The following is a 60948-nucleotide window of genomic DNA, read 5'->3' as shown; positions in this document are numbered from 1 at the left end:
TAGAGATACTTTCTGTTTTCACCACATACCTCCCAGCTGGTGACTCCATGCAAAATACTAGTACTAATGTGACTACTATAATAATAAGAAATTTCAAAATATACATTGACACATAACGTTTACCAAAGAAAACATCCTGTTCCTGATGATTACCTCACCACACTCCTAATGAAGGCAGTTTCCAAAAGAAAAATCACATGAAAAATTTGAGAATAGATCTAGAAGTTCACAATAGTAAGCAAAAGTTTACTTCATGAGGAATACAAAAAGGCTCAGTGAGGCGACCAAATCATTCTTAACCATCATTGTCTCCTGTTTCTTAGTGCCTTTTACTTTATAAGTCATGGAGGAAGGATTTCGCCATTTGTGTCTCCTTTCACCAGATCTTAGGTATCCTTTTGTTAATATTTGTGATGTCTAGCCCACCATCCAAGGTTATAATGACATGGTAACCAGCTCTAGCTACATGCCTCTTTTGAGAAATCTAACTTTTGAAGTAGGTGCAGGAGACAAAAGTACTTTGGTATTCTGAAAATTCAGTAGAATGCCTCAAGAACTAGATTAATTTGGAAATTATACAGCTACGTCACAGATATCCCATTCTATTGCTAAAATGGTAATGGAGAAAGAAGTGAGAACTAGAACAAAGAATTTAATCCATCTAGCTTGGCACTTGCTAACAGCTCTGAACAAAACTACGTGAAGGCAGTAATGATGGCACTCTTAGAACCAAGGTCATATGTGGTCCTTCCTTGTCACAAGTGGTCTTTCCTTGTCCCCCATTACTGTCCAACTATATGATAAATAGCAAAAGTCCCTGACCACTACTACACCGGGCTACAGTAAAACACACCAGTAAATATATATATATATAGGCATCAAGACACAGGAGAAAGAATGATGATACATTAGGTACTCAAATAGCATGATAAGTGTTGCCCTCTTGAAGGTGCACACCTGCAATTGATGTTTCTAGCAAGGTTTAGTAGGGTCTTTTCTATTTCCGTGTTATAGGCACAGCCTAGGAGGATGGTGACCACGTGTGCATAGAGTTCTTAGACATTTCTGAACTTTCCCTACTTAAAGTTGACTAATCTTTGTGGAGGAACAGACTCTGCAACCTTGGCCTGAATAGTATGATGTCAAACTATCTGGAGAATTGGTCTACACTAGAAATGAATACATCCACAGGAACATCATGAGTTTGCCATTAGACCATCTACTTTTGTATAGTTAAGGAAAGGAAGAATGAAGCAATTATGAGAGTAGCTTTTGTAGTAGTTTGCAAAAAAGCACACAAGAGAGTAAGTGCCATATGATAGAAGGGAGCTTTGTCTTCCTTTCCACTGAAGCGTAGGCTCTGCTTTGATGCTTTCGTTTTTGTTGGAGAAAATCCACAACCTGCTTTTGCACGTGCAAGTCAATGGAGAGTATGAGGTGAACTCCGTGTGGGTCACAGTTCGGGTATCTAGGAAGAAATTAGGGACTGAACTGAAGTTTTGAACTAAGTGTTTTCTCTGTGATATTTCCAATATATATTTTGTATCATATATACCTATATATTTGTGTGTGTGTGTGTGTGTCTGCGTCTGTGTGAGTGTGTCTGTTTGCATGTATTGATTTATTTTTCTATCCACATAAGGATTTTCTTGAAAATATCGAAGGAAGTTTACTTTCATCGGAACTCTACGAAAAATGGCTTGGTGTTCTTGACGAAATGACCGAGGAGGAGAAAATAAATGCAGCCCGGAGGTAATGATGCAATAAGTACTCTACTCTGGTCATGGCTCAGAAATACAGCCAATATACTATTAGGAAAATATTGGCTTCCTTCTTGCCTCTTTGACCACTAAAACAATATTCACTGCCAAATAGTTTCAATTCTTCACACCCATGGAGGCCAGTTTCAGAATACAGGCATGCCTTATGGCTATTATTGCTCTTCTCCAGACCTTATTAACGTGGTGGACTCCTTAGCCATTATACAACTTCTGTATATATGAAACTGGTAAACAAAAGTCAGTGGCCTAAAAGAGATGCCAGAGCATCAACAGTCTGTGGTATAACCTTCAGTTTGTCAATGATTTAAACAGAGTGGGTTATCTCAGAAATTGAATTCGGTAAAACATTTTTGTATACGTTCATGCCTGGAACTCTGCTACAGCAGGCTGTGTACTAGATCTAGAAAGATGTTCTGTGCTCTCCATCTCTATACTTCCAGCTGCTAAGTGCAATGACTTGCCTTATTCAAAAGTACATCTTTCTGACTTTAGGCTTCTAGCTCAGCTGCCAAATGTGAATGTTGTTGTCTTGCGATACCTTTTCGGAGTGCTACGCAACATTGAGCAAGAATCCTCACCCAACCAGATATCAGCTTATGATTTATCAGTGTGTATAGCCCCAAGCATTCTTTGTCCACCTAATTGTGGCAGCTTGGAATTGGAAGAGAACTTCATAAAAAAGGTAGGGAGAGCTCTCATATGTGTCCCCTGAGGTTTAGAATCCATGCTTTGAACCTGAAATGTGTAGTAGTCAATTGGATGGATCAGTTCTGAAAAGTGCACATCTTCATAGGCTTCCTTGGAATTGCAGAGTTTGTTATCCTTCTCTGGTGGAATCTGGGAAGGGGTGTTGTTAAAGTGGGAAACGCAGGGCAGTTGAGTTGCTTCTTTCCCATCCAGGAGATTCAATACTAGACTGACTAAACAAAAGAGAGAGAAGAATGATGTAATATGGTAGAAAAGACCTGGGCTCCAGAGTTTGACAAGCCAAGGTCAGATCTCAGCCTTATCCTTGAGGCGGGAGCTTGTAACCTTGGGCAAAGCCATGGTTTCTTCATGACACAATGATAACAACCCCCGGCTTCCGTGGTCCTTACTGGCACATCCTAGGTGCCTCGGGCACTATGAGCACCCATGGCTCCAAACACATTGGCTTTGCTCTGCAAGTCTTGGCTCATTTAGAAAAATACTTGGCTACTGTTTTGCCTCCGCTACATCAGACAGAAAATAGAGAGATATTCCAGAACATCCTAATGAAGCCACACATGCCTAATAAGATGACAGCTTTTCCCCAAGCTCATGCCAAGAGCCAGCTTTAGGCAAAGCGAGACATGAGAAGGGACTTCAGTTAGAGAGACAGACATGTTTTCTCCCCATCCCTGTGAGGTTTTACTCAAAAACAAAACAAAAGAATACATAGAAAAAAAATCCACAGGACTATGCACTTTCCAAAAAATATTCTGCCCTATTTAAGAAATTGATTTCATAGGAATTTGTCTCTGCTTTATACATTTTAATCATATATTATACTAAGTTACATCCCAAAATTTTCTGGAAGCAAATATTTACAAAATAAGTAAACTTTCAGAAGGTAGATTACTTTGAAAGCTATCCTAGTTTTAAGGTGTAACCATTGGTATCCCAATATTAGCTATTAAATTATGCCACAAATTAGGACTTTAGCCAACTGACTAGTAGTATTTTAAAATCTGTACTCAAAGTACAATGGAAAATATCACTCTATGTTATTTTATTAGAGAAATTGGTTTTCTATATATTTTTATCAACTCTGAATTTTTCATAGAAGTCTTTCACAGTTTTGGTTAGATCCAAGGTTTATAAACAAAATGTGACTTATAACTCTTCCATATGAAAAAGAGCACCCCATTGTGTTCTTTTTGCATTACAGGCTTCTCTGATACAATTTTTGTATGAAAATTGTCTGAAGATATTGGGTGAAGACATCACTTCTCTCATGGGAGATAATTCAAAGAGTTGTCATTACAATGAGAAGGCTGCAGGTACTGTGGATAATTTAATAAGCTTTAGGGAGACACAGACAGCAAGGTTGCCAGGGGTCATGGCAGATACTTAACCCTGTTCTGGAGCCCAGAGTATCCCCAGGGCAATGATTCCCAGCTGCTCCTTCTTCTGAAGGCTGGCTAGCAGGTCAAGGGAGGTTTCACACACTGGAGACCCACGAAAGCATAGAAACTCCAAGACGTTTTTGGCAGTATTAGGAGATAGCATGGTATGATACAGTGTTTGGGGATTTTTTAAAACACAATTTTAAATGGATCCCACATCTATATTGTATTATATATGTAGGTAAGCATATAATGCATAATTATTTATTTCTAGTAATAATATATAAATGTGCTCTGGTTGAAACCATAGCACGGGACTTTTATTCCTGCTCCATCCTCTTTATGATCAGTGGCTCTTGAGGCACCACAGGATTCCAGTGCTCTTTAAAATAAGTTGAAAAGAACCAGCATCATTGAGAGAAAAGGACTTGACTTGATGTCAAACAACCTCCCCACGGTACAAATTCCAGTGCCCCCATTTATCAGCTATAGGACCTTTGGCCAATTACTCTAGCTCCGTATCACTTTATTCATGCCTAAAATGTGGATAAAAATAATGTCTAAATCTTAGAAATGTTGTCAAGATTCAATAAGATAAAGGGTGTAAAACACATTTCTAAAACGTAATTAATAGAACTAGGAGAAGTTCCCCTGAGACTAGTGCGAGTATTATTGGAGCCTAGCAAATCACAGCTCACTGGCAACACCCCATTTTTTGTAAAATGAAGTTTAGATTCAGAACCTGGAAACACATATAATCAATCCCTCCATACTTTTGACATGTCTTCGTTTTACGACATATACCTCATTGTGTTGAGGGAAGCTTTTGGATAATCCGTGTCATCAGGAATTAAGAATAGTCTAGTACCATGTCTGAGAATATGCTGGTGCAAGACAAGTGTTTGTTTTTCATGTCGTCAGTGACAGAAAATCAAACTGTTGAATCCAAGCCAGTGAGAGTGATAGTGATTTCCAGAAGAGCACAACTGTAGAATGCTACCAAGTCCCCATGTGGTCCATCCACCTACATGTCTACAGTTTAGTAAGGCACTGAAGACTGGAATCTCCATAATGACCCTTGACACCTCCTCTTTATCTGTTTTTCCAATGAATGAGAAATGAACCCCTTCCAAGACCCAGCTATTTCCATTTAAAGTTTTTTCCTTGGTCCCATATATTCATATTAGAGAAATCTTCCCACAATTTATCTCCTCTATCTTCAATGCCGACCATATCCTATGACCTACTTTTTGAATTGTATTGTACTGTGTTGTGTTGTATAATTTTATATGGATAATAAAAATCATTCCATAGCTCAGTAGGTTACACAACCATTTCTTTGTTTATGATTCACATAACACTTCAGTGGAAGCTCATTTGAACAGTTCTGGTTTCAGGTGTGGTCACCTGTGCACTTGCAGGTAGCCTGCAGCTCCTGTCGACCTAACCTAGGTGTCTGTGTATTGGCGCTGGCTCTCAATTGGTCCCCATTTCTTCCATAAGGTAGCTTCTCCTCCTTTCATATGGTGGAGGAAGAGTTCCCAGAAGCAAGAGGGACTTTTCAAGAGTTAATGTGCGAGAGGACTGTGCAAAGGACCACGCCAAAGGTGTTGGTTTACAAGTCGAGAGGTCATTATTTCTTGAGACCACACATCATAAAACTCATGGCATCACCACTACCACACATATCCTTTTCTTCACTGACTTCTCATTCTCAGTTCTGTGCACCAGCATTTCCTAAGGGGTATTCCAAGTAGGGTCAGAAGAACCTTTGAAATACTAACTAATTTTTTTACCTCAGGTATTCCTTCCCTCATCCTTCTTCTTGTCTTAAGCTGCCTTAAGAGGCAACTGAATCACCTCCTCAGGGCCTACAGGCAAGAGGAGAATATGGGGAAAAGGGATCCCCATGTTGCTTATGAGATTTACAGATTTAGCTTTCTAGGAAACAAAAATGATTTGTGGCATAGAGTAGAAGATTTAGGTGGCAATCTCATGGGACAAGCCAAAACCACAAGGTTGGTATATGGGATATCTGCATCTTTCCCTGGATAGATACCAAAAGGAAGCAGAAATTCCTCACAGAATAGCAAGCTGACATGTCTAAGAAAGATGGGGCACTCTATGTCCATGCAGTTTCTTATACCTCAACATGGAACAGATCAGTTAGTAAAAGTATCTCCATCAGTCCCAGAATACTTGGAAGAAATCGAAAGCCACTGGGTGTGAGAGACATGCCTCAGCAACAGGAGTACACACCAATTTCCCAGGACCAGAGAGCTGTTTGGACACCTCAGCGGCTATTAGTGTACATCAATGACACAGAGCAACCAGATAAGTGGCACCTCACCATTTTACAACCTGTCCTGCACCAGAAGACTCCAGAACATAGACACACTCATGGGGGCAATTAAGAAAACCTAAATCACTACCAGTCTTGGAACAGAGAATCAAACTAGACATCAAGTGAGCTATTTAGAGCTACAGAACTGTACATTTCTGAGTCATGCCAGTGTATAGACGGAGATTGCCATCAGTGCATATAGAATATATGATCCATGCGTTGTTTTCCCTTTCCCAGGAACGGTTCCCTTGTTAAACAGGTCTAGGAAATTCTTACTTTCCTTTTGGAAGTCAAATGCCCCAGTTTCCTTCCACATATATTTGACATTATTCCACCCTTTTGAAGTGACCCCTTTAATTAATCATCCTGGGAACATTTATTACCTTGTGCATAGTAGTGGCCAGGTGTTTATGGTTATTTGGTGAAATGTTCCTCATCTGTTTATCCTTCGACACCTTGGCTCATCTGCTGACTCTTAAAGAATTCAGTTATTTAAGCAATGTTAAGGTATCTTCAAAGTGAAACATTCACAGCTGAGCAGTAGAACTTTGAACTCAGCTTCTCACTGCTGATCACCTTTTCTTTGGAAAGTTCTTCCTTCAATAGGGAATGTTGAGTAATTAAAAATCATCTCTGGAAGCTGTTGGTCAATAAATGCATTCATAAACTCAGGATACCTTATTTTCCTTATTCTATGTTCTCTTTCAAGCCTTGTGCTTGTGTGTAGGTGTATATATACATGTATGTTTGAGTGTGTGTGTGAGGAAGGGTTTCCACACTTAATTGTGGTTTAGGCTCTTTTCAGTAAATGTTAAACCTATTTAACTGAAAACATCATCTCTGGGTGGGTTGGAGTGGTATCACAAGGGAACACAGCCACCACATAGCCAGCATGTAATGACTACTTCCCAAGGACCCTGACTGCAGAAAGTCATCCTTGAGGATGGCCCAGAGCAGAGGAACAGAGAAGTAGGGTCAGCAAGTTTGTTTGTTTCCAGAGAGGCAGATCCTTTGAATGGTAGAACTTGAGCACTCAGAAAGCCAAAGAGGAAATCTGAGGCTGAGGGGAGACTGGCTGTGAAAGCAGAGGATCACCACACTCAGTTTGACTTCGTACCAAATCCTTCTAGCCTTTAAAATCAGATCTGACACCTGAACCCACTGATCACTCCAGTAGAAAACAAACATCTCCAGGTTTACTGTCTCCTGTTGCATTGCAAAGACAGTAACTGATGGCACAGGAAATACTGACCTTCAATCTGATCGAGTCTCTAGGTTTAACCATCAGTCTGAAGGATATGAGGAAGAACTCTTCAACACCATAACGATGGTATTAGCCAACAGCACAACGTGGAGAGTTGTACCCAACAAATGACTCCGTTTCCCTCCTCTAGCCACTACAATGAACACGCTCTAGAATGGCAATGGTGAAAATAAGGCTAAGTGAATGAAAATACACTAACCTCCCTTCTTCCTTAGATTCAGGCCAGAAGACCATTAAAAGAAGTCTTTTCAGAAGGTTAGCCTCTTGGTGCTGCGGTGCTACTTGCTGCAACAACAAGTGCACACCTGAGCCTTCTGCAGATCCCAGACAGCGCTTTGGAGTTCCCTCTCGTGGATATCTGTAGTAATGACAACTTGCCCTTCCCAATTCTGGTAGGTCTCAGTTTGGTCTTTTATTGCCTTCCTGAGGAGGGGGACCTCGGAGAGGCCAAGTGTTCTCATGCAAACTTACCCCAAATGGGGAAATCTATAGACAGCCCCTGGCTGTGGCTGAGAAGCTTTGGTAGTGTCATTTGATTTATCTATTGCAGAGTCATGAGGCCAATACAGCAGGACAACTTTTTGTCCATTCCACTTTTTTCCAGAGACCCACGTAGGCCTGTTCAGATCAGTCAAAATGGACTCTGTGCATGAATCATCTTCACATTTTCCCATTGCCTTCTGAACTCACAGTAGTCTCCAGTCTCTTTCAACTGAGTCTACCTAATCTAACAACTGAAAACATCTTACCTAAGACTAAAGACACATCCTGTGCCAAATATGAATCCATGAATCCTAACAGAATTTGTTAAATGACAGTCACAGAGGCATCTTCAAAAAATCAGCCAATATAAAATCATGCAGAATCCTAAAGCAGAAACTAAATTCTGGGGACAGAGTTAACTTGGACTGAGCAATTCATTTCTTAATTTTGAAGAGAAGATCCTGAGAATACTGATAAACTGTAAAAGGATAATTGCATAATCTAGAATGAATGACAGGCAATTAGGTGTTCCCCATTGGCCTTTACCATACCTGGGAGTAAGGTGTGTGTAATCATTAGTTAATATGCACTTAGTGATACAGTTAAGGTTTAACATGTCTAAAAGTAAAACAAAGGTACTTAGAATGACTATCTGACTTTATTCCAGAAAGAAAGTTACTCACAGGCTACCAGTATAAGAAAGCTAATTCTCATAATTGGTGGATCAATTACCATGATGAATCTCTCTCTCTCTCTCTCTCTCTCTCTCTCTCTCTCTCTCTAATAAGACTCAGTTTTTATTCATACGAGGAACATGTAAGAATTTGGTGAATGGAATATATATCAGTACAAGAAACCAGCTTTTTTTTCAGAGAGCACTGAACAATGCCTTTTATATTTTTCTGTAATTCTTTCTATGCTAGTCGAATGGGCCAATAAATACTCTGAAGATTTATAGTGGATGGTGAGTCTTTTCCAGTTTTGTTTTGTTTTACTTACCCATAGCATAACTGGTGCTACGAACAAATTGGTTTCTTCGTAGTCTTGGGCCTCAATGTCAGTATTAATTTAGTTGGCTTGCTCTTTTAAAGAATGAAGTCATTCCTTTGTCAAATAAAAGAAACAAGTAGAAAAACCAAATTGCCAAAGGAAAATTGTAATTTCTTAAAGTGGATAAAGAGAAACTGCTTTATAAGAATGGGAGGTTTTCCAAAATGTAAAAGTGTAAAACTAGTTGGGGGAAAAAAAAAAAACATAACAAAGCAACATCATCCTCAGGATAATAATTATCTCTGGGCAAGGAAAGACCAGGATTAGGAGAAAGGGGAAAGAAAGAAACTCCAAGCACACATACATCAATTTAAATTCTTGGAAGATTTCAAAATGCTTACACTTCACCATGTGCTTCATACTAATGAAGAACATGTTGTAGGTAACTTGATCATATAAATATCTACCACATACCCATGCACACACAAACGCACACATTGAATTGTATATGTAAACATACAAAACACTGTTCAATGAATAAGTAAATAAACGACAGAAATTTTAGGATTTTGTATTTATTCATAAGAGACCGATAGAGAGGCAGAGACACAGACAGAGGGAGAAGCAGGCTCCTCACAGGCAGCCAGATGCGGGACTCGATCCCCAGACCAGGATCACACCCTGAGCCAAAGGCAGGCAGATGCTCAATCGCTGAGTCACCCAGAGGTCCCTAAACTACAGAAATTCTTAGCATTCAGCAATTTTATCTGTGATTCCTCTGTATTGATGATCTGGTTCACTCAGTCCAAGTGGCTGAACAGTAGTATTCCATTATATGATGATACATGTATGTGTGGGCACATCTAGTCAAACTTTCTAGAGGCTTACCTAGTTTATTAGCTTTCAAAGAAATTGATTTTTTAAATCATCTCCATAAATGTTTTTCCTAGGCTCTTTGTGTTTTGTTTTTATAATTCTGTTGCTTCATCTTTCTTACTCTTTTGATTTCTTCATCTAGCTTCTTGGATTAAATGCTAGCTGATTGTAGTAAATATAGTTAAGACTATTCAGAACTTCTAAGTATTGTTTTAGCTATACCTCACAAATTTATTTTTCATATTTTAGTTTGTTGATAAAGCCATTACAGTTTATGATTTTCCTTGTGAAGTCTTTTTTAACCTAGTCATTATTTAAGCATTTGGGTTTTTTTTTTTTCAGATTTTCTAACCTGTAGGATTTTAATTACTAGTTGTAATAGTTCATTTCTAATTAAACTGCACTGTAATCAGATAATATGGTTTGAATAACTATGACTCTTTGTGACTGAGAGTGTACAGTTGATTTTATAAATATTTACAATGTTGCATGCATGCTTTAGGAGAATGTCTATTCTCTGTTGTATCCTCTTTTGAGTGCAGGGATATGTAAACTCACAATTATGTCATACGTGTTACTCAAATTCTCTATATATTCTCCGAATGTGCAGTTTCTGAGAGAGGTGTTAAATTTTGCCACTATGCTTCTCTGAGCTTTTCACTTTTATTTTGTAATTCTGAGTTTTCGTAGTTGCTGGCTTTTGGTGTTTTATGGTTTAAGTCTATATTATTAGGCACATACAAATTTATAATTTCTATAGCCTTTTCATGAATTATATATTATAGCTTATTTGGTTTATTCACATTAATGCTTCAACTTCATATTCGACTTTGACAGATATTGTTGCACTAGCGTTTTTTTTTTTTTTTGGTTCATATATGCTTAGTCTATTTCTTTTTTTCCCTTTTTATATTTTCTGTTTTAGGTTGTGTGTGTAGCAGTGTCCCCTGTAAGCAGCATATAACTGATTTTTTTATATCCACACTGATAATTTATTTTTTTTTATTTATGATAGTCACAGAGAGAGAGAGAGGCAGAGACACAGGCGGAGAGAGAAGCCCCGGGAACCCGATGTGGGATTCGATCCCAGGTCTCCAGGACCGCGCCCTGGGCCAAAGGCAGGCGCCAAGCCACTTCGCCACCCAGGGATCCCCACACTGATAATTTCTGATGTTTATTAAAGCGATTTAATCTATTACATTTATTGTCATTATAGTATATTTCGAGTTATACTGACAAACCGTATTTTGTGTTTCTTTTTCATTGAAGATTCCTCCTGGTTCCTTTTTTCTTCTTTCCTAAGTTTTGTTAGATTCATAAATCATATTTTTGTATCCTCTGTGTCAATTTTTATTTATATTATAATTTCTCAGCTATTATGTCTTTGACCACTTTGTTCCAATATTCCTCTATTATCTTTTACAAGAATCCATTAAAATTTTCTGAAACAATGATTCTCAAAGAACACTCGATACGAACAACCTTTTCACTTTTTCTCTTTGTACTGCATCCTGGGTAAAATTCTCAGTTCTTTTTTCCAGTTTATTAATTCCTTAACCTTGGTCATTCTAGAGTTTATTCTTTTACTTTCCTATTTTTTCTTTTCTCCACACCTATATGTTTTCTGGGATTACTAATCAGATCTTTTTCCTATTCATACAATTTTATATTTTTTCAGTAAAGATCATTTCAGGGGCATGTGAGTTGCTCAGTCGGTTGAGTATACAATTCTTGATTTTGGCTCAGGTCATGAGATGGAGCCCCCACATGGGGCTCCTCACTGGGCGGGGAGTCTGCTTGAGATACCTTCTCTTCTTCTCTCCTTCCCTGCTCTCTCTTGCTCATGTGCTCTCTCTTAATTAAATGAAAATCTTTAAAAAGTTCATTTCATTCATTTTCCCCTCTGATTTTGGTACCAAGAAGTAGGTCTTACTGTGACAAATACCTAAAAATGCCAAAGCAGCTTTAGAACTGGGTAAGGGGGAAGGCTGTAGAAGTTTGGAGGGCCACACTGGGAAAAGCCCCATTGCTGTGAAGGAACTATTGGTAGAAATAATAGATGTTGAAGGCGATTCTGGTAAGAGTTCAGAAATAAAAGCAAGAGCTTCAGAGATAGACTGTATCTTTTAGAGAATACATAACTAATCAGAAACAGATTGTTCGAAACATGGATGTTGAAGATCTTTCTGAGAGATCTCAGATGGAAATAAGGAACGTGTTATTGGAAACCATAAACAAGGAGAACCTTGTCATGAAATGGCAGAAACTTGGCTTAACGAGTGTTCTAGTATTTTGTGGAAGTTTGAACTTGGAAGCAATAAAATCAGAGATTTATCTGAGTAGATTGCTCAGGAAAGTTTTAAAGGAGCTTGTTTCTTCCTGACTGCTTATACTAAAATGCAAGAAGAGAGAAATGAGTTGAAGAAGGTATTAAGCAAAAAGAAGTCAGGACTCAAAGATGTGGAAAATTCTCAAGTTTCCAAATTTCTCAGTTTGTCATCTCTGCTCTAGCACTTGTACTCATGCTCTTGCTATCCCTAGACAGTTCCCTTCTTGTCCTCTTCCCATCCATGTCCGACCTATAGAGTCAGTTTCCCAACAAAGTCTGTCTTGATTTGTTCAGTCATGTTGGCATTTTCTCTTGTGAATTTCTGTAGCCTTATAATCATTTTCCTGTGATTTTTGTGACATGTAGTCTTTAAGGCACGTTTCATTTTGTAATTTTACATTTTCTGAAATTGAAATTTCAATTTTACTCTCTTGTCTGTGTATATATCTATATCTTTTTCAGCAATTCTCTGTTTACCCATCAAATGCTTTTTATGGATAACACATATGTAATCCACGGGTCCTAGAATATGAGGAAATAGAAAATGTGACTGCTGAATGGTTCTCAGGTGGTTCTACATGGCACGTACAAGAGCAGGGCTAGAGCAGTGGGAAATTTAAGCAAACCAGTGGAGCCTTGCTCTGGTCACTCCACAGCCTTGAACAAGCAGCTCAACTCTTTTTTTATACTTTTTGCTTTATTACTTCATTTTTGGATCTGAGCAAAAAGTTTTGTGAACCCAAAAATATTGGTATAAATGTGTAGTATGTTTTAGCTTTGTCTCTCTTAGGAGAACACAGGCTTCTGCTCCCAAAGAGACTGGCACAGTTATGTCTAGATAATTGGGTCAGCTTATTCTTGATTGGTTTGTGTGCAAACATGCAGACTACATCCATAGTCATCACTCCTCTTAATCTTTCAAACGTCTCTGTGCCAATCTCCTAAATGTTAGTTCCCTTCTAACATTTTCTTTAAAAAATGGTGCCTCAGGCCTCCCAGAATGAACACAAATTTTATAGCATTAATGGTTCTTTGCAGACAGCAAATTTTAGATTTCTTTCCAAAGCACATTAATGGGTGTTAAGAAAATCTGTAAATGGCTATAATTTAAGAAGAAAGTATTATCCTTAAGAGAAGATTAGAATTTGGAGGGAAAAACAACCACAATTTTTATCTAGAAACTTTTTATCTTCTCCCTCTGCCCCTTCTCCTGCATGCTCTCAATCAATCAATCAATCAATCATTCAATAAAATCTTTATTTCAAAAGAGGAAATGGGCTCACACAATTGTGGAGTCTGGCAAGTCTCAAATCTATAGGGCAAGCTTGCAGGCTAGAAATTCAGGTAAGAATTGATGTTATAGTCTTGAGCCCAAATTGCACAGGCAAATGAGACATTCAGGCAAGGTTTCTACGGCACAGTCTTGAGGCTGAATTCCTTCTTCTATTGGAAACTGGTCTTTGCTCTTAAGGCCTTCAACTGTTTGGATGATGCCCCCCACCCACACACACACACTACGGAATGTAATCTGCTTTACTCAAAGCCTACTAATTTAAATCTTATTCACATCTAATATATTCACAGTAACGTCTACACTAGTTCTTGACCAAACTATTGGGCACCATAGCATAACCACAATAACACATAAAATTAACCATCACGGTGTGTCATTGTCTATTAGGCTCTGTTTTCTACCTCTTTTCCTCACTCAGCTCTACTTCATTTCACCTTACTCCACCAAATAAAATGCAATATGATTTCAGCTTTGTAAGGGTCTCCAATCTGCTACAGACCTAAAACCTCTGAACTAATCAGGAGTTCAAAGAGCTCTCTAGATGACACAGCCACAAAGACCAAATTCCCAACAGCTTTGTGTATCAGAGGTTTTCCTGCATGGTAGGTTTGGTGGAAGAGACAATGAGTGAAAAAAGCAAATGTCTATGAGGCAGGCTGATCTCAAAATGTTAATACACATTTGCCACTGAATTCACATCATGGATGGTGTATCATTTGTGTCATTATTGCTCGAAGTAAATTTTCTTGAAGTCTTTAAACCTGTACCCTGATACATATGTCAAGACTGATGAAGAGTCGCTAGATAAGGGTGGATCTGAGCTGCTCTTTCATTCTGTATTTGGAATCTCAGCAGTCATCTCCTGGATTTTTTTTAGAGCAGAACTGATACAGCATCAGGGGCATTTCAAACTCTCAAAATGACATTTGAAAGCATTCAAATGAATGCAAGTAGCTGCATAAAGTAAGCACTAAAACGTGAGATTAACTATTGCTATGCTTCATGAGCCCTTTCACGTTTTTCTTCTAGCACCGTGGTAATAATAAAACTTAATCGTAGCAGCCTTGGCAGTTTAAAAACAGCACATATGTATTTCCACATTTGATTCTTTCTCCAAATAGCACCATGGACAAATATTGTTCGACAGATATGAAACTGGGGGCTCAGAATTCAGATTTCCCTTGCGGAAAACAAATAGCAAATACTGGGTCAGAAGTAGATCACAGCTTTATCCACTATATCATCTCGTCTGTTAAACATTCTCAATTGCTGTTCTGGGAAATAAAAATCATTATGTTTCCAAAGTAAATTATGAACCAACAGCCCCGAACGACTTGTGTTAGAGGTAACAGTTCTTACACAAGAAAAAAAAAAAAAGCAACTATTTGTGGCATTACCATGAAAGTCTCTTACTGTGAACTTTCAGAGAAAAAAATTAAATTTACAAGACTCTCATTGATTTAAAATGTAACATAAAAAAACTAGAAGAAAAAAGAAATGGTGTTTTGTGTTATGATAATGAAGTAATTTTCTTTTGTGTCTGGTAATTGCATTGGAAAACATTTTTAAAAAATAAGTACAACTCACACTTAACTACATCTTTGAAGAAGTAGAGGAAGGAGGATATTCATTCAGAGGATCAGCTTGATCTTTGCTTCTTTCACAGAGATCAAAAGACTTACTCTTATTTGAGAGGGAAAAGCAGAATTCCATTAGGACTGAGATGAAGGATGCTGGGAGCAGAGTAGCTGCCTTCTCAGTGCTTCCTAATTGGGTATCCTATCTCCAGAAGATACTCTTAATGGATTCTTCAAAATCTTAATTCCAGTAATTAAGCCATTTAGACATTGGAAGGATGTTAAACAGAGTCCAGTAAGAGCAACAGGATTCAAAGTCACTGCAAATGACTAGAGTGGCAAAGAGATAAATGGATTGGAAAACAGGAAACTTTTTTCCTGGCCCTCTAAAGTTAATCTGCAGTGCCTCAAATGAGTTCATTTATCATTCATGGGCCAGATAATAGGTCTCAGAAATCTCAGAACTGGTTCTCTCTATATAAATCCATCCTTTGTTTTAGAAACAAATCCTAATTTTTCCCATTCTGTCCTCATCAGCACGCTGACTTCCGAGCCCAGCCCAACTCAGAATTTGTGGACTTCAGTGTAGTTAGGGGCCCGAATAATGTGACAAAATGTTCTTAGTTTTACTAAAATCAAACTCATCACACATATTACAGTAAGTTCTGAAGTTGGTTATGTTGTTTTTTTTTCTTTAAGCACAACCACAACAAAAGTGATAAAGCCCCAACTGTATTTTCTTTCCAATGACAATGAACAATGAAATGTTCTCTGTTTCTGAGAGGATCATGTGTTCTATAGAAAGTAATTTAATAAAAAAAAAAGAACATCATTTAAGAAGGCACATCTTAGAGCAGTACAGACATTTAAAATTTGGGCCACGTATTTATGTTTTAAACTGCAGTTCTTACTCATTCTCTATCTTTTGCCATTTGCTTATCTCATTGGACAAGCATATTCTCAATAGCCGGTATCTCTTTCTCCATATATGGAACACTAATCACATACAGTTGAAAATCAGGAAGAAAATTAGCATTCTGTAAACACCAGTCACTTTCTTTCATGGTGCTTCACTTTATTTACTATAGAGATTTTATCGATATTGCCTGGAGTGACTTGCTCTTTTGTTGAGTTTATGGTTAATTTGTATCTCAACAGACTGTAAGTTCCATGAATGCAGAGCCATTTTCTGTCACGTGTTCTTCTAGAGCCTGAGCCCCAAAGAGGTGTGCTTGGCACATAGTTTTGTTTTGTTTTTGTTGTTTTAGAGAGAGAGAGAAAGCTTATGCGTGGGGGTGGGGGGGGGCAGAGAGAGGGAGAAAGAAAATCCACGCTCAGCATGGAGCCAATATGGGGCTCCATCTCATGACCCTGAGATTATGACCTGAGCCAAAATCAAGAGTAGGACACTTAACCAATTGACACTTAGCCCACCTGGCTGCCCCAAGGTATTCATGTATTTTAATAAACTCCAGGCACAGGACTAGACACATTGTGGACATTACCTCATTTAATTCTCAGAGTGATCTTGAAATGTAAATATATTAGCCCTTTTTCACAATGAGGAACCAAGGCTTAAAGGAATTAAGTAACTTGTGAAAAATCAAACAATTACGAATTTAGGTGTGCTGTGTGTTCTGTTTGGGGACCATGTTACAAGAAATGTTCCCAAAGTAGGCCATGGCTATAAACAAGATGATTATGGGGACTAAACAAAGTGGCCTTAAGTAACAACAGCATCAGACCATAAAAAAATTATTCCCTTTAAAATTTCTTTGTAATTAACTTTATAACATCAAGGATAAAGTCTCAAACTGGTGCCAGTTTGTATGTATTGCTCCCGCAGTAATTGCTACTCTCTTCTTCTCTCTCTCTGTCTCCTTATTTCACTTAAGGACAGGGAAGAATATAAACCCAGACTTTGTTTGCAGTGTAGAAATCTTCTACAACTTACTTAAGGCAATTAGTTCTGGTTTCTGATTTGCACTAGTTACAGAGTTCCATCATCAATAAAATTTTAGATAAAAGCCTTAAATTTACTTAAGGAAAGTATTAATTAGATAAGAGTACAGGTGGGCAGCCCTGGAGGCTCAGCGGTTTAGCACCGGCTTTGGCCCAGGTTGTGGTCCTGAAGACAAAGGATCAAGTCCCACATTGGGCTCCCTGCATGGAGCCTGCTTCTCCCTCTGCCTGTGTCTCTGCACATATATATATCATCAGTAAATAAATAAAATTTAAAAAATACCTGTGAAAATTGGTTGACCTTGAAAGGAGTTCTGCTGCTATATTACATTGTTTGTTATAACTAATCTTCAAACACAGGGCTAAGCACCTACTTTAAAGCTACAAGCTTGGGGCATAGATGCTTTTTAGGAATCGCAGCCTCAAAGGAAAAAAAAAGGAATCGCAGCCTCTTTATGTGAATTTGAGTGTCAATTGAAGAATTCATGACATAGTCTATAGTCAGAAAAATTATTTTGAGACTTGCAAACTACAACGTATGGAAAATCCCACCCTCACTGTTCTACCTGCCTGTGTACATACCCTGTGAACTAAGGGCTCTAATCTTCATGCATTTGCAAATGAAGGCTTCTGGTGCCAGTGCCACTTTAACAGCTCTTCTTCTTGCCATCATACTAAAATAATGTTACCTTTCATTATTTACTAAACTTCTCTGCCAAGGAGGGTGATGTTTTACATCATTTAGTATTGTAGGAGTAGCATGGTTGACTTTTTATTGCTTTGTTTTGTACGAGGCAAAGAGAATATTCAGAATATTTGGCATTTAATGGAAATAGGAATTACTAAGTGAGGACAAGTTTTTATGACCGCTTGGATCAAAGTCCAGAAACAGAAGTCTTACACTTCCGTGTAGCTTTCAGCGATAGACTTTTTATTTGACACTGCAAAACTGTGCTGAATTAGTTCACATTCCTGGTCCTGTGTCTAGGATTTTTTTCACTTCTTTTCTTTTCTTCTCTCTTTCTTTGTTTCTGTCATAATTTTTCTCATCTCTAAAAGCTGTAATATTCTTATTTGCAAAATAGTTCTATTAAAATCAGATGAAATAAATTTAACACCAATAAAAGATAAATGTATTATAAAAAATTCAAATGAAATAAAATCAGATGATAGATATCAAATAAATATTGCCATCCACTTTTTCAAAAGATACTGTTTCTGTGAATATATAGGAATATAATTCCAATTATCAGATAAATGATTTGTGAGGCATATGTTATTAAGTTGTCACTAGTGTTGAAGATAATAAAACTCTATGGTTATTGACTCAGTCTGACTTCGGTCTTATTTATAATAATTTTATGGTGGTAATTCTGATGCGGTGATGACCTTTTCTTTTTGTATGGTTTATAAACAGCGTTCATATAGCCAGCTTTAAGCTGCTCTTTAGTACTCACCTCAAGATGTGCAGTTTTTAGTATTTTGAATATGTTGTGCAACAAAATTTTCTTTTTAGTAATTCCACCTAAATATTTAAAATATCCGAAACTGGCTTTTAAGTTTCAAAGGTAGAATTTGTACCTTCATCCTTATCTGAATACAGAGAAGGTTTCCTAAGGTTTGAAACACAAAATAACTTAGGACTTTGCTTGAACTTCCTACTGCATTTTAAGAATCCTCAAGAAAGATTTCTTCTGTAGTTGAAAAGGCTACACAGAACTGTTTGGTGTTTATTAGTTTATCCCCCAAACATTTTTCAACCTAATATTTTATTAAACCTGTAACTGTTATGTCGAATTAGATGTGTTCTTTGTTCTCAGAGCTGATTGTAGGATGACAGCCTCTTCCTAGGAGGAAAGTCTTCCATAAGGACCACTGGGCAATTAAACAAATCACTGAGTTGATTGATCGTGGAGGGTTCAAAACGACTAATTTCTGAATTTAGGATGCAGTCTAGTTACTGACTTTGCAGGACTTCCTATGAAATTAGTTTAGCTGGATAGATGCGGATTCAGTTGACCAGTGTTTACAGCTGATTGATGTGGTCGCGGTGATATCTGTTATATCAGGCTCTGAGTAAAAACCGCCTGTGAGCTACATACCTAGGAATAAAAAATGAAGGAAGGCTTTCCAATATAGGAGTCATTCATTTGATATTTAGCTCTGTAGTCTTATTTACCGACTTGGTATTCCCACTTAACTTGAACTATATATATATTTTTTACGATGTAAGTGCTTTATTCATTTTCTCTAACTGGTAGAAATTTACGCTTACTGCCAAGCAAATGTTTAAGGCAGGTAAAGCCAAGTACTCACTTGGCTTAAGTTTTGACACTGCAAAACTGTGCTGAATTAGTTAAGAACTTGAGTTCTTAAGAGTCATTTTGCTAAGTATTCTAAAAACCTTTTAAGAAGCTCTTAAGGATATCTATTTATTTCTCTGGTTTGTAGTTTGTACTGAACATGCTATTTAAAGTGTTATGTGCCATTGGTAGCTTCTGTTTTCCTCGAGACTTTTCCTCTGATTCTGAATTGTAAAGTCAACCTTTTGGAAATTACATTTTCTGAATAATTTTATTAAAACTAAACTTGGGACTGAAAAGATCCTCTTCTAGTATCATATCTCTAGTGATAACTATAAAAAATAGCCATCCTTATTTCTGCTCTCTGTACATATACCGAGGTATAAGAAAAGATCCGGATCTCTTAAGCTGATGAAATAATTAAAACACACACACACACACACACACACACACAGAATTTTTGCACTTTAGAGTTAGAGAGGATCATGAAATCCGGTGTTTCTCAGACTTAAGTAGTGTTCCCCTGCTAAAGACAGTCTTATTCATCTCTAGCATATTAGAAAGCATTTGGTCATAAGTAACATAAACCCTACTTGGATGCATATAAAATTGACTTACATGATTAAGTGCCTGGAGATTGGTTTGGTTATGAAATTGAGCTGATCAAATACCCGTCAAGATTCTGTTTGTCTGTATGTCTGTTTAATCTGTTTGTCCTTCCTTCAGTCCATCCATTCACCTCTTCTTCCTTCTTTCTTTCCTTCTGTCCATCTACCCTTCCAGTTTTTGGTCTTATGCTGTGTTGGCTTTATTCTGTACGTTTTCTTTATAGGCTGGAAGCCTTTTTGGTGCAACTTTCGGTGGCTCTTAATATTCTGAAACTAGAGAAATACCTTGTTATTTGTGTCAGTCCTCTCAAAATTACTCTGGCCCTGCTTGGGTCATGTGCCAGCTCTGGACCAATCACTGTGTCCAGAAGAATAGGTTTATCCAAGGGGTGGATAAGCCACAATCTGAAATGCCTTTGGGGGAGAGGGAATTTCCTAAAAGAAAGCGATGTAGACACAGCAAGAAGTTCCAGATACCTACCATCTAGTGCCGGGCTTCCTTTTATTTAATGTTAGTTAAACGTGGAATTCTTAAGAGCTGGTATAATGCTGCCATAATTACAGCATTTTTCCAATTGTAATACCGAAATAAATTTGTGAGTTAATTACGAACTAAAATGGTACAACCCCAGCCAGATACAAGTTGACAGCATTTATTAAATCACCCTTTTAGAGTGAATCTGGCCCTGCCTGCCCAGTAAAGGGTCTGCTGAGGTCAGCTCACCTTTGCTACAGTTGCCTTAATGATGATTGACTTCTTCCCCTGGGTCTGCTCAGTCAGGAAGCTTTTATTCCAATAGCACAGCATACCAACTTTGGGTTTTCCTTGGTCTGAAAGCATATTTGCATATCAAGGTGGTCTCTTTTCAAGATTTCCCTTTGTTCTGCGACCACTAAACTGCAGTGTGATTGTGAACACAAATATATACCTGACTGCCAAAATTGCAGGACAGTGCTTGATTCCAAGGTGGTCATCCCAGTATTTTAAAGTATACTTCTTTCACCTTCTTTCTCTCCTCCTCCTCCTCCTCCTCCTCCTCCTCCTCCTCCTCCTTCTTCTTCTTCTTCTTCTTCTTCTTCTTCTTCTTCTTATTGTTATTATTATTATTATTATTATTATTATTATTATTATCATCAGTGTGGAAACACAAAATTTAAGACACTTTCATAGAAAAATTACAGATCTCCACAACACACTTGTTTGGGGTCCCTCCAATTGGAGGTGCCCCCAAGTGCCAAACCAGCACAGTCTTTCCCATATCTCAGCTGCAAAACAAATCAGTTTACATATTTACAGCATAGACGTCAGTGACTATGTTTTCTTTCAGAGATAAGTAGGATTTCCTTTAAGGAATATTTTTCACACATGTGTTTGTGAGTGCACGGAAATTTACAGAACACATCTCTTTCAACTCTCAGTCAAGTGTGAATGTAAAACCACATGAAGCAGTTATGCATTTAATTTGTATCGGGTCCCAGTTAGCTTCTCAGATGTTTTCATAGCTGGAGAAAACTTGGAAATACTAGATAACTTCAGGCAGAGCGTTCATGTCCTTTCCATGCCAGATCCAAGAGAACTAATCACTGTAATATCGGAGTAGAGGTTATTTGAGGATATCACTTGGAGGTGCTCCGAATCTCCCCAGCTTCATTTAATAGTCTATTATAGTGTAGTCATCTTTTCTTTATCTAAAGCAGTACTCCTCAAAGGGGATGCTGTGGGGGTACCTAGGTGGTCTAGTTGGTTAAGTGTCCAGCTCTTGATTTTGGCTCTGGTCATGACCTGAGGGTTGTGAGATCAAGCCCCACCTTGGACTCCATCCTGGGCATGGACCCTGCTTAAGATTCTCTCTCTCTCCCTCTCACTTTTTTCCCTCCCCAGCTTCTCTCTCTCCCCCTCTCAAAAAGAAAAGGTGAGGGATGCTATTGGAGTTCGATGGTGGCTTTTTTATGTTGTTTTGAGACACTGTACAACACATTGCAGGATATTTAACATCCCAAGGCCCCAGACACTAATTGCCAGAGTGCCCCCATCATACTGACCCACATTTCCAAATGCCCCCAAGGACATACTATTACGTACATACTACTTGGTTAGAAGCCATTGTTCCAAACTCTTTCATATTGATTTCTAGTGATGAATACTGTGTAAAGGCCCCAGATAGGACAAATCTTAGCTTCAAACCCTGGAGCTATCTCTTTCAAAGATTATGACCTTAGGTGCTTCATTTGCCTCCTCTGTAAAATGGGGATAGCATTTACTTTGTAGGGTTCTTAAGAAATTTAAAGGAAATAATGTATATTTTCTTCTCTCTCCTAGAATGAATTTCAGTAGTTTACTCTTTTATCTTTATCTTGAGAATCATCAGCACCTTAAATATAATCACAGACAGTCATTGCTTTATTCTGGCAAGTGGGAATTAGAACAAATGAATGGTGATTTTATAGATTTTAAGAGTCCTTATTTTTTACATGAATGTTAATTAATGATTTGAACAGAACCATTTGTGAATTCTGTGAGGTACTGGAAAAGGAAGTGGAAGGGGAGCTCAGACCTCCCAGTGCTGTCCCCAGCATTGGAATTGGCCCAAATTAATAACCCTCAGCTTTAAAGTGAGAGAGGGTAGGGAATCAAAGCAGAGACATTCATTAGTGAGCTTAAAAATCTCTTTCAGGTCTCCTAACTCAGGGAAAAGAACTAGGGGTGGTGGAAGGGAAGGTGGGCGGGGGGTGAAGGTGACTGGGTGACAGACACTCAGGAGGGCACTTGAAAGGATGAGCCCTGGGTGTTATTCTATATGTTGGCAAATTGAACACCAATAAAAAAAAAATTATGAATAAAAAAATCTCTGCTCTAAGCATTCTTTTTTTAGGCTTATTTGAGAGAGCAAGAGAGAGAGCATGCACACAAACAAAAGAATACAAGCAGGGGGAGCTGCAGAAGGAGGAGGGAGAAGCTGACTCTCCCCTGAGCAGGGAGCCTGATGCCCATGGTTCCTTGCTCTATCCCAGGACCCTGAGATCATGACTTGAGCCAGAGGCAGATGCTTAACCGACTAAGCCACCAGGTGCCCCAGCACTAAGCATTCTTGATTCTCACAAGGAGAGCAGAGTGTCAGATTCTCAGATTCAATAGTTTTCTTCTTTAACTACTTTCCAAATATATGAGTAGTGGATGCAGGTCAAATCATTCAAACAGTGTAACTCAAACTGTAAAATTAGGATTGAAGGGCAGGAAAAATATCTAATGTTATATTTATTTTTGTGAGTTATTTTTGTGGTTTTCCTACAGATCATTTTAGCAGATTTCCGTATAGGTGTTTAACCATCCCTTTCCAGACAAATAATTAGTATAATTTTTGTAATTCTGGTTTTAAAGTGATTAATTCACATGACTTATGGAAAAAAGCACTGGACAGAAAGAAAAAGGGATGACACTTTAATAGTAATCTTCAAAACTTGGGAATATGTTGTGTTTTGTGGATTACTCAGGTCCTGCAACTTTTTAATCTACTTGTCTGAAGCATCCTGCAAATCTCCCCAAATATTACTGCTCAAAAACCTGGTGCATAGCCCTCCTGGAGGCCCAAGCTTCAGCATACTTAGAGAATTTCCTCAATTGAGCCCCTTCGGTAGGAGCTATAACAGACCAACTTTAGTTTCCAAATCTGTATCAGAGTGTTAAAGTATTATGTTATCTAGTACTAAAAACCATTCTGCGATTTAGAATTATGATTATTGTGAAATATTGCAATTGTTTTCATTATAGTTATTTATTTTCTCACATTTGTTGTGAGTTTTATCTTTGATATTTTGAAAAAAGGTCCCCCAAATCTATAACTTATTTCTGCAAAAAAAATTAAGTTTTTGATAGTAATGGGAAAACAAGATATGTTCTTATATTTATTTTTCTCAACTAAATATTCAGCTCTTTATTTTTATACATTATTCAGAAAATTACATCATATATAGTGTAGTTATTATTAGTCTAGGGAGTCTTAATGGTTTTTCAGTACTAAATTGAGAGAAAACAAGCATTGAAAAGACCATTTTATTCCTTTAAGTGTTTCTGTACAGATATTAGTGCTTTTAAAACAGGAGCCTAAGAAGCAGCAGTGGCTAACATCTAGTTGTTCTGTACAAGCCTCTTGAATAATTTTTATTTTTACAAGAAATCACTTTTGAAGGTATACTCCATTTAATAATGTTTGATTAACTGAAAAGTAATATCTATCATGTATTAAAGACTGTATTAGGCATAAGGCTTGTCTGAGACTCTATGCTGTCACATTATATGTCTCATTTCCTTAAATTTTTAAAAAATACTTATTTATTTATTTATTCTACTTTACATTTTGTGGCTTTTTTATTTTCATGTATCTATTTTTTATTGGTGTTTAATTTGCCAACATATAGAATAACACCCACTGCTCACCCCGTCAAGAGCCCACCTCAGTGCCTGTCACTCAGTCACCCCTACCCCCCGCCCACTACCCCTTCCACCACCCCTAGTTCGTTTCCCAGAGTTAGGAGTCTCTCATGTTCTGTCTCCCTTCAGATATTTCCCAATTATTTTTCTCCTTTTCCCTTTATTCCCTTTCACTATTTTTTATATTCCCCAAATGAATGAGACCATATAATGTTTGTCCTTCTCTGATTGACTAATCTCACTCAGCATAATACCCTCCAGTTCCATCCACGTCGAAGCAAATGGTGGGTATTTGTCGTTTCTAATGGCTGAGTAACATTCCATTGTATACATAGACCACATCTTCTTTATCCATTCATCTTTCAATGGACACTGAGGCTCCATCCACAGTTTGGCTATTGTGGACATTGCTGCTAGAAACATCAGGGTGCAGGTGTCCCGGCGTTTCATTGCATCTGTATCTTTGGGGTAAATCCCCAGCAGTGCAATTGCTGGGTCTAGGGCAGATATATTTTTAACTCTGAGGAACCTCCACACAGTTTTCCAGAGTGGCTGCACCCTGGAATCCCCTATCTGCAGTTCATATTCCCACTAACAGTGCAGGTGGGTTCCCCTTTCTCCGCATCCTCTCCAACATTTGTGGCTTCCTGCTGTGTTAATTTCCCCATTCTCACTGGTGTGAGGTGGTATCTCATTGTGGTTTTGATTTGTATTTCCATGATGGCAAGTGATGCAGAGCATTTTCTCATGTGCGTGTTGGCCATGTCTATGTCTTCTTCTGTGAGATTTCTGTTCATGTCTTTTGCCCATTTCCTGATTGGATTGTTTGTTTCTTTGCTGTTGGGTTTAATAGTTCTTTATAGATCTTGGAAACTAGCCCTTTATCTGAGACGTCATTTGCAAATACCTTCTCCCATTCTGTAGGTTGTCTTTTACTTTTGTTGACTGTATCCTTTGCTGTGCAAAAGCTTCTTATCTTGATCAAGTCCCAATAGTTCATTTTTGCTTGTGTTTCTCTTGCAAAAGAAAAGAAAAGAGAAGAGAAGAGAAGAGAAGAGAAGAGAAGAGAAGAGAAGAAAGAGAAAGAGAATAAAATAAAAGAAAGAGAAAAAAAGAAAAGAAAAAAACGGGTGGGGGGTCAGAAACAAATCAAAAAACAAAAAAAACAAGGGGGAGTACCCTCTGATTCTGTGTACTGTAAATCCCTCGACCCCCCCCTGGAACTTTCCAGTGCTGCTTGGTGAATAATTTGTTTTTCCCCTGTCCCCCTAGCTGGTCTCCTGGGGGAAGGGCCTGCTGTGCTGATTTTCAGGTGTTAGCACTTGGGGGAACTGCTCAGTCCCCTGCCTGCTGCAAGGCTCAGTGAAAGATGTTTAAACTGTTTATCAGGTGAGGCCACTGTGAGGCTCAGTGGGGGTTGTTTACCCCTTGAGGCCCCAGGAGGAGCAACCAGAGTAGTGGCAGCCAGCTCTCCAGCCCTACAGTCAGCTCCCGCAGTAACTCGGGAGCTCTCAGTCTGCAGGGGCCTGGAGACTCCGGAGCGGGGGCACTCATCTGCTCAGCTTGTGGCAGGAGCCTCCTTGTTGTCCTTGGCCCTCGCGGCTTCTACCTGTCAGCGAAGGAGGCCAGATACTGGGCTGTGTCCCCGGCGCCCTGGGCTCCCAGGCCTGTGCTGTTGGAATCCTGCTCCTGCCACGCAACCCCCTTCACGCGGAGCCGCAGCCGGAGCCCCTCCGAGCTACTCCCCGGTCTAGCCAAGTGCACTGCAGCCCTTTAGGCAGCTCGGCTCTGGGGTGTGGCGTGCTGTCCCCGGGGCGCAGGTGTCTGTTAGTGCCTCTGGGAGCCTGAGGGCATCCCCACCCTCCTGGGTCCTGCTCCAACTTCCTGTGAGCCCCTTTCCATCTGGGAAGATTGGTGAAGCTCCTGCTTCTCCGGGACGGAGCTTTCCTGTCCTGGGGACACCGTCCCCAGCCTTAGCCGGCTCCACATGGGGCCCCTTCCCCTTGGATGCTTTTTGTTTCTTTATTTCTTTTTCCCCGTCCTCCTACCTTGATAGATGCATGAAGTCTTCTCACTGTAGCGTTCCAGCTGTTCTCTCTTTAAATCTCAGGCCAAATTGGTAGATTTTGAGGATTATTTGAAGGTTATCTTGGTAATTTGGTGGGGAGAGGTGACTTGGGAACCCTACTCTTCCACCATCTTGCCCAGAATACTTTTCTGACATTCTTCAGCTACACATATTTAGGGCACTAATTACTTGTAATGAAAAACTGACTTAATTTTTCACATCAACCCTTTTAAGTTATTTAACTTCCTGTGTACTGTATTCTGAATGCTGTTCAGTTAAAGAGACTGCGATCTGTAAAAATATGTGTTTTCTATCTGCTTTTCAATCTGGAGATAGGGGATTCCATGGGTCGGGGTTATTGGATAATACCCCTGGAGAAGATATAAACAGGTAAGCCTCGGTGATATGTGTATACGTGTGTATAAGCCCAAAACAGCAAGAATTTTTAACAGAATCCTTTGAAAAATCACTAGGGGTGGTGAAAGGGGAGGAGCGAGGGGGTGGGGGTGATTGGGTGACGGGCACTGAGGGGGGCACTTGACGGGATGAGCACTGGGTGTTATTTTGTATGTTGGCAAATTCAACACCAATAAAAAATAAATTTATTATTTAAAAAAAAAGAATCCTTTGAGAAATCAATAGAAAAAGCCCTGTGCCCTTTGCTGAAAAACTATAAATCTCTACTGTCCTAGTGACTATCTTTGTTGATTTCTAAAAATGTGTCTCTCTTGGGTTTAAATCTGAGAACGGTGTGCTGTCAGAATTGATTACATGAGCAGACTTTTTTTTTCTTTGTGCTTCTAAGGATATCCTGAGATCTGTTTAATTGGACACTGAAGGCAGAGCATCTGGCCTAACTTCAGTTAAAAACAAAGGAAAAAATTCCTGTAATTTAATATAAACATATGGTGCCATCTGATTCTCCAAAGATATCCCTACCTTAAATATTAGTGCTTAAAAGTAGCTTCTTTTTCTTTTCTTTTCCTTCCCCACCTTAGCTACATTTTTTTTTTTTATGTAACTGGCTTAGGAGGTCTGTGCAAATCAAACAGGGTTTGGGATCGAGATGGTTTTCACTGCAAGATGAGAATATTCACTCATTACAGGCCCCCAGACATGTGGGAGATGATCTTCAGTAGGACAGTAACCAATACACTTCATCTTCATGAAAATTCAAATAAAAGATGATGCTATTTGGAAGACAAGTTTTGACAGGAAAAAATTATATTTTGGCTGCAAAGGTTAGTTAGATGCAGGAAAATGATACTAAGAGGAATATCTTCCTTATTCCTTAGACTTTAAAAATGTTCAATTTATTACCTCAGGGTTTGGTATCAAATTAAAAATAGATAAATGGAGACTTTAATAGTAGCCATCTGTCTGGAGAGTTTTTATTTGGTTTGTCTGGAGAGAGGAAGGGTGGCTTAGATTATCTTTGAATGTCTCTTAGATATTTCAAGAGGGGAATGCTGTGGGTAGGGTGGGAAGATACAAATCACATGAGCAGATGATCTTACAGCTTCAGGGAAGTGTTAAGACTGGGAAGGGGAACAAGGCACTTCAGAGTTGGAGGGAACAGGTAGCCTGCAGAGAGGAACTCAGAAGTCATTTGGTTCAGGGTGTTTTGAATAAAATAAATAGTGGTTCTGTTAATGAACAAAAAGAAGTATCTCAGCTATGAATATGTAAGCAACTCTACAGTACACTGCTGTCTATGATCTTGTTGCTATGAGAATATAAGTAATCCTGAATCGATATGTAAAATGGATGTATTGAAAGGGACAGGTTTCATCAGAAGTTTAATATAAAATTAAATGGTGCTTGTCTCCTAAGCTGTGATGTGGTGTGAGATGGTTACAGACAACCAGAGTGAATACATCTAATGGACCGGAAGTAAGTCACTAATACTGAATACTTGGACCTGGTTGGAGGCAAAGGGCCTGGGAAAAAGCTGAAATATACAAAGAGCCAACGATGCCCCTGGCCGAGTGTCCTTACTCTAATAAGTCACAGAGAAATCTTTGTTACATTTCACATCTTTGAAGAAAGAATTCCAAATGTCAGACACATCTGATGTATATTGTACTTCCTACTGGGCAGCCAATGTATGACTCAGAGGTAGTTTCTGTGAGTAGTGCTGTCCTCTCCAACGGAGATATGTCCCTGACAGAGCCATTGGGGTTTCCCTACATAAAAAAAAAAGTTGGATTGTGTGGATTCCAACAGTAATGGTGTTCTGGAAGAGAGTGTCTGTTTGTGTAAATGGAGGTCTCAGTCCTTGGATTCCCCAGAAGATTTATGTGAGGATCTGCACTCCAATAAAGATAGCCAGAAAGAATGTAGTAAATGCAAAGCGGTTCGTTAAAGCAAAAAAAGTGCACTTTCAAGGTGGAAGAATAGGCAGGTTCTGAGAGGTGGAACCGGCTCCTAGGTTGTTCTGGAATTGGGTATTACTGGGCCTCTCTGGGCTGGGAGGAGCTGTGATCTGCAGTGAGGTGGTCTCTTAATGGAGGCTGCCTCCAGTCATTTGGGAAACTCCTCCCACAAGTTGGGAGTAAGAGTTTGACCCTCTGAGGTTTGGCAGCCTTCTCCGTGGGGGGGGGGGATAGAGTGTTGTACCCATTATGCAAATACATTATAATGAGTCTAGGGGTTACCTTGGGGTAGGGGTGGAAGGGGAGAGAGCATGTTCTACACCTGAGGCATTTGATCTGCCCACCCCAAGGTCTTAGAAACTACAAAGGAGGCCATTGTCTTCCCAGGATTTTTTTTTTAATTTTTATTTATTTATTATAGTCACAGAGATAGAGAGAGAGGCAGAGACATAGGCAGAGGGAGAAGCAGGCTCCATGCACCGGGAGCCTGATGTGGGATTCGATCCCGGGTCTCCAGGATCGCGCCCTGGGCCAAAGGCAGGCGCCAAACCGCTGCGCCACCCAGGCATGCCTCTTCCCAGGATTTTAATGTGTAGCTTATTTATCACCAGCCTTGCCTCTGCTCCTCTCCCCATCATTTCCCTTTAAAGACTGGGGACCGTGCCTTAGGGTGTTCCTTCCACTGCTTCAGTCTCCCTTCTGCAAAACAGTCGCAGATTTTAAAATCTGATTCTAAGAAAATTTTTGTTTCAAGAATCTAATGGCATTGCTGCTCATTCTGCTTCATTTAGCTCTTTGTCAAGGTAAACAGTTTTGTTACTGTAGCTACAGAGGAACCGGGAAAGGAGACTTCATACCCAATTATCTAACGTGACTTATTTAATGATTTATTCACTGTCCTTAAAGAACAGTGAGTTGATGTCCTCTTTGAGGAGGGGCATGGAGAGTTCTTTCTATGTATCCCAGCAGTCTTTCTGGACACTTCTGACGTTACCCAATGGGCAGTGAGGGGTAAGCAGCAACATAGCACAGTTTTCAAGTGCCTCCCAAAGGAGATCTCAGTATGAGCTTTCCTAGTGAGAAGTTACAAATTCCCATGGCTTCTCACCTAAACATATGAGATATAAATAGTAGGTGTTTATAGTCCTGAGTTCTTCTTTTAGCAGTTACAATATCAAAAATTAAATTTCTGCTTCTCATGGAGGTCTCGCATTTTGTCAGCAAGATTTTTAAATGATTATTGAGGATCCTTTGGCATTTAAGAAAACAGGAATTGTTTGAGACACATGGCAGTGAATGGTATAAAGACAGAACAGGAAAACTGCATTTTTTCTGGACAATATATGCTAAAATCTTGACATATCAGTGTTTGGAGCTCATGTAGCAGATGTTTTGATGTAACAGTCTTTTGGAGGTAACTTGACCTCTGCAGATGGCTTCCTAGTCTGTACATCAGTATGTGGCTGGACCTGTGCAGTTTGTTTGATGTCCCTGCCCCTCATTTTCTTGGTTGCTTCTGTGCCACTCCCGGGGCCTTTCTAATTGCCTTCTATGTGCTGTTCTCTCTGGGTAGCAGCACTCTGTCTCCAGCCCTCCACTGGCCACTGGCCAGTCCCTACCTTCTTTAGAGCTCCTCTCAGGTCAGAGAGGCTGTATCATCTCTTCTGAGATTGCTCAGCTCCCCTCACTCTGCCTCCTTCTGCTCTGCTTGAGTTGTCTTCACAGCTCTTACCTTTCCCTGAAGTGATATCCTATGCTTGTTTGTTCTTAAGTGCTGCAACGATGTCCAGTTCCAGCTGTCTTGTTCACTGAAAGATTCATAGTGCCTTAAGTTGTACCTGGCACATGGTAGGGACTCAGTGAATTATGTCCAGTGAATGCATGATTGTCCAAATGGATCATTGGGAAATTCAGACATTATTAGGCTCGTGGTGCTTTATTTTATTAAATGAAGTTTTGGAGATGTAGAATTTGTTTATCCCCACCCCAAGTCTGCAAAGGTGAATTTATATTCTTATATTTGTGTTACTTGGTATTAGAGATCTGAAGTGCTGATCACTCACTCCTTTCCTCCTCCCCTGGATTCCAATGGAATTTAAACACACAGTGAGTTGGATGGAGATTGATTTTTCCATTATTAAACTGAGCACCGCCTGATAACCTACAGCGTGGGGGCCTTGGAGAAGCTTGAGTTGAAGCAACTTGGTTTCCAGAATGTAAAATGAGCTACCCACTCCTTTGGCAGTTACCTCTCTCCCTCCAACTGAATGTTGAGTGGGTCTGACCAGGAAGCCTTATGGCATGAAACAAAAGACAGAGGGCGCACTGACCTCAACAAGCCATGAGCAGGCCATGAAAAGACAAAATGGAACCTATTTTATTTATCTACTATTTAGAAATGTGAAAATGTGGCTCAGTGGATGTCAGATTCTACTGGTTTCATTGGCAAGTTCTCCTCATATGGAAAAGATTCAGGAAACAGGTGGAGAGTGAAATTGAAAGGATTGCTCCAGCTCTGCCCCCCTCAAGTGGGAACCAAGCAGTATCCCCTTTTCAGTGGGAAAAGGGGGACAGGTTGCAATTATGGTTGTCCCCTGGGTGGTTGCAGTTGCAACACGTCTATTAAAACATACCAACTAACAAATAATTTGAACCAGAAAAGAGCTATCAACTCTGAGAGTTGCTGCAATTGTGAGTCGTCTAGACATCTGCCAAATAAAATAGTAGGTTCTATTTGTACGTATGTTTAAGGGGGAGAATGGATGTTAATCCAGCATCTATTCAACATCTGTCAATAAGAAATGTGTATCCTTATGAGAAAATATCATATCCTACTCTTGATATGTTTAGTATGACTAATACTAACTTCATGTCCAAACTCAGCAGCTTTTTATGTTTCAGGTTCGTGGGAGTAAGGGAGAAGTACTATACATTTTGGATGCTACCAACCCTCGACACTCCAACTGGCTTCGCTTTGTTCATGAGGCACCATCTCAGGAGCAGAAAAACTTGGCTGCCATTCAAGGAAGCTTATTTGCTTCTTATTTGTACTATGTACTGTGAGAGGAATGAACCAATTTATAACTGCACTCCCTGTTTTAAATTTATTCCCAATGACCTGCTTCAAATAACAGTAACTAACTCATAAAGCAGAGAAATCTCATGTATTCAGCATATGCAGAAAAGGGTTAAATCTAGTTGTAAATTGACACCAGATCATTCTCTTTATGAGAATTCTTGAGGGAATGAATTACATGCTCTGATAATGTCCTTGGCAGATCTTGTTTTCAAGTACTTTTGATTCATTCAGTGAACATTTATTGATAGTTTCTTTACTTGATGGTTTATTTGGCTCATAGTGCAATATTCTGTGTTATTACTTGGGAAAGGCTTCATGGAGAAATTTTATTTGGGTATATCCTCATGACTAGATTTTGAGCTTCTCGAGGATAGTGTATTAGCCAGTGTTTCCCAGAGAAATAGAACTGATAGGATCTAGATATCTGTCTTTCTGTCTATCTATTTATATATATCTCTATCTATCGAAAGATTCATTCCAGGGAATTGGCTCACGTGGTTATGGAGGCTGGCCAAGTCCAGAATATGCAGAACAAGTGTCCCACTTTGAATCTAGAGGCCACAGGCTGACGTAGAAGAACCAGTGTCCCACTTTACACACCGTTAGGCTGGAAGAGCAGATATTCTAGTTTGAAGATCATCAAGCAGGAGAATCCTCTTATGTGGAGGAGGATCACCCTGTTGTTCTGTTCAGGTCTTCAACTGATAGGATGAGGCTCACCCACACTGGAGGACAATTTGCATTAGTCAAGTCCATCTATTTAAATGTTAATCGCATGCCAGAACACCCTCACAGAAACACCCAGAATGATGTTTGAACAACTATCTGGTGATCCTGTGGCCCAGTCAAGTTAATACATAAAATTAACCATCCTCAGTAGGAACCGTATTTTATTGAATTCCATATCCCTGTATCCTTGCCTAGTGCTGCACATTACATTGGGCTCTGACAGAAACTGTGAGTTGAACATAGCTGATTCCTCAGCAGAAATTCCGCCAAGATGAGAAAAAGTTAAGCAATAAGTTTTTAGAGGAGTCCTCTAATTAAAACTCCTTTATCAGATGGTTAACAGAATGAAGAAACATTGCAATTCACTGGGAAATTGGTTGATTGCATGTGAAAGCACAGCTCCTGGTACCTAAGCTGCAAAAAAAAAGCAAAGCTATGGTTGGCAGAAGTAAGAGAGAAGGGAAAGAATAAGGAAACTAATATTTTTTTAAGAATTTACCATGTGCGGGCAGGCCCAGTGGCTTAGCGGTTTAGCACTGCTTTCTGCCCAGGGCGTGATCCTGGGGACCCGGGATCAAGACCCATGTCAAACTCCCTGCATGGAGCCTGCTTCTCCGTCTGCCTCTCTCACTCTCTCTCTCTCTCTCTCTCTCTCTCTCTCTCTAATAAATAAATTAATAATCTTTAAAAACAAAGAATTTACCATGTTTATTGTTCTAGAAGCTTCATTGTACATCATGTCATTTACTCTGATCCGAAAGACTGTAAATTTAATAATTTGCTGAGAGTTATGCTGATTTCACTCCATTCTGAGTGTAAAGTCCACAGTCAGAAGAGGGAAAATGCACAGAATTAGGTTTTAAAGTAACCAGAAAGGATAGTCATCTAGAATATTCCATTTCCTGATGTTATTAGCTAACCATATTTTCTCCATACAGATAAGCATTGGATAACCAATGTAATTACTGTCTTTTTTTTGTCTGGATAAATGAGAGATGCCTCTTACAAAAGGCTAGATTGGGCTGGAAAATAGAATCTTTTTGGCAGCTGGAGATATTCAAGCCACTTTTTAGGTTATTCATGATATAAGTTGATCCAACCACAAATTTCAACTGATATTTTTAAATGTGCATACATTAATTTTTTCCAAGCATTTTGTATTTTTTATGGCTTCCTGATGCAGTCCTCTTCCAGCACCTCCAGCATGACCTCACAATTTTAATTTACAAACTCAGTTCAAGTGTCTCCTTGTGAATGTTACTGATATCAAAAAGCCTACATGTAGACTCATGGAATTTACTTTAGGCAAACCCACTGTTTTGTGTTCTTTCTTTATTCTGTGTTTTAGAGAATGTTATTCTGTTTAAACTACATTTTTTCCTTATGCTTAAATAGTAACTCTTACCTTTGCTCAGCTGCCTTTTGTTTGTGACCTTTCTTCCTATTGGTGGTTATGTCTGTATCATCGATAACACTCTACGTTTGCCCAGACTCCCAAAGGATTGGCTGCTCAGCTTTGAGTTCCCTTTAACTGTATATTTTGCTTGCAATGATCCCTTTAGGTAATGGAATACTATGTCGGTAAGTTTTTATATCTACCTTTTACCCACATCACTCCTCTAGGCCCTACTTATGTATTTCTTTATAAGGGAACCACCTGCACGTCTCTCTTGTTTAGTAGCCGGTGTTGCAAAGACTCACACAGTTCTCCCGGTCATTCGGTCATTCAGTGTCGTACCTGTCTTCTGCTATGTCAGGTGCGCTTCCTTCCTTGAAATAGAGTAGGAATCTACAGAAGATGACTGTTGGCAACTTTGATACTCTCAGAAATTATTGTTCGATTTAAGAGGAGGTGAAGTGGGGGTGCGACTGGAAGAGGATTCATAAACTAGAAGATCTGTGAAGTTTCATATTCAAATTAATTAGAATCTGTTCAGAGGCCAGTGTGAGAGCCTTTTGGTGCACAAGTGATGACAGTGTCTTTAATTCCTTTTAACATTATCTTGGCTTTTCCTTAGAGTAGGATCGAGTGCACTCTGTGTTCCTTGCCACAGAGCACAGTATGGATCTTTGTCGCTCCCTTGGCGGAACGTCTGTTTTCCTTGAATGCTAGCTGGAGTAGCAGACTGTTCAGGGTTCAGAATCACATCTGAGCTGGGAGCAGAGGACCCAGCTATAATGGGTCACAAGGCTGACAGTGATGTCAGCCTTCTGATTCGGTGGAATAATCTCCTGAGGGTTGCATTCCAGAAACATCGAGCTGGTAGGAGAAGACCATAATGTTTCCTGCTTAACATTATGAATCACTTACATTCCAAATTGTATCTGAAATTTGGGGTATTCAGGAAATTTCTTGTTTGAGCTGTATGTCCCAGGATTGGAGTAAATGAGAAACATTTGTGGCTATGTGGCTTGCTTGGTGGAAAACATCAATAGTTGGTCCAATTTTTTTGGACAAGGGATTAAGAATTTGAAGTCTGTTTTGGCAGAGAATTGGAACTCCTTTTTGGAGACTTAGTTCACTGGTAGTTTTGCAATTTATTTGATTTTGGAAGATTTGCTTTGGAAATGATGATTTAAATATATGAATTATTGAAGGATCTCATAAGCAAAAAATTCTTCCCACATGCACACATTTCAGAACAATTCATTGAACTGTATGTTCAGACTTCTGAAAAGTATTTCCAACTGAACCAGAAAATTCTAAGTGTGAAAGATGTGGCTTAAAATGAACCAAAAGAATTCTTAGGCTCCATAAAAAATGGGTGATTCTTATGACTAAGTATTAATTTCTTTACACCAAAGGAAAAATGTAATATTGGAAGAAATATTTGACCTACTCAGATTTTACAGGCTTTTAAAAATTTCTGATCTTTTCATAGAAAATTATTTATGTACAGAATTACATCATTTAAAGTCAAGACTTTGAATTCTTGGAATATTTTAGATATAGTGCTACATCTCATGTTCTTAAAGACATAGTTCCAGGCATCCCTTCCTGGGACTTTTTTGCAGCATAATATCAACATAAATGAAAAGGTGGCTTGGTGTTATAAGAAAAAGGAGCATATAGAAAACCTGGGTTTTTGGAACACCTCATGAGGGATGTCAGGTTGTGGGGATGGACTGAATATGTTGAGAGAGCACTAGGTATTGAGCCAAACTTGTGATGTCAACAAAGCTTTGTCCCAATTCTGATGTCAGTTTCGTTTTCCCATTAGCAGGAGAGCTATTTTATTACATATTATTTTCTCTCCTTTCTCTGCCTTGTGCAAGGCTGGGTAGTCTTAGGCAGTTTATCTTGGAGTCTTCTGGTGACACATGATATTTCAAAATGGTCAAGCCAAGAGATCAAATGTGGATTCCTGTGAGAGAAGCAACTTGATTGTTTCTAAAGCACAGACAAGACTTTCTCCATTGTCATGAAGACATTGAGATCCATGGGCTTATTAAATGTTGTTGATGCAGCATTCAGATCGCAGGGGCACCAACCTAGCAACCAAAAAAAAAAAAAATCAACTGGATTTTTCATTTATACCAAAAATTATAAAGACTTTTCTCTAATTCAGTTTCTTTTCTGTTTTTTAAATCAGATTTATATAAATTTTTTTTAATAATTTTTCTAGACTCTGTTACAGAATATTAGGGAGCAGCTATCTAATGATTTCTTTAGTAATACCATAATAATATCAGTTAAATATCTTGGAGATCTTTTAATGGATTATTTTATAGTAAAGTACATATTTGTCTTTCCTTAGTTAAAAGTTTAAAATAAGTACAATTAGAAGCAGTAGGTCCTATGAAATTTTAAGTACTAGCCCTACTGTGGCTACATATTACTATAGGAAGTTAAATTATTATATTACTTATAAATATATTATTTTAATTCAATTGGAGATTATCCGCAAGTCAAACGACTATTTTTAGAAATATCCTTAAGCTGTATAGATTGATAACTTTGAAATACATCATTTAATCCTTAATAATGATGATGGTGACGGCAGCTAGCACAGAATAGGTACTATGTGCCTATAAGTGGTCATGTGTATTAGAACCTTAATATGTACCATGAATATGTGAGGAAGGCACTAGAATTGTCCCCTCCTCTGTCAGGTGAGGTTGCTGATACAGAATCTAAGTAACTTGCCTGAGCCACACAGCCATTGAGTAGCTGGATAGGAACTGAGTCCAGGTAATTTGTCTTCCCTGTCCACCGTGTAAACCTCTGTGCTCTAATACCTTAGAGTTAATTTGCAAAAGAGTAAACACAGATTTTAAAAGCCTTCCATGCTTCTGAATTTACTATTTAGATAGTTTTGAAACTACTGAACATTTGCAAACAGTTTCATTTAAGAATATACATAGTTTAGAGTTATTTAGAACTCATGTTCCTTGATATTTTTAAGTTCTCAAAACATCCTGAATTCATTCAAAGGCATTGCACCTTCTTTTCTTTTATACAAAAGTCATGCGTAGGCAATATGTGTTTTAGCCTCTTTTTCCCTTTGGTGAGGGAAATTAGCTTTGTTGGAGGATGAGGAAAAGTTAGAGTCAGTGGACAAAACAAACACTTGATATAGAAGTAGAAAGAATGCAGAACTGAGCCCAGTTTGGATTCTGTTAAGAAAGGCAATTTAAAGGCCTAATTTCTGGCCCTGACCCTTGTTGGCTGAACACTTCACTTGATGCATTCATTCAACTGATAGCCCTCGAGCATCTGCTGTGGGCCAGGGCCTGTACAAAACTGAGCCCAGTTTGGATTCTGTTAAGAAAGGCAATAAATGCCTAATTTCTGACCCTTGTTGGCTGAACACTTCACTTGATGCATTCATTCAACTGATAGCCCTCGAGCATCTGCTGTGGGCCAGGGCCTGTACAGAACACTGGACGTGTTATAGTTCAAAAGATAATCTAGTCACTGTTTCCATAGTGGTAAAAATAATCTTGGAACTCTTGTTTCTGTTGTGAATTAATGATGATAATACCTACCTCATTGGATTTTGTGAAGATTAAGTTAAATAAGATAACATAAGCAAAACACCTGGCCCCTATGTGTGCCATATAAGTTAGCAAGTATTTTTATCACCACTCTGCCATGTGTATAGTTTTTGTCTCTGTAGTTTTGTTTCTATATAAAACAGAGCAAAGTCTGTTTTATTTCTCTAACATCTCAAGGTAGCTGGTATAAATCCCAAGCATGCCAAAGACGTTTAAGTAAATAATCACCACTCAAGGAACAACGTGCTATGTGGATGACAGTCCTAACGGGCCTACTCCCAATGAGGACAGCAGCAGCCTAGTGCCCTGTTCCTGGGCTCCTCAGTTGGATGCACAGGGAAGCATGTGTTCGCTTAGGCCACTTGAATATTGTTTACCGGGGCCATCGTACTGGCTATGGCTGGGTGGCCTGTCTTCTCTTTGGAAAGGTTACTAGGACTTTATAAATGTAAGAAATGTCCTGTAGGGAAGATATCTTGTTGTGCTGTGCAGAGACCTTTATTAGATATGGTGGTTTGGCAGCTTTAGAGATAGGTTTAAGATCATTATTATTATGCTAAACCGCTTTCAGCTTTTTAAGAGAAGCAGGTTTTGTGCCAGCTGATTGTTTCTTAGTCAACCTTGTGCCTGCAGTCAGCTACCTTTCCGAATGGGGAATGCTGGATGTTAGTAGGTAGGGTCTTTAGAAATCATTTCAGTGAGCCTACACCTTCATAATTTGTAGGGCAGTAAAGCCTACCGCTGAGGCATCAACCAAGGAGAAGCTAGAGTGTTTGTTTCCTAACTGCGCTGCGGCCTTTGTTAACAGGATTGGTGATACTGAAAGTATGAAATAGAATTTAAAAAAGGAATTCTGTGAAATTCTTCTTTGGGAGGAAAAGTGCTGAGTCTTCGATTTTATATTTAAAGTTATTATTATTACTAATTTAAAATTAAATTCTATTTAATTTCTAATTTAACATTTTAAGTGAATTTGAAGCAGAATTGTTTAAGATTTTCCCAATACCTCTAGAATAGAAATCTAGAGTAATATATCCATGGGCCCACTTAGAGAAATGATTTACTTATATATGTGTTTTTGTCACTGAACTGAGTTCCTCAAGAACTGAACTGAGGAACATAGAACAGCTTTGTTTATTTTCTTACTGCCCACCCTGGCAGTCAGGGCTCAGTGAATGCTGGGTGATCTGGCCTCCTCTGTTCCCTTTCGTTTCTCTCCTGATGCAGTACACCTCGTCCAGTGTGCCTTTTCAATTCGGAAGAAAGCTTATGTCTCTTTCCTTGGAAGTCACAGAAAGCAAATTCTTCCACTTGAACTCTGGTCTGCTGTTCATGTGCATGGAAGTATTTGGTCTGGCAAAGTGTTACATTTTTACCCTGGGATTGCTGAGTATGTACTGGTATGTGTGTACACATTTTGGTCTACTGTGTAAGTAGATTATCTCTGAGCCACATAACTGTGTGGCCAACAGCATCTTGTTGTTAGGTCATAGATCTTTTTATGGTTATTACCACAGATAATCAGAGCCTTCGATTAAGATACCCCATTGACTAAGAACCTGGCAGTCCTGTCTGGACTACTCAGAAACCTGGATATAGAGCAGTGAAATGACTAAGGTTCATGCGAAGATGGTATTTGCTGCAGGGTTCTTTCAAATTATGCTTAACAAATGTAATAATGAAAGATTAGTATTCTAAAATTAATCCACATTGCATTAAATACACAGGTTTAAGAAGAGATATGGTAAAAACTAAAAAGGAGAAAGTTTACAATCTTTTGTTGCTAAAAACTATGATGAAAAGAAGAGGCATTCGAGTTAGATTCAGTAAGGCAAATAACATGAATACATCACTTATCACAAGAGGAAATTAAAAGAATATAACACTTTTAAGTGTTAAATCTAATATCTAGACAACTAAAATTAAACATACATATTGCTTGTTTCCAGACAGGATTTCTTTGTGTAGGAAGATAAAGAAGAAAATGCCTTTTTTTTTTTAATTGGGGATATATTTTATGATGAGTATTAGATTATTTTTTAATGATTGGTATAAAAATAGTCAATAAGCTGCAAAGTGAAGTTAATTTAATGCACATAACATAAAACACTTGAATTAGCTAGATTTAGTTCTTTATGAAGGAAAGTTGTGTTTCTAGGGAGATTTTTATTCAAGAAAAATGTATTCCATCTAGTAACATGAGTGGATACTCATAAAAGATTCAGCCACTACTTAGCCATTCAAAATAAAATGTGAAGTTCTACATTGTATCATTGAATTAATAAAATATTCAAAAGAAGGTTTAAAATTTGTCTTGTAATATAAATTTTTATGATTTATATTTATACTTTATATAATTCAGTGAATGTAACCTGCACAATAAAGATGTATTCAGCTAAGTATATTAAATTATGAGAATTTGAGAAACAAGCTCACAGAACATTAAGAAAAATGTTTCTTAGAACCTTAGGAAAAATGTTTCCTAGAACTTTAGTCATCCTTCATTGTGCCTTAGCCCTCTTTGGAAATCTCACATGATCCAAAAAAGACTGCTCAGGAAGGGAGACAGAACATGAAGACTCTTAACTCTGGGAAATGAACTAGGGGTGGTGGAAGGGGAGGTGGGCGGGGGGTGTGACTGGGTGGTGGGCACTGAGGGGGGCACTTGATGGGATGAGCACTGGGTGTTATTCTGTATATTGGCAAATTCAACACCAATAAAAAAATAAATTTATTATTAAAAAAATCAAAAATAAAAGAAATCCTGTGCCTAAAAAAAAAAAAAAAAAAAAAGACGGCTTGGAGAAAAGAAAAAGGAAGATAAGTTACTGAGTTGTAGGCCACTGTTTGTGGTGCTTTATTGCATCAAGAGGGTACAGAGTTGAATAGAAGAGGAGTTCTAACTCCTAACTCTGGGAAACGAACTAGGGGTGGTGGAAGGGGAGGTGGGCGTGGGGTGGGGGTGACTGAGTGGCAGGCACTGAGGTGAGCACTTGACGGGATTATTCTGTATGTTTACAAATTGAACACCAATAAAAAATAAATTAAAGAAAGGAAGAGGAGTTCTAAAATGTGGCCTTCCCTTTTGTGGAGTTTGTTTAACAAGAGTCTAAAAAGTAATTAAATATATTATTATCATGGCTGACTTCTGTCAAAACTATACACACTATTATTCTTAATTAAATGCATAATCAACTGACTGATGTGTCTATTATTTCTTAGGTTGGTATTTACTTTTTTATTTTTTTTAATTTTTAGATGAAGAACAAAATTTTATTCTAAAAATAGTTCTCAGTGACAATTAAATACCAAAACCTGGTCATTATAATAAAAGGAAAAAAGAGTTAAAGGAATTTGCTTTAAATTTTTCTCCTTAAAAATACAAAATTCTCACGAATATATTGTCAACTCTCATTTACCTGAATGGGAGTGATTCATGTTTTGGATTATCTAAAGTCCTGGATTGGATTCTCACGTATCTTCAAGTGAATACATTTCTCAGCGGGAACAGAAGCGAGTATTTGCCGCAGTGAACAGGACTAGGTAATGAGTTTATGCCCGTGAAATGTGCACTAGGGGAGCAGTGGTTGGCCTGGGAAGTGAGCGATGCAGCTTCCACACGGAGAAGACAGGCCTCAGGCCACCGGAAAGGTATTCAGGGACATGAAGTGGTTCCCTATCCTCAGAGTGCTCAGATTCCGGCTGCCTACGGGGTTCTTTTTTTTTTTAATTTTTATTTATTTATGATAGTCACAGAGAGATAGAGAGAGAGGCAGAGACACAGGCAGAGGAGGAAGCAGGCTCCATGCACCGGGAGCCCGACGTGGGATTCGATCCCGGGTCTCCAGGATCGCGCCCTGGGCCAAAGGCAGGCGCCAAACCGATGCGCCACCCAGGGATCCCCTGCCTCTGGGGTTCTAATGGACCTCAAGCCGGGAAGCACAAAGAACACAAGAGATGAAAAAGGTAAAATTGAAAACACCCCCCACCCGCATCGTCATTTTACAAAGAAATGGAAACGGTGGGGGTTCCTACCAGGCAAGTATGTGGTCTGTTACCAACTCTGCCCACCCAGGCTTTCTTGGATTCCTTCTACAATACACATCTCAGGCCTGCGGCATTACCTGGTCCTCAGCAGACTAGGCCTTAATGCACAGTGCGTAGACGTGATGCTTTTACATAGAAATTCCTAGCATCCTCTGAAACACAAAAGCTGATCACAAGTCACATTTAAATCCTTTGCAGTGCAGACGAGGGACATTAGGACATATTAGTGCATTTCTGGATTAGCAGAAATTTACTAAGATAGCAACACTCTGTCGGATGGTCATATAGTCAGATTAAGTACCATTTTTTCACCAAACATGAACGAGTTTTGGCTGCTTGTAACAGGAACTACATTGACTGGCCCTGGGGTCCCTACAACATGGGGCTTTCTCTAATACCATAATACAGCCATGTGCCCGCCCCCAGGAGACCAGTGGCCTGAAGAATAATAAAAGCTTATCTTTAAAAGCCTTAAAAATGTACTCCAAAGCTTTTGTAGTATAAAAATGCTATGTCCCCAATCTGAGTAAAATCAACAGTGCACAAAAATGCAGCATTTGGTATGTAGGTGGGAGCCTGAGGGGTTGTGTAGGTAGTGCTGCCCTACGGCCCCTGGATGGACTGGCACAGCCTTAGCTTGTGGGGTGGGTTTGGAAATCACAGGAGGAACTTAGGTTAGGGAAGTTTACAGGACATTCAGCGATTCTAGGAGCAGAAAGCTTTACACCTCTTAAAAATATTCACTAAACAGAAAATAACTGTTCCATATGAAATAGAGCGATTTCTGGTAGTGACACTAGTCTCACATCAGCAAAAACCTAACCAAATCTTTAAAACACTGTTCAGTGTTCCAATTTAGTGAAATACACAGAGGAAAAAAATACTTAGATTACCTCTCATTGAAAGTTCAGGCTCTCCCTAGCAGGGCAAAGCCCAGATATCATCGCTAGTTTGACTGGGCCCTGGGGGCAGTGCACCCGGCACAACGCTTTAAAGTTATGCTTGCGAGCTGGTGAACTCCTATAATTTTTGCTGTGTGGTGTTTCTGTCAGCATCCTGAGGGCCTTATTTGTATGCAGGGAGGGCACAGCACCCATGGGGGACCATGTCTGCCGATCACTCCCCTGCTGTGACCAGTGCCATACAAGGAAAGGGCAGGCCTTGTCTTACTGTGTATTTCTTAAAAGTGACTATAACCATTGCATTAACTCTATGTTCCAAATACTCCTTTAGAAAACCCAAACCAAACCCGTTTTCCCTTTAGGAACCAGGAGGACGCTCCACATGTTTATATAGCACATTGTATATTATGTGCATGGCCGAATCACCGAAATGATCTGACAGGGCTGTATCCGTCTTCTTCCACTGGTCCTGGACCTCCTTAGATGATGGCATCATGTTCACCAATGGTTCGTGATCGAACGCCTCTTCTGGAATAATACCTTCTGCCTCCGATGTAAGGAACCGACGGGACACCCAGTGTCAGCACAATACCGCCCAGAGAGCTGCCAGTATCCACTCTGGATCCTGGATTTCCTTTAGAGCTAATAGCTGGTGTGATTGTGACTGATAAGAAAAGGCCACGGCTGAACTGTCGTGGGGATGGTCTCCGAGGCCAGTGTCGCCTGGGTTGTGTTCTGGGACCCTGAGCTGCTGGAGATCCTGTTGGCCTAGCCCCCAGCTGCTGGGATTCTGGCTGTAGCCACGCGTCTTGGAGATGGAGATGGCGGTTGGTCAGCGGGTTCCCGGAGCTGCTGGTGGCCTGGCTCCTAGAGCTGGAGGTCACAGAGGTGACATTCCCTGTTGGTGGTTTCCTGAGGCATCGAATTCTCTGCATGCAGAGATCCGTGCAGGCGCGCGCTGTCCACAGGCGCCTGGAGCAGCGCCAGCAGGAGCAGCAGCGCCCAGGCCGAGTCCCAGGCCCCTTGTTCAGGGGCAGGACACGCAGCCTCAGGGTCCCGCCCCAGCTCAGCTGCCTCCTTCAGGCGGGATTGAATGGGCGATTGATTTAATTCATCTCAGTGGGCAGAGATGACAGCGACATTTCCTTGTGTCTTTCCCTTTGGTGAACTAAGTCCTGTGATGTATGGCTGTGCACAGTTAGGGGTGGGTTACATGTCTGTCTGTCTATCAGTTTGCTTTCCTTCTTTCTTTCTCCTTCCTTCCTTCCTTCCTTCCTTCCTTCCTTCCTTCCTTCCTTCCTTCCTTCCTTCCTTCCTCACTCCCTCCCTCCCTCCCTCCCTCCCTCCCTCCCTCACTCCCTCCCATTCTTTTTGTTTTTCAGAAAGGAAAAGCAAAGAAAAAGGAGCATGGTCATTCTTGCTGACAGTTTCCCTGACTCTTCCTCTAGCAACAGCATGGAACCAAGCAGGCTTTGGAGAGCTTTCCCTCCGCGACTTAGTTCCATGGGCCCATTTGTAGACTTTGGAATGTAGTGTGCTTGTAAACAGCTTTCCTGATCTTTCTTCATTTTTTTCTCTATTAAATTTAAATGCACATTATTGGGTATTTATATGCTATATTAAACTTTTATAAATATATTTTGCTTTGTTTCAATTCATGGTAGGACCAATGCCATATTGTACACAAAAGTGACATTTAATAATCCCTTGAAATACTTTGTACCTTGCCACACGTAAGATTTTTAATTCTGTTGACACCATCTGAATCCCATAGGAAACCCTATGGTAATTTTAACCCTAGAATGTCAGTAAACAACTGGAAAGATAATGTAAATAACACTGACACATCAGCTCCTGACAGCACACACTCACACTCACTCATCGGTGCACTCGTTCTGTTTTCGTCCTCCCGGCATAGAGAAGTGTCTGTCCCCTCCTCTTTCTGAAGAACAAGCCTGTGTACCCCCTCTGATGAACACTTAGGACGTAGAGCATCCCCTCTCTTCATTTGATATTCACCCTCTGACACTGATGATCATTGTCATTGATATTAAACATTCAGACTTTTTCTTTTCAAAATTGTTCCCTCTTGATTCTACATCCCCTTTCGTCAGGGATCCCCTCTTTGCTTGGATATTCTAGGTCTCCAGTTTTCTCACCTCCAATGTGCTCCTCTGCCCGCACTGAGATGGCTTCTGCCCTGAGCTTTCTAGTGACTCTCTCAGGCCACCATGCACTTTGTGTCACTAAAGCACTGCAGGCTTTTTGGAGCTCCTTCTGCTGATCTGCCCAGTGGCATTAGGGGTTGTTGACAGATGACAGATACCTCCCTCTTAAAGCACTCTCTTCCTTGACTTCACTGAAACCATCTCCTAGCCACTCATTTTTTTGTTCTATTTTTTTGCAGCTTATACGCTTTTTACCCAGCTATTAAATGTCTGAGTGCCTTCCACTTGCTCTACATTTGCATTTTCTCTTTTTCCTTTGCTAGATTCCTCTGTTCAGTCATCACAGGGCCAAGAAACCATCCTTGAACTCCAGATGAGATTAGCTCTCTCCATTATATACTCCAGTAGCACCATGTTCATCATTGTCCTTGCATTCATCAGGTTATTTTCCATTTCTTTGGTGGTTGATTAATGGCTTATCCCTACCTAGTCTGTAAGCTCTTTGAGGTTGGGTACTGTGCCTGCTTTATTTATTTCACTGTGATATACTTAGTCCTAGCATTACTCTTGCACATACGGGCTCATTTTTTTTTTCTCAAAAGAATTGTTTATCTATATAAGAAGTATTTCTTTCTTCATTAAAATAAAAAGAAGTAAAATTAAAAATGGTTGATATTGAATGACTATTGCTCTGAACTTATCTGAAGGCTATTTAATGTTACATTTTGGTCAAGGTTAACATGTTTTCATTGACTAGAAGGTGTATCAAGAGTCCTTTAGTTTTTTATCAGATAGATTCTATTGTAGCAATATAACAGACATCTGAAATTTCAAGTTTGATTGTATTAGTCTGGGCTCTCCGGAAAAGCAGAATCAATAGGATGTGTGTGTGTGTGTGTGTGTGTGTGTGTGTGTGTGTATATATATATATATATATATATATATATATATATCTCACTCTAAGAATTGGCTAAGGTGGTTATGGAGGCTGACAAGTTCTGAGATCCGCAGGGTAAGCCAGCAAGCTGGAGACCAAAGGGAGCTGGTGCTGTACTAGTTTGAGTCTGAAGGCCTAAGAACCAGGAGAACTGAGGGTATAGCTCAGGTCAAAGACTCTCAAGCTCGAGACACAACCAGTGTTTCAACTTAGGTCCAAAGGCAGAAGAAAGCTAATGTCCCAGTTTGGAGGCAGTCAGGCAGGAGGAATTCTCAGGGGAGGGTTAGTCTTTTGTTCTGTTTGGGCCTTGAGCTGATTGGATGAGGCCCACCCATGTTGTGGCTAGCAAGTTCCTATAGTCAGTCAATGAATTCACATCTTAATCTCATTTGAATATATTCTCATGGATACACTCAGAATAATGTTTGACCAGATATCTGACACCCTATGATTCAGTCAGGTTGATACATAAAATATACCATCATATTGATCAAATGAACAAAATTTATTATAGATTTCTACTTTTTAGTTTTTTTTTTTTCTATTTCATTAGGGTGAGGTGGTTGCCTTATAATTTTCTTCAAATGCTGCAATTGACAAGGCATATTTAGATTTTTTTAAAAGATTTTTTTTATTTATTAGAAACAGCAAGAGAGAGAGAACATGAAGGCAGGTAAAGGCCGAGGGAGAAGCAAGCTCCCTACTGAGCAAAGAACCTGATGCAGGGCTGGATCCCCGGACTCCAGGATCACGAGCTGAGCCAAAGGCAGGGCATGTTGAATCTGTGCCTGACTTTTCAGTCACTCCACACATCGAAGCTGCTCTTTCAGTCTCCTTTTCTACAACTTGTCTGCAATACCCAGTGTTCTCGCTAGGTTTGTTGCTTACCATAATCTAAGCTACGCTTGGTAATACTGTGACTTTGCTGACATTGTTTGCCCTATTTTAATAAACCCACTCCCTCTCAATCTTGTCTTGTCCCAAACTTTCCTAGTTTTCAAGGTTCAGAGTGAATCTCAAACACTGTTGTGAAACTGCCTCTGAGACTTCCATAGCTGCTGCTCTCCATGCAATTGTCTTGGCCCCTTTTACTTTTTATGGTAATTTAACCAGTTCCTATTCTGTTTCCACCAAAAGCATGTCAAGTCCTACAGAGCAGAAACTGGTATTGACTTTCTTGTGAGTGGTGGGGGGTGGGGGGGTCCTGCAGGATGGTGCACATGATGTGCTACAATAAATGCATTGAATGAACACTCGGTTTCTCTCATAGGTTTTTGAATTGACTTTTGGTATGTGAGTGGAGTGTGCTTGGCCTGATTCCGGTTCTCTTTCCAGGAAGCACATCTGCTTATCTACTCTGTCTTCTTATTTCCAGTCGGTTAAAATACTCTCAATTATTGGTTAACTTTTGATTTCTTAAGAATTTGTTGGGAATGCGAACTTGATTCCTCAATCCTTTTTCTAGCAAGTTCCACTTTCCTGAATGACATTCTTGCCTTTATCATCTTATTAATTTACAGGAAAATGCCAGTTATTTTTCTTAGTTTTTAGTCCATTGGGTTCTTTGTGTCTGGCCCTCAGTGAGCAAGGTTTTGAGTCAGGTACTGAGATTTCTACATAGATGAATATGATGTATTGCGTGCCCTCTGGGAGCAAGGAATCTTTGGGGAAGGGAGGAGGCAAGGGGAAGGAGAAATCTGTGTTTAGTGAAGTCTCCTGCCATTGAGAATAATATATATTTGGGGAATGATAATTTATATGTAATTTGAGGATATAACCCCTTCCCCCATGGAGTTTGCAGCCCAGTTGGGGGATGCATCTAAATAAATACAGATCAGGGTGGGAAATACTTTGATAGGGATAGCAAAGTTGGTTAGGGAGGCATGTGTGGGGAATCTGTTGCTCAAACTTGGTTATATAATAATTTGGTTGAAATTCTCTTTTCTGATGTGATATGGACCGGTACGTGGTCAGGTAATAGAAAAAGTTTGTGCTAGCAGGGAAAATAGAACTGATATTTCAACCATTTAATTTTAGTTTAAGTTTTGTAAGTATACATTGATTCTTTTTTAAAATAATAAATTTATTTTTTATTGGTGTTCAATTTACCAACATACAGAATAACACCCAGTGCTCATCCCGTCAAGTGCCCCCCTCAGTGCCCGTCACCCATTCACCCCCACCTCCCACCCTCCTCCCCTTCCATCACCCCTAGTTCATTTCCCAGAGTTAGGAGTCTTTATGTTCTGTCTCCCTTTCTGATATTTCCCACACATTACTTCTCCCTTCCCTTATATTCCCTTTCACTATTATTTATATTCCCTAAATGAATGAGAACACATTGATTCTTTAATTTTTAAAACTATGGGCAGCCTGGGTGGCTCAGCAGTTTAGTCCCACCTTTAGCCCAGGGCGTGATAGTGGAGACCCGGGATCCAGTCCCACGTCGGGCTCCCTGCATGGAGCCTACATCTCCCTCTGCCTGTGTCTCTGTCTCTGTCTCTATCTCATGAATAAATAAACAAAATCTTTTTTAAAAAAATAAAATTTATGACCAAAGCCTTCTTGATTCTGAGCATAGGTTTTCTCACTAGAGTTTGCAACCATATATATTTTTTATAACCACTCCTTATAGTATTCAGTTTTGCTATTTTTAAAGTAATATGAGTAAAGCCTCGTTCTTGTAAAGCAAGTGGATTATAAACTCCTTCCAGACTTATGATTTTCCTCCATCTTTTATAATTGCTTTCGTTCTGTAACTTTTTTTTTTTTCTCTTTTTTTTTCCTTCTGTAACTTGACAGTTCTTTTTACAGATTTACCTTTGAGTGTTTTTTAAAAATATACAGCTGATTTTCTTAGAAACAAATGAATTTTTTTCTTACTCGTATATCTTTGGTTTATGTAATATTTGGTTAAGTTATCGATTAAAATATCTTGTACAAGTGTCATAAACATATGTGGGAACACACACAAGGGACTCTCGCGACACAAGCATGCTAGTCAAGGGCTGAGGACAGAGGTGTGCCCGTAAAGCAGAGAGCAGGCTGCCAACTGAGAAGACTTTGCTTTGGACGTCATTCAGCTGACTTGATGCAGTGTCAGGTAAATCTGGGAATGAGTTAAGTGGAGGTCAGTTAAAAAACTTCTGATGTAAAATAGAGCAAAAATGCTCTGGGAACACAATATGCTCTCTAATTGCTTGTCTATAAAATAGCCACTCTGTTCTCTGTGACATAATCTTATTCTAAAGTTTCTTGGCCTGTCGAGATTGGTAATTTATCTAAGTAAAATAGTTGAGGTATACCTTTTTTTCCTGTGAAGAGTACCTGTTTCCTAGGATCAGATCACATGTTTTCTGTGTAACAGATTTTTCTTTTTATTCTTCTTGTCTTTTCTGTTGACTTTTTTTCCATGTCAGATTTTTTTTTGTAAGATACTTTAAAGATTACTGTCTTTGCCTGAGCCCCTCAGAGAAACATAGCATATATGTTAGTGATTTGTGGTTGTTGTTTTTTATTTATGGACTTAGTTTTTTTGTCTAATATAGTATCCCATTCCTAGGAATCCTATTAAATTGTTTCCTTGCTGTGTGGCTGATTATTAGCTGTGATTAGAAACCATCAGAGACCATTTTAGTGTCACCTGGATGGCTCAGTTGGTGAAGTATTTGACTCCTGATTTCACCTCGGGTCATGATCTCATGGATTGTGGGATCCAGCCCTGAGTAGGATTCCACACTCAGCAGGGAATCTGCTTCTCTCCTTCTTGCTCTCCCTCTTCCCCTCCATTGTTTTCTCTCTCACAAATAAATAAATAAATCTTTTTTAAAAGAAAAGAAAAGAAAAGAAACATTTACATTTGTTTGAAACTTCACTTTTTAATAGGACCCGATGAGTGTGCCGTAAATATGAAATTAACTTATTTTGCACAGTTCACTCTTTTGAATACACCTGTCATTTTTCTGCTTCACATAAATTTCCTTGATTAAAAGATGCTTCATTTTTACCAAGGGAATAATTTAAAAAGTATTATTTTGCTTAAGTCATTGTATCAGTCAACTTTTGCCAAGAAGACTGCTCAAACAAATAACCTTAAAGTCTTAGCGGTTTCTAGCAACAAAGATTTAGCTCTTGTCCATGCAAGTGTGGGGTACAGGAGGCTGTGACTCTTTCCAGCATTTGGTTCCACTTGATGTGTAAGGGAACAACACTTACAAGAGACATGCATTTTTCTGGCAGAAGGGAAAGAACAGTCCCCCAAACATGACGACTCTTAAAGCATTCTCTTGGACATGATTCACTTTGCTTCCAGTCACATTTCATGTGTCAGTACAAGTCATTTGGTCAAGCCTGATACAGTACACACCTCATACACACACACCACTCTGGGCTAGATCACAACTTGGTACAGTGCCCCCTCCTGGGATGGGAGTAAATAAATAGGAATGCAATGCTCTGTTACAGTCAGGTCTTTTTTTAGGTTTTAATAATAAATTTATTTTTTATTGGTGTTCAATTTGCCAACATACAGAAAACACCCAGTGTTCATTTTAAAGATTTTTTGTTTTGTTAGAGGAGTATTAAGGATATATTTTGTGAATTTTACTGTGGAAATAATTTTTTCCTGATATTTTTCAGCTTTATATTTTGAACTCTGTAGAACTGATGTTAATATACAGGTTAAGATTGAATTAGGATCTTTGTAAGGAAGAATTAAGTGAAAGGATATTACATATGGAATTCTTACTTCCTACTTCATTATATTTTATTTTCTCCACCTTTATCACTTGTCTCCTACTTCTATTGATAATTGAGCGGGAGTTCAAACTTTTTTCGTCCATACTGGTATAGTTTCAGTTTGTAACTTTAGGAATTTTGAAGATTATTTCCTATTGTATTGATTAGTCATTAGTCAATTTGGCTGGATAATCTGACGCTATCTACTACCATTTCAATACACTAAATTATGCCTTTGCCAATTTCATAGTCATGTTTTGTTTTTTTTTTTTAACAGCATCCACATGTGGACAACAGTCTCCCAGCAAGTAAAGAGAAACCAAGTTAAGTCACAGACAGGTGCAGCTGAAATACCAAATCACGCATGGCCTTTTCTAGAGTTATATTTACTTGTGCACAGTGGGGACTATATTTCCTTACAAAACAAGAGATAGTTACATTTGCTGTTTTGAAATAGCAGAACTGAACCTCAAATGCATGAGAACATGAAATCTTAGTGGGGTATGGTACTTGAAAAGGGACAGTGGGCAAGTTGTCAGAGAAATTGGAGATTTGTGAGTGATGCTGGATGTTGGAAGGAGATAGGAAGTTTGAAAAGTAGATACATCTAGATATCCAGGAGTAAATGTTTTGTGATAGTGATGGAATCAGAAAGAATTAGACTGGAAGGCATTGTGAGTTTATTTGGTCCTAGCTATTGCCACAATACAGAAGCAGTTCCATTGGTAAAAGCTTATCAAATGGTGGCTTACATTATCCTGTGTAATTTCAGAGAAGTCCCCTCCCCCAATCTTCCAAGATTGTGTATTCCAGTTTTTCACTGTCATATCCCACTTAAGTGTGTTTCTTAATTCCATACCAACTATCCTTTTCAAAGGGTGAGGTCTGAGAGGGGCAGCAATGATCACATCATCCTGTATATGCATTTCTCTTTAACGTCATTAAAGCTCTTGGGAAAGATGTTATTTCACCTGTGATTGAATCTAGTTCTGAAAGGGATGAGATTACAAAGTCTACCTACACCATTTTACAGATTAAGTGAAAGAGTTTCAAAGATGATGAGACTCGCCCAAGGTGAAAGGGCCCAAATGGGAAAGCCAAAGCCAGAAGAACAATCTTGTCTCCTAATTAAGTGTTCTTACTTTGTATATGACATATAAGTGGCTATTTCATGAGTATATTAATATCAGATGTACATAACAGAATATAAGTTTTCTTCCTGCACATAACATTGAGGTAGCATAGTTAATAATAGGTGTCTGGCCAAAGAAAGGAAATTGTTTTGTGAGTCATTGAAAAGTAAGCATAAGAAATAAAAGAAATATATGAGGACAAATTCCATTTAGCTGTCAAACGCATTGGGTTGTTTTAGCCTCCTTTAAGAAATGTTTTATCCAGGAAAATTGAAAGCTATATATAGATTAACTCATTCTATTTCACTCCTGAGTTCACTACGCCTGTTCTTCTCATGGTTCTAGTTATAGGCTGGCTCTAGGATTTGCTAAGTGTGAGCTTTACAATTGTTTATCATCACTTAGTCTCAACTCTCCCATTGGTAAAATGTGCACAGCTTGGAGGTGTTCTTCTGGGAGATGGACCCAGATTTTTTTGAATTTTTTTTAATAAATTAATTTTTATTGGTGTTCAATTTACCAACATACAGAAAAACACCCAGTGCTCATCCCGTCAAGTGTCCCCCTCAGTGCCCGTCACCCATATCCCCCCACCCCCTGCCCTCCTCCCCTTCCACCACCCCTAGTTCGTTTCCCAGGGTTAGGAGTCTTTATGTTCTATCTCCCTTCCTGATATTTTTTGAATTTTTTAATCCAGAATTACTCTTTTAGGTAGGTGCTATTGATCCTATTTTGTAGATAAGGTAATAAATGAAGTTAAGATAACCTTTCCTGAGGATACATTGCTAATAAGTTGTATACCAGAATCCCAAGTCAGGTCTATCTGATTCCAAGGCAGAGTCTCTCCACCCAGTGTACTTGGAAATGCACTTGACTTTTTCATCCATCTCTCAGAAGGTGAAAGCCTGATAAAGTACGTGATATTTTTAGACAATTGCCAAGTGCTATATCAATGTGAGGTATTGTTGTTTCTTTTATGTGTTCTTAGCCACTTATTGGAAAATAGCAGTACGATCCAAGGCATAAATAAGTTTTCTATTTTCTGCTTTATGGATGAGGAAATTGAGGCCCATGGGATAAGGAAGGATATCTACATAGGCAGAAAGTAAGAGAGTAGTGTCAGTTCCTAGTCTAGTTCTAAAGCCCATCGTCCAGTCTTTCTCCTTATTCTTCTCTAGACCTGAGTTTTTATTCTGGCATAGGGGCTGATTCCATCACTATGTACTGATTCCTGAGTTGGAACTTCCCAATCAGCTAAGACACTCTAGCGAGGTAAGAGTAGGTTACTAGTAAGGAAAGAGGTAATGACACTGATGATAGTATTTTTTAAAGACTATATGCATACAGGTAATCATTCAAACTTCATGACACTTGCATATAACACTATATGGCAACCCTTCCATACTTTATGAATTCAGAAACGGTCATTGTGGTGCATTAGGATTTTGGCAGAGCACCCGCCTCAAGAGAATACTCTGTAGCAGCTCTACCATAAGGCACTATCTCCAGTTTTCCTGTTGAATCATTCCAGCCAGGTTACTTACTACATTTTTCTGGGCTTGTTTATCTTCATTTCCTAAGTTTGTTTGAAAAACCCTAACAACTAGGACATTCAGAGAAGCTCTTGTATGTGCAAATTTGCCTGTAAATCTGAATTCTCTATGAGATGTTACTACCAAAATGTTGAATCTAATAAAACTGTAAGCCACCATGATTTTTGTGTGTCATTCAGAGATACAGATCAACATTCTCCTGTACTTTACTTTTTTGAATCGATTATCAGTCCAAAGGAAGAGCTTTGCAAGTAGTTTGTTACTAAAATGATTTATTTTTTGGATTTAGGTACACATGATGATTCTCTCAATTCTTTGAACCTCTCAGTTGCCTGTTCTTTTTTCTCTTTCTGGACCAGGGTTTTGGAAATTCTTTTAAGGTTTGTTTGTAGTTCCCTGTCTTATAACACGAAAGTTCTAGCTTAATTTTAATATTCTAGTTTAAATTTAATATTAATCATAATTAGATCACCGAAAGCATATTGTTCTCTAGATGCAGAAATGACACCATTACCTAATAAACTTCTTTTTGCTGCATTTACAGGCCTCCACAAGATGTTACTGCATTGGGCAAATTGATGATGTGGAATTCACTTTTAGAAAGTTAGATAATTAGCCTTTCCTTTGATATATATGACTGTCTCTATTTGTAATATATATTTTATGTATATTTTATGTATATGTATTTTGTTTGCCAGGTAACTGAATATTGTCAGATTCCTTTTTCAGTATCTAGATCAGTTGGAAATTTAAAAAAAACATCAATGGTAACTTTGAATTGGCACGTGGTACTCAATGTATCTTAAAATGATTTTTTCTTAATCACTATTAGAAACAAATGAATAGGGCACCCTGGGTGGCTCAGCAGTTTAGCCTCTGCCTTTGGCCAGGGCCTGATCGTGGAGACCCAGGATCAAGTCCCACATTGGGATCCCTGCATGGAAAGCCATAAACTACCAGAACTGGAACAGGAAGAAATAGCAAATCTGAACAGGCCAATAACCAGGGAGGAAATTGAAGCAGTCATCACAAACCTTCCAAGACACAAAAGTCCAGGGCAAGATGGCTTCCCTGGGGAATTGTATCAAACGTTTAAAAAAGAAACCATACCTATTCTACTAAAGCTGTTTGGAAAGATAGAAAGAGATGGAGTACTTCCAAATTTGTTCTATCAGGCCAACATCACCTTAATTCCAAAACCAGATAAATACCCCACCAAAAAGGAGAATTATAGACCAATATCCCTGATGAACATGGATGCAAAAATTCTCAAGAAGATACTAGCCAATAGGATCCAACAACACATTAAGAAAATTATTCACCATGACCAAGTAGGATTTATCCCTGGGACACAAGGCTGGTTCAACACTCGTAAAACAATCAGTGTGACTCATCATATCAGCAAGAGAAAAACCAAGAACCATATGACCCTCTCATTAGATGCAGAGAAAGCATTTGACAAAATACAGCATCCATTCCTGATCAAAACACTTCAGAGTGTTGAGATAGAGGGAACTTTCCTCGACATCTTAAAAGCCATCTACGAAAAGCCCACAGCAAATATCATTCTCCATGGGGAAGCACTGGGAGCCTTTCCCCTAAGATCAGGAACAAGACAGGGATGTCCACTCTCACCACTGCTATTCAACATAGTACTGGAAGTCCTAGCCTCAGCAATCAGACAACAAAAAGATATTAAAGGCATTCAAATGGCAAAGAAGAAGTCAAACTCTCCCTCTTCACCGATGACATGATAATCTACACAGAAAACCCAAAAGCCTCCACCCCAAGATTGTTAGAACTCATACAGGAATTTGGTAGCGTGGCAGGATACAAAATCAATGCCCAGAAATCAATGGCATTTCTATCCACTTATAATGAGACTGAAGAAAGAGAAATTAAGGAGTCAATCCCATTTACAATTGCACCCAAAATCATAAGATATCTAGGAATAAACCTAACCAAAGAGGTAAAAGATCTATACCCTAAAAACTATAGAACACTTCTGAAAGAAATTGAGGAAGACACAAAGAGATGGAAAAATAGTCCATGCTCATGGATTGGCAGAATTAACATTGTGAAAATGTCAATGCTACCCAGGGCAATTTACACGTTTAATGCAATCCCTATCAAAGTACCATGGACTTTCCTCAGAGAGTTAGAACAAATTATTTTCAGATTTGTGTGGAATCAGAAAAGACCCCGAATAGCCAGGGGAATTTTAAAAACGAGAACCATAGCTGGGGGCATAACAATGCCAGATTTCAGGTTGTACTACAAAGCTGTGGTCATCAGGACAGTGTGGTATCGGCACAAAAACAGACACATAGATCAATGGAACAGAATAGAGAATCCAGAAGTGGACCCTCAACTTTATGGTCAACTAATATTCGATAAAATAGGAAAGACTATCCATTGGAAGAAAGACAGTCTCTTCAATAAATGGTGTTGAGAAAATTGGAGATCCACATGCAGAAGAATGAAACTAGACCACTCTCTTGCACCATACACAAAGATAAACTCAAAATGGATGAAAGATCTAAATGGAGACAAGATTCCATCAAAATCCTAGAGGAGAACACAGGCAACACCCTTTTCGAACTTGGCCACAGTAACTTCTTGCAAGATACATCCACAAAGGCAAAAGAAACAAAAGCAAAAATGAACTATTGGGACTTCATCAAGATAAGAAGCTTTTGCACAGCAATGGATACAGTCAACAAAACTAAAAGACAACCTACAGAGTGGGAGAAGATATTTGCAAATGACGTATCAGATAAAGGGCTAGTTTCCAAGATCTATAAAGAACTTCTTAAACTCAACACCAAAGAAACAAACAATCCAATCATGAAATGGGCAAAAGACATGAAGAGAAATCTCACAGAGGAAGACATGGACATGGCCAACATGCACATGAGACAATGCTCTGCATCACTTGCCATCAGGGAAATACAAATCAAAACCACAATGAGATCCCACCTCACACCAGTGAGAATGGGGAAAATTAACAAGGCAGGAAACAACAAATGTTGGAGAGGATGCGGAGAAAAGGGAACCCTCTTACACTGTTGGTGGGAATATGTACTGGTGCAGCCACTCTGGAAACTGTGTGGAGTTCCTCAAAGTGTTAAAAATAGACCTGCCCTACGACCCAGCAATTGCACTGTTGGGGATTTACCCTAAAGATTCAGATGCAATGAAACGCCAGGACACCTGCACCCTGATATTTCTAGCAGCAATGTCCACAATAGCCAAACTGTGGAAGGAGCTCGGTCTCCATCGAAAGATGAATGGATAAAGAAGATGTGGTCTATGTATACAATGGAATATTCCTCAGCCATTAGAAACGACAAATACCCACCATTTGCTTCAACATGGATGGAACTGGAGGGTATTATGCTGAGTGAAATAAGTCAGAGAAGAACAAAAATAATATGTTCTCATTCTTTTGAGGAATATAGATAATAGTGAAAGGGAGTAGAAGGCAAAGGTGAAGAAATGGGTAGGAAATATCAGAAAGGGATACAGAACATAAAGACTCCTAACTCTGGGAAATGAACTAGGGGTGGTGGAAGGGGAGGAGGGTGGGGGGTGGGGGTGAATGGGTGACGGGCACTGAGGGGGACACTTGACGGGATGAGCACTGGGTGTTTTTCTGTATGTTGGTAAGTTGAACACCAATAAAAATTAATTTATTAAAAAAAGAAAAAATTTATTTCTCACAAACAGAGCATGTTGCAGCATTAAACAAATCTTCCTCATTTCTCACATTTGCATAATGACTTTCTCGGATCTAATCCCCAAATATGTTAACATCAGTCTTAAATTCCCGTTCTGTTAGGTGATACTCCTACGTCTATATCCTGACACTGTTGCACAGTGATGTTCAGAATTCACAATCAGGGTTTGCTAAACCTGCCTGTATCTCTAACTGCTACCCCAAAGTTCTTATCAATATTTTTTCCCTACTTGAAAGTGTCTCCCCACTGAGGACATCGCTTCCCCTAAAGTCCTGTCAATTGAAGGCTATGTCCTCCATTGCCCTCTTCCCACAAATGCCTGGAACGCAGAAGGCAAGAGGTGGGGAGAGGTGGGTGGGGGTGGGGGCATAGTTGTTCCTCTGGAGGCTCAGGAATTGTAACAAGACCTGTAATCATTGCTGTGACCAGGCTCTCTCCCTCCTCCTTTCTAAAATTTCATGTTTTTTACAATAATCTTGAGGAATTACCCATATGTATTGCACTCACTATATTCCTCCCTACTTATAAGCCTTTTATTACTCCTTTGTGTTTCCTCTTATTCCTTGAAGACTTACACCACAATTCTTATCAAAATCCTTGATAATTTTATTATCTACATTGATGACTTTTGATCCTGGTGTCTCACTCAGTGACTCCATGTCCTTCTCTCCAGTGGATTTGGCTCTCAGCATGCTTCAGCTACTCACATAATCATGCCTATGTTTGTAATTACTAATTTCCACTGCCTTAAGAACCCAGCTCACCAATCACCAGCTCCTATCTTTCCAGCTTACTTCTTCTAGTACTCTAATTCCAAAAATGCCACAGACCCACTTGGACTTTCGGTCCATCATTTCTACTGCATTTTCGATGTTCTTTATGACCTCATCCTTGTGCCTTCCTTTTCAATATTACTAGCTTAAATTCCATGGAAGGTTTAATTTCTTTCAGGCATGTACCTGTAACTCCGTTATGCAATGCTCCCTTCAGAGCATTTGCTTGAATAATCACAATCCTAGTTTAAAACAAATTTCCTCCTCCTTGGGATCTGAACTCACAAAGTTTCATGCAGCTAAAGAAAAACACATACCATGTGAGTTCTGTGATCATTTGAGTCTCACCACAAGTAGGACTTTAATGGCACCCAATATATTTTTCCTATTCTGTTCACTCTTCTGCATTCCTGGAAGACTAGGCCAGACCTCTTCTCAAATTAATAATGCATCCTGACCGATCCTTACTGAGTCTATGACTTCTTATTCTTCTCCATTTCTCAGAGAAAACAAACAAATAGAAAGAAATAAGAGATGTTCCATAAACTCCTGCCACCATATTTGCTCCCCCCCTTTTAGGTTAGAAAAGGATTTGGGCACAAGATTGTCTTTTCAAAATTTTGTTTTGTTTAAAAAATACCCATATGCAGAATGGATACTTATCTCTTATTTATATAAATCTAGTATCTAAAACTTACAGGTCGAGATTCCAGTGTAAGTGCTAAATAAATGAAAGACTTCATCAATGAAGGATCAGTGAGCTAAAAATTAAAAGTTGAGAGGTAAATATTTGTCAAAGAAAGAATGCATGTCACTCTTATTTGCATTCTATTTAATCATTTATCCATAATACAAATATCCATTAACCCCTGTTGTGTCTATGAAAGTACTGAGTAAATATTTTCTGGGTGAATAAGTGAATCCATTGATAGGGAGTCAGGAGGAGGAGTTTCTAAAACATAGCACAAAATTCCAGGAAACTTTTATTTGATTTTTTTAATTTGAATTCAATTTGCTGGAGTGTCTGGGTGGGCTCAGGTCATGATCCTGGGACGCTGGGATTGAGCCCGACATCAGGGATTCCTGCTCAAGCAAGGAGCCTGCTTCTCACTCTCTGCCTCTTCCCTCTGCTCATTCTCTCTCTCTCTCAGTAAATAAATAAATAAAATCTTAAAAATAAACAAATTAAATTTGCAACATCTAGTATAACACCCAATGCTCATCACATCCCATGCCCTCCTTAATCCCCATCACCCTGTTACCCTATCCTCCCCACCCACTTTCCTTCAGCAACACTCAGTTTGTTTCCCAGAGTTAAAGAGTCTCTCATCATTTGACCAGGAAACCTTTAATAAAATAGTTAAATAATCCTTTTTCTAAGAGAGCTATTCCAACACAAGATTATGAATTATTAGTAATTATTTCCCCAAATGAAGATGATTCTATCAGTGGTATCAATGGTACTACAGAATTTACTGTATTAGATGAGATCTTTTTTTTTCATTTAAAAATAGTTATAATAGCCATTTTTCAGAATGATGTGCAAATATATTTTATCTTATAAGAAACTGGCCATTTATACAGTCAAAAAATCTAAATATAATCTAATATAAAAACACTGTGTCATTCATTTTTCTCTTATATAAATGGTATATTTTTAAAAAGTGGTTATATAAAATATGTGGTTAGAATAATTCTTAAAGAAAAAACTGGGTCATAGAACTAGAAGACAATATAGGAGAACACCTAGATAATCTTGGGTATGGTGATGCCTTTTTGATATAACACAAGACACAACCCATGAAAGAAATAATTGATAAGCTGAACTTCATTAAAATGAAAAGCTTTTGCTCAATGAAATTCAATGTCAAGGGAATTAGAAGACAAGGTATAGACCAGGAGAAAATATTTGCAACCAATTAAATAATGGGCCAAAGACCTTAAAATATATACAGATATAAAACAAGCATATGAAAAATAGTCCACATTATATGCCCACAGAAAAATGCAGAAGATACCACAAAATACCTAGTAGAATTCCTAAAATCTGGAACACTGGCAACACTAATTGCTGGTGAGGATGTGAAGCAATGGGAACATGCTCATACACTGCTGATGAGATGCAAAATGGTCTAGCCATATTGGAAAGCAATTTGACAGGTTCTTATAAAACTAAACGCACCATTTGATCCAGCAACCACTCTTCCTGGCATTTACTCAGAAAAGTTTTAAATGTGTCCACACAAAAACATACACATAGATCTTTAAGTCATAATTGCCAAAACTTGGTAACAACCAAGATATCCATCATTTTTTAATTTTTTTATTCTTTTTCAGTAGGTAAATGGAAAAATAACTATGGTACATCTGACAAGGGAATTTTATTCAGTGCTAAGAGGAAATCAGCTTTCAAGCCATGAAAAGACACAGAGAGACCCTAAGTACATATTACGAAGTGAATGACACCAGTTGAAAAGACTATAGACTGCGTGATTATGACTAAATGATATTCTGGAAAAAGTAAAAATATGGAAATAGTAAAAATGTCAACAGTGGCAGAAGAAAGGATAAATGTACAGAGCACATGTTTAGGGCAGTGGAACTACTCTATATGATTTTAGAATGATGGATAAGTGTCATTATATGATTGTCTAAGCCCACGGAATGCACAACAGCAAGCACTAACCTCGAGGTTAATTCTGGACTCTGGGTGATTTTGATGTTCAATGTAGATTCATCATTGGTAACAAATGCACTACCTAGTGAGTGATGCTGATAATGCAGGAGGCCACGTGTGTGTGTCAGTGGGCAATGTGTGGAAAATCTCCATGATCCTCCCAGTCCTGCTGTGAAGCTTACATTGCTCTAAAAAATAAAGTTTAAAAAAAGAATATATTTTTCAATTGCAGTTTAAGTCTGAAATGTTTTCATAATTTAAACCCAACACCGATCACCTTTTTTTCCACTAAAAGTTGAGACAAACAACTAACAAATGTGTTAGAACACATTTTTATATTATAGACATGAGACCCAATCTCAGCAAATAAAAGGCACTTAGTTGAGTTGATGATTACAACTAGCCCCATCTGCCCCATTCATGGAATGAATTACAAGTATGCTATAAAAATACATTTTTCTATAGAAGATTTATTTCCTTAAACAGCAATTTTTAAAATTTGGGACTAGTTTCCAACCAGACATTAAGAATGAACATCTCAATTTATCACCAGTTAACATGAATGCATTACATTTGGAGAATATGTAATATCCTTATTATAGATGAGTTATATGAAGATTGCTTCCAAAGGGAAAAACGTGTTGTAGATTCTTTATATTGTCCTGTTACCAGTTTGATTCCTAGATTCAAAACAATGGATTATAA

General features: G+C 38.9%; 2 long non-coding RNA genes across 2 annotated transcripts; both read left to right on the top strand.

The window, feature by feature from the left end:
• The first annotated feature begins 7700 nt into the window (after positions 1–7700).
• LOC140598541 (uncharacterized) lies at positions 7701–33995 on the top strand. The gene is made up of 2 exons (XR_012000980.1): positions 7701–7868; positions 31672–33995. It is a non-coding gene; the product is annotated as an uncharacterized lncRNA (long non-coding RNA).
• A 9744-nt stretch (positions 33996–43739) lies between these two features.
• LOC140598540 (uncharacterized) lies at positions 43740–51332 on the top strand. The gene is made up of 2 exons (XR_012000979.1): positions 43740–44065; positions 50645–51332. It is a non-coding gene; the product is annotated as an uncharacterized lncRNA (long non-coding RNA).
• Positions 51333–60948: the final 9616 nt, after the last annotated feature.

This window comes from Vulpes vulpes, chromosome 4 (assembly GCF_048418805.1).
Source record: "Vulpes vulpes isolate BD-2025 chromosome 4, VulVul3, whole genome shotgun sequence".
Taxonomy (NCBI): domain Eukaryota; kingdom Metazoa; phylum Chordata; class Mammalia; order Carnivora; family Canidae; genus Vulpes; species Vulpes vulpes.
The sequence above is the reverse complement of the archived record's forward strand: the minus strand, read 5'-3'. Positions and strand labels throughout refer to the sequence as shown.